Source organism: Magallana gigas, chromosome 1, assembly GCF_963853765.1.
Source record: "Magallana gigas chromosome 1, xbMagGiga1.1, whole genome shotgun sequence".
Lineage (NCBI taxonomy): Eukaryota > Metazoa > Mollusca > Bivalvia > Ostreida > Ostreidae > Magallana > Magallana gigas.
Genome location: NC_088853.1, coordinates 49,540,200 through 49,603,387, shown reverse-complemented (window position 1 = coordinate 49,603,387; position 63,188 = coordinate 49,540,200). Strand labels below are relative to the sequence as shown.

Here is a 63,188-nt window from a genome sequence, read left to right as displayed (position 1 = left end):
TGCCGATAATAATAGGATCATATATGATCGGTAGTTTAAAAAAAAAAGTTTCAAGGGTGTTTCATATCGGCTATGAATGTATAATCAACAATAACCACCCTTTATCTTCTAAACAACTTCAACCAAAGATTAGCATTTGTAAGGATTTATGTGAACATTGCAACCAGATTCCAGCAAAAAAAAACTAGTTGTGTTTTACTTTTTTCATTAATGTATGATTTGTTTGGGTTCGTTTATGTGAACTTTTACGAGTGAAAAATGATAATGTGTCAAAAATGAAGGTATCTTAGGTATTTTCCCGATTTTAATTGCACTTCCTTTAAAATCGTGTGTTTTTTCCTTAAAAATCTTTCAAATCTGCAGCATAATTACCTGGTATCATGGGACAGAGTATAGCTATATTTCAATGACATCAATCATCTAACTTTTATTATTTTTTTCTTTTTCGTTTTTCTTTATGGGTGATCGTGTTGAGATATTATTATTTATCAATAAAATCTATGATCAACAAATTAATATTTTTCATTGTATCAGATACGAAAAATGGCTATACCAGTAGATTCCTGGGATACTCTGTTTACATATCAAACTCAACCGATAAAGAGGACGGAGTACTATGTTTTAAGGACTTAACTTATACCGCAGCCACAATACCCAATCCTACAAACATAACGTGTGCCATACATGGGAGATATGTTATCTACTACAACAACAGGACTCACTTCCCGGATCCTGCTGGGTATTCTGTTTACGCATACAACGAGCTGTGTGAGCTGGAGGTGTATGGTGATTATCTTCATATTAAATATCAAAGATATTGGAAAGTAAATCAATGATTACCTGATTATTTGTATTCCTTTCGAAAATTTGACTATATAACGCACCACTTATATAAAACACTTTAGCTATCACAAGCAATATTTGAATATCCTCTGCAATATCAATATTTTACTGTTTTGATAAGGATGTCTGGTAACAGGATATTACGGAGAGGACTGTTCCTTGCCGTGTCCACAGAACTGTCAGGAAGGTCACTGTCACATTGTAGATGGAACCTGCCTTGGCTGTGTCCCAGGATATACTGGCGCTAGATGTGATACAGGTTTTCAATACTGAACAGATTAAATTATAAATTATTTAGCACTAGTTGCTTCCCGCTTTTAGCAAACGTAGAACAATTTTTCTATCATTCTTGCTTATAAATAAAAGATCGTTTGTAAATGACAATGTAATGTTAACAGGATGGTCGGGAGAACACAGCGTTATTTTTTTTTAGGTCACCTGAGTCACTCAGGTGACCTATTGCAATTGGTCTTCGTCCGTCGTCGTGCGTCGTGCGCCATGCGTCGTGCGTCGTGCGTTAACAATTTTACATTTTTAACTTCTTCTTGAAAACTACCAGGCCAATCGTTTTCATTTTTGGTGTGAATCATTTGTATGGTAAGAAGAATCTCAATTGTGAAATTCAGGGCTCTACCACCCCTGAGGTGCCATGGGCGGGGTCAAATATGCCAAAAAAAGCCAAATTTTCAAAAATCTTCTTTTCTATTTCCACACATGTGAGGAAAAACTGAATGCATGGTTATGATGTCCATGAGGCCCTCTACAAAAATTGTGAAATTGTTGGCTTCTACTTCAGGGGTTCAGGCTCTAGGGTGGGGTCAATATGGCCATATAGTAAAAATGTATTAAATCTTAGAAAATCTTCTTCTCTACTCCCATTTATATTTGTTAAAAACTAAATGCATAATTATGATGCCCATGAGGCCCTCTACTAATACGTGCGAAATTCATGACCCCTGGGTCATGGGTTTAGCTAGGCTCTAGGGTTGGGCCAATATGGCCATATAACAAAAATGTATTGAACCCTAGAAAATCCTTTTTTTTACTTCCATATATATTTGTTAGAAACTAAATGCCTAGTTATAATGTCCATGAAGCCCTCTACCAAATTGTAAAATTCTTGATGCCTTTGTTAGGGGTTCAGGCTCTAGGGTGGGGCCAAATGGCCATATTGTAAACATGTTTTAAATCTTAGAAATCTTCTTCTCTACTCCCACACATGTGGGCAAAAAACTGAATAAATGGTTATAATGTCCACTAACTCCTCTACCTTAATTGTGAAATTCATGGCCTCTGGGTCAGGTGTTCATGACATGAGGTGGGGGGGGGGCAATATGGCAATATAGTGTTAATGTATATAATGTTTAAACATTTTCTTCTCTATTCTCACACATCTGTATTAAAAACTGACATATAATTACGTTTACCAGGAAGTCCTCTACTGAAATTTTAATTTTCATTTCCCTGGGAGTATGGGTTTTGACTTTGGGGGAGGGCCAAAATGGATGTATAGGTGTTAACGCATATAATGTTAAAAAATAATCTTCTTTACTCCCACACACCTGAAAGGAAAACTGAATTCATGACTTTGTAGACCAGATCTTTTTTGCCAAAATTATAGGTTTCATAGTTCTTTTTGAAAGAGTTCAGGCAGAGAATGTGGTCGTCATTACAAATTTATAATTTTTCTACTCCAGAATGAAACCTAATTAATTAAATGCATATATGAGACTCCTCGACAAGTTTGTGTATGGGTGAAATGCTACTCAGGTGACCGTTAAGGCCAATTGGCCTCTTGTTTAGATAAAATCAACAAAATAGTTTGTCTTCATTAAACATTACCTTCAGCAAACTAATTTCATATTCAATAAGAGACAGTGATGCTATGTTTTTGGGTTTTTTGTTTTGGTTAAATCTTGCAGAATGTACTAATAACAAGTACGGTCTGGTGTGTGATTCCACATGTGGTAAATGTTTAAATGAAGTAAAGTGTAATCACGTGAACGGAAGTTGTCCAAATGGATGTGACGCAGGGGTTTTCGGTTATAAATGCGATAAAGGTGAGAATTATGTGACGATCCATCTTTTTGAAGAGAAATGTGTATTTTTAGTTTTGTTTATCGTCTTCACCGAACTACTCATTCTTTATCCCAAGAAAATGAAGAGAAACATGTGCATTTTAGTCCAAATTATATCAACATTTTTATGATTTAATCTTCAGTAGAAAAACTTGGTTTATAGTTTAAAATATGAGATACAGTTTTACATATCTACTATTATTTAAACAATATTTTTAGAGTGTCCTACTGGAAAGTATGGATTCAATTGTCAAGAGAATTGTAGTATACATTGTGGAGTTCCCGAGAGATGTGACAGGGTAACAGGAAAATGTGAGGGAGGGTGTCAGCCAGGATGGAGTGACCTCACATGTAAAATTAGTAAGGATTTCTCTGTTCTGTTCTGCAAATTTGTGAATGAGATCATTTATTCAGATAAGTCTCGTAATAGTTGTCAGAAATCAATCGAAGAATGCAAAGGGCCAACGTGTAACGGAGATTAATATTTTTTCTATCGATTGCATTAGTTCTTTAATTTTTAAAGACGTTTTACTTATTATGAATAAATAAATCAACAGTTTTTAAATGGTGAACAAAACTTGATAATATATGGGGAAAAAAATGAAAAAAATGTATTTGCATCAGAATGCCTTGCTCAAATGTAATGTCGACGGATTTGTGGAAACTCTAAAGAAAATGAAATGCGTCATCACATGTACTGAAGTTGTCTGTACGGTTTTACAGAGGATATTTTAGGGATAAGTCTAATTTAGGTACTAGCAATTAATACCAGTATTCAGTTTCATGTTGTTTAAAGTTACCTAAATATTATATCAACTTGGTAGTGTACATTGAGGTTAGACTACAAGATCACACAAAAGTCCAAAATTTAATTTAACCTTTTGCAAAGTAAAATTCAATATTCAATCGTCTTTTAATATATTTCACCTAGAGATGTTTTAAACCAATTTATATTGGTATTTGAAATGCACATATGTTTATTTATCTAATAGAATGCAGTGTGGGTAAGTTTGGACAAAACTGCAGCTATCAGTGTGGCCACTGTCTTGAAATGGAACAATGTCATTACATAAATGGTACCTGTCTCAACGGATGTGTTGAAAACTATAACGGAAGTTATTGTACACAAGGTAGTATTAACTCTGTTTGTAATCACATTAAACCAATTGAACTTTATCTGCAAATATTAAAAGCTACCTGATCACATATTCCTTCAGATTTAAACGCAAAATTTCATCTAAAAAAAAACTATAGCTGACATCATTAGACAATGTTTGAAATAAAAGCAATACATTCTTAATCTATCCGATGCATTAAAACAATTTTTCAACTTAATTTTATTTTGAAGATTAGGCTTACTGCCTTTTAAACAGTTGAATCCTGTAAACATTATTTGAATAAGTATATAATATTTTTTTTTTATGTTACTGAACTGAAATTAAATTTTGATCATAGTCCATGTGGATGTCACGTTAGTGTAAGAGGTGAATGTTATAACCACAGTGTAACACCCAACTTGCCTTATTTTAACTCACACAAGGTTTTTTTTAACGTATAAACGGCGATTGATATAATATTTAAATTGTTTTCGGTTTTTATGCTAGTAATGTTAAAACTGAAACAAATCTTTTGAAATAATGGTTATTAGTTTTTGTTTTTATTTTATACTGTATTAAGGTTTGGAGTTGTGAATTTGATTGATAATTTGTTTTATTTCACCAGATATTGCATTAACTGATGGTGATCCTGCATCAGTGAGCGAACCTTACACTACACTATATATCGGTATTCCGATAATAATCCTTAGTGTATCGCTAAATGTATATTTCATTATCAGGTAGGCACACAGTTTATCATATTGTTCAATTGATTTATTTACATAAATGTTATGGCATTTCTAAAGATAATTCTAATTCTAGTATTATTCTGTCCAGACATCTTAGACACAGAAACAGCGAGGGGAAACAACAAAAGAACCCAGAGAACGTGGAGGAACACGTTGAGACAACATGTTTTTCAAAGACCGTGTATGACCAGGTTGAAGACAACTCTGCGTATCAAGAGCTTGGAGAAATAACGAAAGAATCCCAGTATGATAAGCTCTAACAACGATTTTTTTTCAAACAGAAATATTTATTGATTTTGTGGGTTTGAAGTTCTGTAGATTCTAGCTAAAATTCTAAAATTATTTTGAAACCGTAATGCTCCAATGTACAAAATTCACAAGACAATATGAACCATCATATATCGAAAAGTTTGGTAAACTAATTTAAATACATCGTATGTTTAAATAACTTTAAGCAAAGATACTCAACAATACAAGTTTTTTTTTTTTTATAATTTCCAGATTTTATTATCGGATAGTATTTTTCTTGTCTTGTCTCATGTGCTTGACCATATCTATTTTTCCTACATAATGTAGCAAAATCTTTAAGAACAGTTTAAAAAGTAATAAAACTCTTTTATGTTTCCTTACAGCCTGTTGAAAATTCTTTTAACACCAAATTCAATTCAGGTTATTTTGTTCACTTTTTCTTTATCAAAAGAAATTATCATTCATTTTGATAAATTTACCACCAATTCATATTGTACTGAAAAATATTCAATATTGCCGTAAATTTTGTCGTTTACTATAAAGAAATGCCTTGTAGTAAGAAATTTTGTTGTTTCTGTCTCTTTGTTTTATTAATTCAAAAAAAAGCAAATGATATCATACAGATATTTTGATAAAACAAAACTGAAGATGCTAGTTACAGAAATTGAAAAGTTTTTGAACATCGATCACTTCTCGTGCTTCTATTAGATCACGTAAATGGACCATGCCAGGCATATTTTCAAAAGCATGGAATATCATTAATTGTTCGTCATATTCAAGAGTAGGAGACATAGAGTGCAATGTTGCTCAAAAACAATTTTTATGTGTATTATTGTTCATGTTACTATACATGTTATATTAAAAAATTTTCTTAGATCAAGCAGGTGCTCGATGTTTTGCTTTTCAAAAGACTGTTGGTTAAAATAGTGACTGTTTGTAAAATTATCTCCTTATTAACAAACCATATTTCTTTTATTACTTCGATTAGATAACTTATCTTTATAAACCTGAACTAGATATATACATGTATTAACCTAACGTTCGTCAAATATCCCGCTCTATTCATGACTTTGAATTTTGGGGCAGAAAAGCACTTAACCCGCACATTGTCCTTTTGTGCAATGTTGGATACAAACATTCAAGTAGATAGACAGAAGGGTTAAATCAACCCCCTGTTACAATTTTGAAAATTCGTAGGTGAAAGTTTAATAACAGCTGGTTTGTGGAATGTTTACTAAATTTGATCAACTCGGAAAGAGTTGTGAAATTGTGAAAACTATTTTTTGGGGGGTAAACATATTAGATATTCCTCTTCAGTCTCTATTACTTTTTCTAATGCGGAAAATGTGATCGATAGGTTTATGTGTAAAAAAAATGATATTCTAACCACGACATTGTTTAAAAATCAATTTTTTTTAATAACCTTTCTTAAACTTTATCATAGTTTCGAACATGTAATTTTTTAAAATGTTAATCTAATTAAGTAATCTTATAAAACAATATTTTATTATAACGAAAGTTTTGGAGCATCCAGCCCTGGATATATTAGCTGTCTACCATATAGAAGTAATATCAGTATGTTACCTTTTTTGATTTTTTTGTTAAATGTGGCTGAATAGTCCGGTAGTGCTCTGACATATAAGTGAAAACTTGGAGTCAAGGTCAAAAGCCGAGATGTAACACCCAAACACCCAAAGGCTTGGTTTATTTTTTCCTGTTTTCCTTAACAAAAATATTATCATACACGCCAAACAAAGTGTGAATATGTTGACGGAAGCTCAGATCCACTAATCTAGACGGTGAATCTCTAAATGAACCCTATAACATGACAATCTAATATTTGACTTTTCCTTTGAAAGAGTATTTTGAATACAGCTCACCGACATGTTTGCTATGTGTCTCAAGATCTACCCAGGCATGTGCTGAACTTCTGTGTTGTCAGTAGTCAAGTGTTTAGTGCTTGACATGTTAGATACTGTCTGCATCTACCTGTCTTAACCTGTTTATGTCAGCATTATTTGCAGAAACTTTTACATGTACTGTGTGTGCTGTGTAACCATTTTGAAGTTTTACAGACACAATTATAGATTTCCATACTCTTAATTGCATTGTTTGAATACGTTCCGTTTATTTTGTAAATCATGTCACATCAATTTGCCCAAGTTTCACATTTTTACGTCTCTGTTAACTATGTATTTTAATATACCTGTTTTATATTTTTCTTTTTGTATGTCTCACTTATAAACAAAATATTGCAGTATCTACTATCTAAATATGTTCACGAATGAATTACAAGTTCAAAGATATTAAATTGATCTATCCAGTACTACTTTTTGTCTTATACCACAGAACCTAAACTTGTGTATTATGCAATATTTTTTTGCTTGTATGTTTTTTTCTAATTTGTATTATCCTTACTACGCAAAGTTGCTTCCATTCACAATTACGTATATTATATATTAATTATCTTATCAAGTATTATTATAGCTATTGTAATTACTGGTCATATATATACAAATATACATTTATGCATTTATTAATCAATATAATATATATTATGATATCATTATCAACGTTGTACAACACAAATGTCGGAGAGGAGTTATATACGCAATGTCCATTATCCTATCCGTTTCTTGTGATGCATGATAAATCATTGTTAAAAAAGTGTCAACTTTAGAGCTATTGTTTTAAAAATTATGATTGATAAGTATTGTATACTATATAGCATATTATTATCCTCTATAATTATTTTCATTATTGAATTGCAAAAACATGAAACTCTATCCTAATATGAAATAGTTTCCGTGTTGTCTGACCATGTTGCATAATTATTGAAACTATTCACCGATGGCATTCGATTTATCTCGTTTTTAAACTTGGAACACCTCTGGAGTAATCTGAGTCGCTACGTGAAGCAAAATCCGATAACTCTTTTTTTCAACTATCAATAAAATTTGCATTGCGTACAATATATGTTTCTTTGCTATAATAAAATACCTATTTACTGGCTATTCGGACGATAACAAGTTTATTGTTTTCCTTGTCAGCAATTACATTTTGTATTTCCCTCGGCTTCGCCTCTTGAAATTATTGCTTTGCTGTCTCGGGGAACAATAGACGTGGTATTGTCCTCATATCCAGTGAATAGGTATGTCTTTGTCACAGGGTCGTTTCTCCTCGTACAAAATAAATAAAAGGATGCATGGTCCAGTTTTACAACTTTTCTTTATTATAATGAATGACAATGATAATGATGAGAAGGTGGCCTGAAATGAAAACTTTCATACAATTGACGCATATATTTTTATAATATTTACACATTTTAAAGTTAAGATAAAAACAATTAAAGAAAGTATTTCTCACCAAATTTGCCTTCAGTAGAACGTAATAGGATGAAGCTAATGACAGTTTCAAACTATTTAAACAGACAAGTCGTAAAACTCTCGCTGTCTGATGGCGAACGAGTTATGTTCTAAAATCATGTTGCAAAACATTTCAAATTGAGTGCTATCACTCACACTTGGTCACTGACCATACACACCCATACAAACCTGTTTTACCACTTCCAAATATATACAGATTGTAGCTTTTACCGTATATGGTGAATCACAACCTAAAAAAAACACAATCACGTGGCAGAACACGAATACAAGTCAAACACGAATAAATCATCAATGAGTTAATAATGAAATTCCCTGGATGAATGAATGAGTAAATAAATGATTTACTAAATACTAAATTGTATTCAAATGTATCACTGTGATATATTATTTAAAGTTATTTCCTACTGATTATTCCATACATTGCCATATTTTTATTGACAGAATCGTATTATTCATTATAAAACCATTTGTATCATATGTGTATTATAAACAAAACTTCAATATGAATCTAAAGCAGGAGTTTTGCTTCACGAATTAGAGTAAATGAACATCAGTCAGTAGAATTTTGAAAATTAACAAAAGGGATATTGATATCAACGATGGAAATATAATTACATGAAATCATTTACAAAAATTCAAACAAACAAACAAACAAACTAGAGTTCAAGCCAGAAATCCAAAAATATATATTTTTTAATTAAGAATCCAACTGTTTTACGCAATATAAATTATCAGCAAGCGCTAGCGCTCCGGCATTAAAATGGCATGGTCACGATTTTGATCAAGATTTCTTTTTTCGATTTCAATCTTTACAATGCTTCAGAAAGACATTTTTAATAGGAAACCAAAATTTGAGTGTCATTCGTTGAGTTATAGGCGAGTTGCAACGCTTGTGTTTACATTTTGATTGTTGAGGTGAAAAATCTAGTTTTAGACCTATATGTAAAACTTTTAAAGATTCTATGTATATCAAGAGTAGGAAAAAAAAAATCATTTTAAGATTTCAAATCAATTGTGAAATCCTAATGCAATGCACTGATACAGTGTATGAATTTTGATTAATTTTTAAAAACTTGGCGATGCAGAGAAATGAGTACCTTTACTAGCTAATCCTTTGTTTTTTCCGTTGTTGCGAAGAAGGGGATGTCCGACATGTTGTGTAATTCTTTCAAATTCAATAGTGTGATACTGTTGAAGAGGAAAGTGTCCGGACTCCTCTGTCCTGGATGTACTTGTACTTGAAATGTATGACCTGCGATTAAGATTGTTAAACAGGACTAAAACGTACACACGCATGCATTTTCAAACTTAAAGAGCATTGTGTTAAACTTAAAGTTGAAGATGAATTACTTACAAAAAAAATACTTGCATACTTTTTAAGGTATCATGTTTTCAAAGGGAACTTGCCATTGTCGAACAAAGCACACGCTTATACTCCACTTTGGTAGACCAAATTACTGCAGGAAATAAATTCAATTGTCTCCAATACATGTATATTGATTTACTTCATATCAGGGGTGAAAACATCAGACTAATTGAATATACCTAATTCTCCTAAAAGACATGCCTATTTTTGTAATTTTATTAAATGTCAGAAGAAAAAGGCTTAAATTTCAACAAGACTGTATGGCGAAAATAAAAAGAGTTTACACTGCAGTCATTAAAACACCCTCTCAAGCAATGATATATGCTCTAATTCACACGGTTATTCATGAATACACTGTTGACCTTTTGTAAACTGAGTACTTTCTGTTTGAAATGCGTAGCGTTATTTTTATGTACTTTCTGAAGTGCTAACTTCCTTAAACAACAACATCAAAATGGAGTCAGTATTTTCGTGTTCTATGATATTTGCATTGTTCAGTTTTGGAAGCATGTATGGTAAGATACTTTGATGACTAATTCATTAATTGATCTAAATACACATGTACAACGATTTTTCAATAGAATGAATTGTGCGGGTGTTAAGTACCTTTTTTGTAACCTGATTCAAGTTTATCGACCGGTTTATCCATGTCCAGGTATACAAACATGCATGTTAATGAATGCAGTGCTTCAATCCCTAATAAACACATAAATGTTAATGTACACTGTACTTTTCCCCAATCCATATTCAATCCTCTTTAAGACCAAACACCCTCTGTTATACAAACTGTCGATTTGAGCCTTCATTTATTAACTACTAGATTATGTACCGTTTTTCAAGATTTGCATAAAATTACATGTACGCAATGTCAGAAAGTTGACAGGTGTGAATGAAACAGGCGTGTTCATAATATAAGTAGTTTTGATGAAACATCGGAACGAAAATTAAAACAAAGTCAAGTACTGTTTAATTTTTTTTTAAATTATAAATTGTTAGAGATTCATATAATTTATTTAGCACGTGATTAAATGTTGAATGTGACAACTTATTAGATCATTGTTACAACTTATTCATGGAGAATTTAAAAAAAACATACATAATTATCACTAGATAATTTAATTCTGGTTGTAATGCGCTTTCTGATTGGCTAAAAAATTATTTTATATCGTATAAAGAATGTTGCCTACGTTATAGTATGACTAACGTCAAAAACGTATCAATATGCCTGACGTAACGTTTGAATTTTGTATAATTTTACGTCATTTTAAAGGTCAAATGACCGTTAATATCTACAATGAAGAGCAAAACAATTAAATTATAAGCAATGAATTCAATATTTATTAGTTTTATACAATATAAAATGGTTTGAAATAGTTTAGTACGCTTTTTTATAAACCGCGAAGCGGTTTATGAAGCGTGAACTGCCCCACACCATTTTTTATCGTATAAAACAAATACATATTTAATTCATCCCTTAAGTGGTGAAATAAACATCACAAATATCCCTAGAACCCACTCATTAATAAGGAAGTTTTATCGTCGCAAACCACGGTGTTAAGTACATAGTCCCTGAAACCGTGTGATGAGAGAGAGAGAGAGGGAATGAGAGAGAGAGAGTGAGAGAGAGTCGAAGTAAATCACATGTATAATACCAACTATGAAGGAAAGTAAGCTTCTATGTGTATATTAAGATTTAAATTTGATCCCATGAATGTATCGATCTTGACATTTAATACACTTTTTTTGGGGGGGGGGGGGTTGTTGTTGAGGTTGTAAATCTTCTATAGTTTCAATTTTGTAATTTAAATTATGGTGTTTGAACTTCATCATAACCTTAAATCTGTCAATTGAATTTCGTTTCAGTCATAATTTTCATTATTAAGATGATAATAGACTGTGCTCACTAACCGATTTTTATACAATCAAGGCGAATACAATTAAGAAATAAACATCAATTAAAAAAATTCACCGGGATATGAAGTGGGTTAGTCACGTGATAAAATCCTGTGAAGCCGAAAGGGCTTTTCAGTAGTTATGATTACGTACCAACCAACTTCATATCTGGGTGAACTTTTTAACATTGCTGTTTATTACTTATATTTACGTTTTGAACAAGACAAACCGTTCAAAACTGTTAAAATGACCGAAATTTGATGTTTACAATAATCCAAGCGACAAGCGATAAGCGCGTGCTTTGACCATTGTGACATCATTAAAAAGTTTATACAGAATTGAAAGTTTTCGCTATTCTATAGGTTCATATAAGGAAAAGTGTTTGCAACTGTAAATATTTCAGGTTATAATATGTCAAGGAAGAATAAACACAGGACGAGCAAAATTATAGAGATTCACGAAACACACAGTATCATTATTATTTATATAATGGTTTATGTTGTGTGTTGAAATTCAAACAAAGTTAACCATTGTATAACCAATAAATAACATTTATTTGTAGGCAAGAACATGTACAGAAAATCTTTATTTAAAACAGATTGATGTCGATAAAATACATGTTTTCAGAACCATTAATTACTTCGTTAATTTAGGTATTGAATCTTGAATTTACAATCTTGAATTTCGTATTTGTATCCTCGAATAAGCCTTATAGGCTTTCGTACTACATATATACCTAGCTGTTTTAAAAAAATAAGAACTACTGCTTGACGTTTATAAAAACAATTTAAAGTCTTATTCAATATTCTGATCTCAATACGATGACTTCTTTTTACGAATACATTTAACAGTAATATTTTTTAAAAGAAAATGTCGCCTTGAACAAACCAGCATGGCAGCAGCATCCTTTCAAAGGTAACGACGATTGGGGAGCGGATCGTGCTGTGGACGGACGGTATACAGACCTGTCTGCTTTTGGAGGACAGTGTACGGAATCAGGAAGCTACAAATCAACGGCAGAATGGCGGGTTGACCTGGGAGAAGTACTCAGTATACATCACATCTTTATAGAGTACAGGACGGATAATGTTGAATGGAGTAAGTTTAAGAAAAGAAACCAAAACAGAAAAACAATAAGTAAAAGAATAACAATATCTCAATGGATCGTTTTTTACAATAAAATATATTTGCCAGTAATTACACTATGTCTAAGCAACATTCGTTGAGTCTTTGTTACATATTTACTGACATTTTTTAAGCGCCAGTTACATGCTTCACCACATGCTTTCGTTTTAAACAGCAAAAACAAAAAACTTCTATTGCGCTCTAAGCTTAAAAGTACTTTGTTAACAACTTCGTGCAAAAAACTGAAAAAAATATGGATATGCACGTTATGCCCTGTAAACTCTTGCGGACAAGTGTTTGCAAACCGACACAATCCTGAATTAAATTACAGCAAAATTGTTGTCTTCATGGAAACAAAAGTGTTTATTTTATAATTTTCAAACTTGATGAAACTTTTACAGATTCATTAATATGTCTAAATTATGTCTTTTAAAAAAAATATTTGAATTTCTATAGCTGCAATATATTGAGAGTGTTTGATATATTGGTTTACAAATAATCGAATCTAGGTAAAAAATATAGACAACAGTTACATGTGCCATGGAAACATTCATACCATTTTCATTCAACTATAGCCAATTTATTATTTCAATTTTGCTCTAGATTTTGTAGATATATTCTGACAAAATAGGTATGAAGAGGGCTGTCATTACAAGGTTTTTCCGATAATAATAGGATCATATATGATCGGTAGTTTAAAAAATAAAGTTTCAAGGGTGTTTCATATCGGCTATGAATGTATAATCAACAGAAATCACCCTTTATCTTCTAAACAACTTCAACCAAAGATTAGCATTTGTCAGGATTTATGTGAACATTGCAACCAGATTCCAGCAAAAAAAAAAAACTAATTATGGTTTACTTTTTTCATTTTTGTATGATTTGTTTGGGTTCGTTCATGTGAATTTTTACGAGTGAAAAATGATAATGTGTCAAAAATGAAGGTATCTTAGGTATTTTCCCGATTTTAATTGCACTTCCTTTAAAAGCGTGTGTTTTTTCATTAAAAATCTTTCAAATCTGCAGCATAATTACCTGGTATCTTGGGACAGAGTATAGCTACATTTCAATGACATCAATCATCTAACTTTTATTATTCTTTCTTTTTCGATTTTCTTTATTGGTGATCGTGTTGAGATATTATTATTTATCAATAGAATTTATGATCAACACATTAATATTTTTCATTGTATCAGACACGAAAAATGGCTATACCAGTAGATTCCTGGGATACTCTGTTTACATATCCAACTCAACCGATAAAGAGGACGGAGTACTATGTTTTATGGACTTAACTTATACCGCAGCCAAAATACCCAATCCTACAAACATAACGTGTGCCATACATGGGAGATATGTTATCTACTACAACAACAGGACTCACTTCCCGGATCCTGCTGGGTATTCTATCTACGCATACAACGAGCTGTGTGAGCTGGAGGTGTATGGTGCTTATCTTCATATTAAATATCAAAGATATTTGATAGCAAATCAATGATTACCCGATTGTTTGTATTTCGTTCGAAAACTTTACCATTTAACACCCCACTTATATAAAACACTTTACCTATCACAAGCAATATTTGAATATCCTCTGCAATATCAATATTTTAATGTTTTGATAAGGATGTCAGGTGACAGGATATTACGGAGAGGACTGTTCCTTGCCGTGTTCACAGAACTGTCAGGAAGGTCACTGTCACATTGTAGATGGAACCTGCCTTGGCTGTGTCCCAGGATATACTGGAGCTAGATGTGATACAGGTTTTCAATACTGAACAAATTAAATTATAAATTATTTAGCACTAATTGCTTCCCGTTTTTAGCAAACGTAGTTAGCTGTAAAATTTTTACAATTTTTCTATCATTCTTGCTCACAAATAAAAGATCGTTTGTAGCTGATAATGTAATGTTAACAGGATGGTCGGGAGAACACAGCGTTTTTTAAAGATAAACTCAACAAAATAGTTTGTCTTCATTAAACAATAACTTCAGCAAACTAATTTCATATTCAATCAGAGACAGTGTTTTGTTTTGGTTAAATTTTACAGAATGTAATAATTTCAAGTACGGTCTGGAGTGTGATTCTTCATGTGGTAAATGTTTAAATGGTGTAAAGTGTAAACACGTTAACGGAAGTTGTCCAAACGGATGTGACGCAGGGGTTTTCGGATATAAATGCGATAAAGGTGAGACTTTATGGACATAAATACATGCATAAAAGACCTCCTGGCTTGCCATTTGAATGTGACGATCCATCTTTTTTAAAGGAAACGTGTATTTCTAGTTTTGTTTATCGTCTTTACCGAAATATACTCATTCTTTATCTCCAGGAAAATAAACATGTACATTTTAGTTCAAATTATATAGACAGCCATATGATTTAATCTTCAATAGAACACACTTTTCATAGTATAAAATATGATACATTTTTACGTATCTACTTTAAAAAAAATTTTTTTAGAGTGTTTTACGGGAAAGTATGGATTCAATTGTAAAGAGAATTGTAGTATACATTGTGGAGTTCCCGAGAGATGTGACAGGGTAACAGGAAAATGTGAGGGAGGGTGTCAGCCAGGATGGAGTGACCTCACATGTAAAACTAGTAAGGATTTCTCTGTTTTGTTCTGCATATTTCTGAATGAAATCAATTATTAAGATACGTCTGGAAATAGTTATCAGAAATCAATTGAAGAATGCAAAGGGCCAACGTGTAGCGGAGATGAGTATTTTCTATCAATTGCATTATTTCTTTAATTTTCAAACATGTTTTTCTTATTATAAATAATTTAATCAACAGTTTTAAATGGTAAACGAAACGTGATTATATCAAGAAAAAAAATAAGAAAATGTATTTGCATCAGAATGCCTTGCCCAAATGTAATGTCAACGGATTTGTGAAAACTCTAAAGATAACGAACTGCGTCATCACATTTACTGAAGTTGTCTGTACGGTTGTTACAGAAGTTAGTTTAGGAACAAGTCTAATTAAGGTACTAGCAATTAATACCAGTATTCAGTTTCATGTTGTTTAAAGTTACCAAAATATCATATCAACTTGGTAGTGTACATTGAGGTTAGACTACAAGATCACACAAAAGTCCAAAATTTAATATAATATTTTACAAAGTAAAATTCAATATTCAATCGTCTTTTAATACATTTCACCTGGAGGTATTTCAAACAAATTTATATTGCTACTTGAAATGCACATATGTTTATTTATCTAATAGAATGCAGTGTGGGTAAGTTTGGACAGAACTGCAGCTTTCTGTGTGGCAACTGTCTTCTAAAGGAACAATGTCATCACATAAATGGTACCTGTCTCAACGGATGTGTTGAAAACTATAACGGAAGTTATTGTACACAAGGTAGTATTAACTCTGTTTGTAATCACATTAAACCAATTGAACTTTATCTGCAAATACTAAAAGCTACCTGATCACATATTCCTTCAGATTTTAAGGCAAATTTCATCTGAAGAAACCATAGCTGAGATCGTTACACAATGATTATAAATTAAAGCAATACATACTTAATTTATACTGATGCATTAAAAACAATCTTTCAACTTGTCTTCATTTTCAAGATTAGGCTTACTGCTTTTGAAACAGTTCAATTCTGTAAACATGTTCAATAAATATATAATATTTTTTTTTTATGTTACTGAACTGAAATCAAATTTTGATCATTGTCCATGTGGATGTCACGTTAATGTTAGAGGTGAATGTTATAACACCAGTATAACACTTACACTTGCCCCATTTTAACTCACAGAAGGTTTTTTTAATGTACAAATGGAGATTGACATAATATTTAAATTGTTTTCGGTTTTTTTATGCAAGTAATATTAAAAATGAAACAAATCTTTTGAAGTAATAGGTATTAGTTTTTATTTTTATTTTATACTGTATTAACGTTCAGATTTCCGAATTTGATAATGATTGATTGATTGATTTTATTTCACTAGCTATTGCATTAACTGATGATGATCATGCATCAGTGAGCGAACCTTACACTACACTATATGTCTGTATTCCGATAATAATCCTGAGTGTATCGCTAAATGTATATCTCATTATCAGGTAGGCACAACGTTTTTCATATTTCTCAATTGATTTATTTACATAAACATTATGGCATTTCTAAAGATATTTTTGATCCTAGTATTATTCTGTCCAGACATCTAAGACACAGAAACAGCGAAGGGAAACAACAGAAGAACCCAGTGAACGTCGATGAACACGTTGAGACAACACGTTTTTCAAAGACCGTGTATGACCAGGCTGAAGAGAACTCTGCGTATCAAGAGCTTGGAGAGATAACGAAAGAATCACAGTATGATAAACTCTAACAACGAAACTCTTCAAACAGAAATATTGATTGATTTTGTGGGTTTGAAGTTCTGAAGATTCTAACTAAAATTCTAAAATTATTTTGATATAGTAAAGCTCTAATTTATAAAATTCACAAGATAATATGAGTCATCATATATCGTAACGTTTGGTAAACTAATTTAAATACATCGTATGTTTAAATAATTTTAAGCAATGATGCTCAACAATACAAGATTTTTTTTTAATTTCCAGATTTTATTATCCATTAATATTTTTCTTGTCTTGTCTCATGTGCTTGACCATATCTATTTTTCCTATATAATGTAGCAAAATCTTTAAGAACAGTTAAACAAGTAATAAAACTCTTTTATGTTTTCTTACAGCCTGTTGAAAATTCTTTTAACACCAAATTCAATTAAGATTAATTTGTTTACCTTTTTGTTACCAAAAGAAATTGTCATTCCTTCTGATAATTTTCCACTAATTCATATTGTACTGAAAAATATTCAATATTGCCGTAAATTATGTCGTTTACTATAAAGAAATGCCTTGTAGTTAGAAATTTTGTTGTTTCTGTCTCTTTGTTCTTTTAATTCAAAAAAGCAAATGATATCATAAAGATATTTTGATAAAACATAAAACTGTAGATGCTAGTTACAGAAATTTAAAAGTGTTTTTAAAATCGATCACTCCTCGTGCTTCTATTGGGTCACGTAAATGGACCAGGTCCAGCATATTTTCAAAAGCATGGAATATCATTAGTTTTTCTTCATATTCAAGAGTATGAGACATAGAGTGCAATGTTGCTTAAAAACAGTTTTTACATGTATTATTGTTCATGTTACTTTGCATGTTATATTAAAAAATGGTCTTAGAGCAAGCAGGCGCTCAAAAAACTGTTGGTTAAAATAGTAACTTTTTGTAAAATTATCTCCTTATTAAAAAACTATATTTCTTTTATTGCTTCGATTCGATAACTTATCTTTATAAACCTGAACTAGATATATACATGTATTAACCTAACTTTCGTCAAATATCCAGCTCTATTCATAACTTTGAATTTTGGGGCATAAAAGCACTTAACCCGCACATAGTCCTTTTGTGCAAAGTTGGATACAAACATTCAAGTAGATAGACAGAAGGGTTATATAAACCCCCTGTTACAATTTTGAAAATTCGTAGGTGAAAGTTTAAGAGCAGCTTGTTTCGATCAACTCGGAAAGAGCCGTGAAACTGTGAAAACTATTTTTGGGGGGGGGGGGGGGGTAAAAATATCAGATATTCCTCATCGGTCTCTATTACTTTTTCTAATGCATAAAATGTGATCGATAGGTTTATGCGTAAAAAAAAATGTATGCTATTTTAACCACAACGACAGTGTTTAAAAGTCAAATTTATTTTGGTAACCTTTGTTAAAACTTTATCATAGTTTAGAACATGTAATCTTTGTAAGGGGTTGATTTAAATAAGTAGTCCTATAAAACAATATTTTATTTTAACGAAAGTTTTGGAGCATCCAGCCCTGGATATATTAGCTGTATACCATATAGAAGTAATATCAGTATTTTACCTTGTTTGATTTTTTGTTAAATGTGGCTGAATAGTCCGGTAGTGCTCTGACATATAAGTGAAAACTTGGAGTCAAGGTCAAAAGCCGAGATGTAACACCCAAACACCCAAAGATTTGGTTTATTTTTTCCGGTTTTCCTTAAATAAATATTATCATACAAGCCAAACAAAGTGTGAATATGTTAACGGAAGCTCAGATCCACGAATCTAGATGGTGAATCTCTAAATGAACCGTATATCATGACAATCTAATATTTAACTTTTCCTTTGAAAGAGTATTGTAACTATAGCTCACCGACAGGTTTGCTAGCATGTGTTAAACTTCTGTGTTGTCGGTTGTCTAATGTTTAGTGCTTGATATGTTAGATACTGCCTGCGTCTACCTGTCTTAACCTGTTTATGTCAGCAGTATTTTCAAATAACTTTTACATGTACTGTGTGTGCTGTGTAACCATTTTGAAGTTCTACAGACACAATTATAGATATCCATACTCTAATTGCATTGTTGCAATACGTACCGTTTATTTTGTCAATCATGCCAAGTCCCATATAGTCAGTTTGTCCATGTTTCACATATTTACGTTTCTATTCACTGTGTATTTCAGTATAGCTGCCATTTTGTCAATGAGATCAAACGTATTATGTATCCTTGGATTTCATTGCTGGAAAGCGATAGAGCCTGATATATATATATATTGTAGATTCCTAATTAACTGCAAGGAATTGATAACCACGTAAAATCGCGAGAGGCACGAATTTTTAAATCTCGTTACTAGTTTCTAAGAGTTAAAAACTCTCAGAAATAAGGATGGAAATTCCCTGATAGCAATATCATATTCTCGCAATTAGACTGGAAACAGCGGGATCGCGGAATTAAGTTATCGCGTAATATAAGCAATTAACAGTATATATATATTTTTTTTTTTCGGGGGGGGGGGGGGGGGGGAGAGAGTGGGGTTGCACTTGCACGTTGATTTTCACTTGAGTTTCTTTATTTCTTTTTTCGTTGTTTCGGACGATTATCGTTTTTCTTGTCCAGTTGTCTAAGACACAAGTTGTTAAATAGTTACACGATTAATCATGTATATATCTTGTAATAGTTTGTGTCTGCTTGTATACGTACATACCCTTTCTCACCTATTTTTGTGCAAACTTACTCTGCTAGTTCGGATTGGTTCTGTGTCCAGTGTCTATCTATTTATATACGGTATTACACAGATTACGACCCATGACTCTGCTTCTTATTTTTTTACGTACTAATCCTTTTTATTTTTGATACCAATGTTTACACATTATAGAGTTTGTTTACAACACATTGGATTTATCAACTTTATATTGTTCTCTTTGTACGTCTCACTTATGAACAAAATATTGCAGTATTTGAATATGTACACGATTGAATTACCAGTTCAAAAAGATTAAATTGATCTAACTAGTAATATTTTTTGTCTTATACCACAGAACCTAAACCTGTGTATAATCTTTTTTTGTTTTGCTTGTAAATTTTCTCTAATTAAGGTTTTCCGCTCTCAGCGGAAAACCTTACTATTATTCTGAAAAATTTTCAAATTTCTTATTTTTTTTTTCTTCTAGACGCCAACTTTGATCCTTAATATCTCGCTCGTTTTTTCACCGATTGTTTTGAAATTTTCAAGACTTATAACATGCCGCGTGATGTTATCGTTGCATATTTTAGTTGAGGAAAATCTCTATCCGGTTTTGAGTTATTCCCCTTTTAGTAAAATTTAACGACTTCTTTTGTCCAGGGGGTTTAGCTTTAACGATGACTGACAGAGTCTCAAAGATGGGCTGGTTTGGAAGCTAATACATTGAATTTGTGCGAGATATATTTTATTTATTATTTAAATGCAAATAAAAGGGGTGGTATAGATGTTGAAACTAAGGTAAGAAAAAAAATAAAAAAAATTCGCGTATTTTCCGTGTTAGTTTTCTACCTGATAAAAATTTGTTATAACATGTATTATAAAAGTTCTTGGTCTTACCCAGACCTTTCATTCGGTATACCGAAAAAGGGACTGGCCCTAATAATTAGGGAGTTAGAGGCGTCCAAAGTGTTTTGTCAATAACTTAAAAAGGAATAAATATTTCTAATGCATTATTGAAGCAAAGTTGTAAAGAAATTAATTTTGAATCCTTCTACAGTATTCAATTTAATGTTTTCGTAATTTATAGTCAGTATTTGCAGAAACTATTGTTGTCAGTTCGGTCCATTTTTATGGGGGTGCGCACGTTAATGAGGTTATGAAAGGGCTTCTTGTAATGCACTAACTGATACATGTAGCGCGCAAAAATAATTCCACATAAAATTCCAAAATGTTTTTATACATATGTACATTTTCATTTCATATAGATAAACCTCTTTGACCTTATTTTTGTTGTTTGTTTCATTACTGTGCTCCTGTCTATATTTAGATGCATTACGAGACTCAGGTAACCGATCGATAGGAGAGTCGCTAGCTGTATTCAGGCCGTCGCCTAGACGACAATGCATGTGCTTGTAGAGCTGGACGTACACGATTAACGCCCCACTGTGTTACTGTAACAGAGACATTTTGAATTGTTTCAGTACTGGGAGATGTGTTAATAAAATGGTTCCAATGCATGGTAATTAAACTCAACTTTTCTACAATACGTATACACGGCCGTCTTATAAAGCACAATGTGTATTACTGACATGACAATTTAAACGAACGCGGGATTGCTCCCGATAGAACAATTCTTTTAAAGCAAAAAAAAAAAAAATACTGATTTGCAATGGATATAATATATTTATTATCGTGAAGATGATTTTAAAAAGTGAACTTAATATTCGTATACGATAATACCAAACAACCTTCAGCAGCAACTTATAAATTACTAGTATTTATTCCATACATAATTCTAAAGAGGTAATTAAATAAATTTTATAAATGCCTTATACTTGTATTCGCTATCTTCCATGGAAAAAAGTGGCATGGAAAAAATGTTGTTCAATGTTCATCAAATACGCTGTAGCCTTAGCAATCGAAAATAATTAACAAACTGTATATTGATAGATTGACATATCAACAAACATTCCGACCCGCATTGTGTTTTCTTACAAGTTCTATAAAACGTAGACTCAATGACTGAATTCTTTACCGTTTTCCGTCTGGGTTACTTTGAATCACGTGTGTACGTTATGTGTAGCCATATAGATGAACACTTTAAGTGTTTAAATTTTAAAAGAAATTGTGTACATGCAGAGCATTGCAATGCTAGGACAATAAAATTCCAACAATGTATATGATGAGGCCGGTCAGACTGATACTGGTTCTGCTTGTTCTGCAAATAGCGATGTAAGACGAAGAATTTGGGTGTTATATTTTAAACAAATATATTTATTGCTTTCTTAAAAGCTTGCATTACTCAACAAAGTATTTTATTGGGATCATTCTTAGTTACCTTAGCTGCATATATGTATCGCTCTGTCTGTATCCCGGAAAAATTGACTACCATCCGAAATTTTTCATACAAGGTCTACAGACTTGCAGCTAACATTACCTTTAAAAATACATTTTAGAATTTGCCGCTGTTTATAAATTCATTAAAAAGACGCGCAGAATCAAGTGGTTATATGGCGTTTGATATGGGATTTATGACGTCTATTTATATTGTTTTCATTAAAATTATTTCATTATTTCAAGCTTGTGGGTGGAATTAAATCAGTTTCACATGTTATATGACATAAAGATGTCCTCTCCCCACTTTTTCTCGAAGCAACTATTTTTATAAATTTTACATAAAAACATTGAATTATCATGGAGTTGCCCCCCCCCCCCCCCCCCATTTTGGTAGCAAGTAAAAAAAAATGGTATGAAAATCATGAAATTATGAGTGAAATTTTGAAAATTTTGGAAAATTCAATTTTTTTTTCTTTTTTTGCTTGTCAAGATTTGTTGGATGAGTTTCCCCCCCCCCCCACACTTTCAAAAACGATGCTACGTGCTGGAAATTACTCATATCTTTATTCCCCTCTTTAATAATCAAAACAAACATAACCGATCCAGATTAATATAATTACATGTATCAAAAATAAACTTAAAAAACAAACTACACATTGATCCTTCGCCCACAATATTGCCTTTTCGATATTTGTCATCGTTGTAGACCCGTGTAACAATCTGTTAAGTAGGTGCTTGCACGAAAAAGAACCCCTTGCTGATCTACATTTTCATTAACGCATACAAAGAAAAAATATATATTTTGATTTATTTTTGAATTTCTTTTGATGTAAAAAAAAAAAAAAGAGAAGAAATTGGTTCTCAGTCTCTCTTTATGCCTGTTTGTTAGCGGTTAATCCAAGTTCATTTTGAATATCCTTTTGTAATTTAAAAAATGCGATGTAAATTTTTTTCATGCAATATTTCGGATAAAGCAATGAAGAGTTGTTTCTTGAAATTTTATTAAACCATAAAATTGTAAAATGCTAACATTGAAAATTGTGCCCGATTTCTTTCTTTTTTTTAAGGTAAAACTTTATTGATTTAAAAAATGATTCTTTGAGACAAACAAATTGACATAATCAATAAGAGTTTGAAAATCTCTAACTGCAGGTATGTAGCTTTTTGTCAGAAAAAGAATCGGATGGACGACCTAGGACACAGATCGTCCATCCGCATTTCTTGAAAATTGTCATTATTTTCGTACGCGGACGCAATACTCACCGAGACTAAATGGTTCGTATCTTAAGTTTTAAGTTTTAACTGCTTTGAAAGGTAATATTGGTTTTCTGATAATTATGAACATGAATGATTAAATAAAAATGGTTAAAATTACAGTAAAATTACCGGCATCGGTCTTCTCCGTGCGCGGATCTAGAAGGGGAAGGGTTCCAGACCCCCCCCCCCCCCCAGCGAAATTTCTTTCAATTACGTGTACATTATAAACTTACCAAATATGCCTCGGACATCCCTTTGCAAACTCAAATAACCGTCTGACTTTTCAACCCCCACCCCGGAAAAATTTTCTGATCCGCGCATGTTCCCCCTCCTCGAAATACAAAATTATTCTTCAAAACCCCTTGTAAAATTTCCAGGATCTCCGCATATATACTAAGAGATTCATTGGCGCTTGCGTTCGATAAAAATGCGTGTTAAACGTTTGCCAGTGGTCTTTTTACCATCGTACCGGGCATAACCACAGTCCCACTCTGTGAATAAAATGCGGCGAATCAAACTAGAGAGAACGTGTTAAGATCTGTATTTGCTTATAAACATGTAGTATCATCGTGCAAAATGCACTGTTCAATTATAATTTTTTTTTTACTTTACTTGTAAAATTCAACATCTGTTTCGTAATTTTTTCTCACAGTTTATTTCTTACATAGTTACTTTTTTTATTTAGTGATTGACACTTATTAGACTTTATAGAGACAGAGTGTCATGTCTCAAGGACTGTTAATCTCTTAAAACAACATTGTGCAATTATCAGATTTTCATTTCTTGGACATCAAAGACTCATTGAGTTTATTTAATTATTTTATATCTGTGAACCTTTCACTCAGCTTACTTATACCATTACCTGTTAATTGCAATTTATTCTCATTGTTAAGATTCATATAAATAGTTATGTACAATTGTCAATGCGCAGTCTGGAATACGGCGGCCAGCCCCGGCCACGTCCGACTCTCCCAGAGTCTTGAGTCCGGAGGCCACTTCTGGCCATATCCGACTTGTTTGTAACATGTCTGTCTGTTAAATTGTTATAATGTTGCCATCGTTGAGTCTCGTCCAATAATGTGGAATCCTGCATCATGATCAATTGCCTGTTTATTTCTCTGGAACTGTATACTGGTGGACCTTCGGGAATACGGCAAACCTACCCTTCGTTTTAGCTTACGGCCCACAGCGCGCCCCAACCTTTTACCTTATACACTTTACGCCAACATTCCCTCACCCGGTTCGTACTGCACACGACCGATGTAGATCCAGACGAATTCTCTATCACCGTAAAATCTACACGGTCACAGAAATATAATACTTTGTTTCTCAGTGTTTACACATCTAATATTGTACGATGGTCAGCTATCAATTTTTTGTAGTACGTCACAAGTATGACGCAGCTACGACGGAAAACCTAATCGTTGCTTGCAACGAGCTCGTCTCTAGTTTTTATTATCCATACTAGACAAAGTTCCATTCACAATTACGTATATTATATATTAATTATATTATTAAGTATTATTATACCTATTGTAATTACTGGTCATATAAATAGATGTACAAATATACTTATATGCATTTATTAATCAATATAATATAAATTATGATTTCATTGTCATCGTTGTACAACACAAATGTCGAAAAGGATTTATATACGCAATGTCCATTATCCTATCCGGTTTTTTTTGGGATGCATAATAAATCATTGTTAAAAAAGTGTAAACTTTAGAGCTATTGTTTGTACAATTATGATTGATAGGTACTGTAAACTATATAGCATATTATTATCCTCTGTGAATATTTTCATTATTAAATTACAAAAACTTGATATTCTGTCTTAATGTGAAATACATTCCCTGCTGTCTGACCATGGTGCATTATTATTGAAACTATTCACCGGTGGCATTCGATTTACCTCGTTTTCGAACTTCTTGATGGTTAAAAAATAAGAGTTATCTTTTATCTTTTTTTAACTTTACACATCAAACGTGACATAAATATTTCAATTCTAATACATAGGTATTAGTGTGCTTTATAAGTCAGGTCAAAGAGTTTTTGTCTTTTCATTGACATTGTTCATAGGTCAGTATCTTTGATCCAAACACATGCCGCAATGATTTAACGTAATGTTTTTATGTACAGTTCAGGCTAGTGAACCAAGAATATATATTTTTTTTAAATTCAGAATCCAACTGAATTGCGCATTTCAGTAAAATACTAACAGCTGCCAGCGCTGTGGCATTAAGAAAAATGCAAATACATCCGAAGAAATAAAAATATAAACAAAGTAGCATCAATCTCACGAAAAAAAGTCCAGGAAGAGTGACAAAAATATGCAAGAAGCCAAAACATATGTAATATGCCTATAATATAATATGCACATTTTTTTTCCCGGGCAATAACATACTTATACTTATTAGCAGATCTAATTATTCAACATCGTCTTTTAATTTCTGATTTAATGACTATTCAAAACAAAGTATGACTATATCATTGTTCCCTTCTACAGTTGTTTGTTCCTCTGGTTCTGAACAGATATCCGTGGTTATTTTGAGCTTTAGTCTGAAAATGATCTATCATAATCTAACTTTAATAATGCATGTATATTCATATTCTACAACACAAACCAAAAAAGTACTCAACTTAATAACCTAAGGTAGATTATTATGGAAGAGAAAACTTGAATATGAAACTATATTATCTTGCATAAGGTTTTAAAAGCGAACATATTTTCAATGTTTTATGAAATATATTGTTTTAGTTTTTCTTAAAAATAATAACCATTGATATCTTGCCAACAATAAATGAATTTATGCCCCTTCTAAATTTCTTCCTTTTATCATTTTAATCTCATTTACATTGTCTTTCAAATAAAATAAATAAAATTAAAAGTCATTACTTATTATCATAAAACAATTCATGGCAAGATTATTTATCTGTCTTTTTCAGAACAGAAAGGTCATGTGAATTGCAGTAACTTGCTAAAATTAATTTAAAGACCCCCATTCTTTGTTTTGATTTTGAGTGCTGCTATTTATAAAGATAGTAAAGGGATTACTTTTAAAAAGTTGAATGTATATCAAAAGTATGCCCCAAAAAATCATTTTAGGATTTCAATTCAAATGTGAAATCCTAATGCAATGTACTAATTCAGTTTATGAATTTGACCTTTCGAGCTAATCATTTGGGTTTTTTTCATTGTGGGGAAGAAGGGGAAGTCCGAAATGATGTATATTTTTTTCCAGTTCAATAGTGTGATACCGTTAAAGAGGAAAGTGTCACAGACTCCTTGGCCCTAGAATGTACACTTGAAATACATGTCATATGCGATTAAGATAGTTAAACAGGACTAAAACGTACACACGCATGCATTTCAAACTTAAAGTGTTTTGCGTAAACCCTGAAGTTTAAGATGAAAAAAGCAACAACAACAAAAAAAAAGAAAAAAGGAAAAAAAAAACATACATAATTTTTTGGTAACACGTATTGACAGGGAGATCGCCTTTGTGAAACAAAGCACACGCTCAGACTCCACTTGGTAGACCAAATTACTGCAGAAAACAACTTTGATTGTCTCCAATATATTGATTTACTTCATGTCAGGACTGAAAAATCAGACTGATTAAACATGCCCAATTCTCTAAAAAGACACGTTTACTTTACAATTGCAAGGTCAGGAGAATAAATCTCGATTTCAATAAGACTGTATGGCGGAAATAAAAAAAAATACACTGCAGTCATTAAATCAATGATATACGCTCTAATTCACACGGTTATTCAATGCTACACTGTTAACCTATTGTATACTGGGTATTATTTGTTTGAAATGCGTTATATTTTTGTACTTCCTGGATGGTGTACTCCCTTAAACACAAACATTATAATGGAGTCAGTTTTGTTGTGTTCTGTGTTCTTTGCAATGTTCAGTTTGGGAAGCATGTATGGTAAGATGAAGACTTATGTATTTATTGATTTAAATTAGGGATGTAAGTTTAATTCGGTTTGCTACGTCGATTAATCGGAGCGATAGTCGGGTACTCGATGATTTATTTAATATTGTGTGTCCTTATCAAATCAAATAATGCTACTGCCACATATATCTTAATATCTTCAACTAAAAAAATGAAAAACTTGCGATATATGTATTTGATTATAATAAATTGAAAAGTAATTTATTAAAATGCTCTGGATTTTCCTCTTTATTGTCTACAGCTTACGCATTATCAAGCTCCATTACATCTTGGACAAATCAATTGTGACTTGTTCAATGTTAGATAAATAATTGTCCATGTGTAAGCAAGTATCACAGATTAATGCTTATAAAAACAAACGCCTTGAGAGATAATTATTGTTATGATTAAATTTTCGATTTTTCAAATACATTATCTAATAAATAACTGATTAGAAGAAAGACAGATCGTTCTTATGTACAAGCACATGCCTCCCCGAGTAAATTAAAAGAATTCAATTAACGGATCAAACAGAGAGGAAATTTCTTTTTTTAATGTGTAGCCAACAAACTGTCATATTGATTAAAAACAAAAAATATTTTTAAATCGTATTCATTATATTTATATTACGGGTAATTGACCATAATAAGATTTCAGTCGATGATCGGTATGATTTAGCAAAAGTCGAGTGCTCGTTGACATCCCTAATTTAGTTACATGTATGTACAACGATTAATCAATACAATGTAATGTGCAGGTGTTAAATACTTTTTTGTAACCTGATTCAGGTTTATCGACAGGTTTATCCATGACCAGGTATACAAGCATGCATGTTAATGAATGCCGTGATTCAATCCCTAATAAACACATACATGTATTTGTACACTGTTCTTTCATCCAATCCATATTCAACTTTCTTTAAAACCAAACACCCTCTGTTATCCAAACTGTCGATTTGAGCTTCATGTAATATTTACTACTATATATGTACCGTTTTCCAAGATTTGTATAAAATTGCGCAATGTCAGAACGTTGACATGTGTTAATGAAACAGGTGTGTTTATAATAATATTAATTTTATTAAATAGAAAATTGAAAAACTGTCAAAAAATACATCAATTGTTAGAGATGCATTTATCAATGTTGTATACAATATCATTATGCTGATTAGGTCAAACTAATGTTACATTTAAAAAATCCCTTGCCAGTGGAACTGTGAAGGTTTGTCAATCATTCTGTCCCAACTTTGTTTTCTAGAATTTATTTTCGTTACGGTTCGGCTAATTGATTTCAAACTGCATGTGTAGCTTCAGAGGCCTGCCCTACAGAGGCAGTTTAACCGTCGTCACTTTCAATAAACATGTAATGTGATTAGCACGTAATTAAATGTTGAATGTGAAAACTTATTAGATAATTGTCACAACCTATCCACGGAGAATTTACAAAATAATATAATTTACGCTAAGTGGTGAATTAGACCCCTCTCACTAATAAGTAAATCCATCGTCGCAAACCCCGGTGTAAAGTACACAATCATAAAACCGGGTGATAAGAGAGAGAGAGAGAGAGAGAGAGAGAGAGAGAGAGAGAGAGAGAGAGAGAGAGAGAGAGAGAGAGAGAGAGAGAGACGAAGTAAATCACATGTATATTAAAAACTATGAAGGACATGTATTTTACAATTTGAATTTGATCCTACGAATCTCTCTCTCTCTCTCTCTCTCGCTCTCTCTCTCTCTCTCTCTCTCTCTCTCTCTCTCTCTCTCTCTCTCTCTCTCTCTCTCTCTCTCTCTCTCTCTCTCTCTGTGTGTGTAATGAGTAATCTCGATCATGACATTAGTATACTTCAACATACTATTTTTTTTTTGGGGGGGGGTTGTTTTTGAGGTTGTAAATCTTCCAGTCTTTCTGAACTTCATCATAACCTCTATTTTAGCAGGTTGATTCTTTCAATTGAATTTTGTTTCAATTATAATTTTCATTATTTAGATGATAATAGATTGTGCTTCACTAACCGATTTTTATCGTTTTGAGGCGAATACAATTCAGGTTAAAATATGTCTGAGAAGAATGATCATTAAGATTTGCGAAGCACACAGTATTATTACTTATTCAATGGTTTATACATGTATTGTGTGTTGAAATTCAATTAAAGTTAATTAAACCATTTTATAACCAATAGATATCACTTATTTGTAGGCAAGAACATGTACGGATTATCTTTATTTAAAACAATTTGATGTCGTTAGAATACAGGTTTTCAGAACCATGAATAACTTCGTTAATTTAGATATTGCATCTTGAATTTAGAGTCTTGAATTTCGCATTTCGAATATTGATTTAACTTTCTAGGCTTTCCTACTATATGTATACCTAGCTGTTGTGAAAAAATAAGAACCTTTGCTTGACGTTTATAAAAACAATTTAAAGTTTTATTCAATATTTTTATCTTAATACGATGACTTCTTTTTACGAATACATTTCACAGTGATATTTTTTAAAAAGAAAATGTCGCATTGAACAAACCAGCATGGCAGCAGCATCCTTACAACGATGTGTGGGGAGCGGATCTCGCTGTAGACGGACGGTATACAAACCTGTCTGCTTCTGGAGGACAGTGTGTGATATCAGGAAAACACAAATCAACAGCAGAATGGCGGGTAGATCTGGAAGAAGTACTCAGTATACATCACATCTTTATACAGTACAGGACGGATAATGATGAGTGGGGTAAGTTTAAGATAAAAAACGTATACAGAAAAACAATAAGTAAAACCATCACTGCAATGAAATGGTTACGGTCTACAACAATTAATAGTTACACCTTTACCGCTGTTGTAGCGCATAAATACTTTTTTTCCTTCAGCTAAAAAATAGGTCAGGATTAATTCTTCCTCCTTGGTTGGAAAACGCACTCCACTGTATTATTTGTTGCTCTGTAAAACATCAGTATATAATTCTCCCTGAGCGGAAAGCCGCGTCCTGGTAAATCATTTTCCTCCTGTTTTTTAATTACATTGCAGTTACAGTAAGTGTAATATCTTGTCCGTTTTATGTGTGATGTCTTGTCAAACATTTAATTTTTCAAAATTGAAAAGTAATCACAAACTGTTTGATAAGAGGTGCAATGTCTCATTTGATCGATTTTTGCAAGAAAATGTATATACCAGGAATTACACTATATCTAAGAAACATTCGTTGAGTCTTTGTTACATATTTACTGACATTTTTAAGCGCCAAATACATGTATCATCACACTTTATCGTTTTCAGTAACAAAAACATAGATAGAGGGGGTATTTTGGGTGATGCTTTCTAAATACTTGCGACAAGTTGATGCATACCAACACCAATCCTGAAATGACTGGGTGTTCTGTTATTAAAAAAAAACAATCAAAACATAATAGTAAAGTTACATCAAAATTGTTGTCTCCATAGAAACAAAAGCTTTTTTTACAATTTCAAAATCTTAGAAGTTCATAAATATTTGTAAATTATGTCTTTTTAAGAAATTCTACATCTGCAATGTATTGAGAGTGATTGTAATATTGGTTTAAAAATAATCGAATCTAAGTAAGAACTATAGACAACAGTCACATGTACCATGGAAACATTAACACCATTTTTATTCAACAATTTGTATTATAGCCAAATCATGTCATTGTATCTTATTTCATTCTGTAATGATTACAAAAATGTTATGAAAAAACAAGACCATATTCTATCATACTAATCAACTGAACTGAAAGCTCCTCGCACTGCATCCGTTTCTGACTGTCCGTCTTTTCACAATTCACATTTTGAACTTAATCTCCAGAACCTCTGAGCCAATTCTAACAAAACTTAACACACATTACCTAAATATTAGGGAGGTTCAAATTCGTTAAAATAAAAAGCAACATCTGTTTTTAGAGGGGATGGAAAATAAAGAACTATATAATAATCTGCTATGATTTTAAACATTTGACCTTTAAGCTCAGTTCTACGTCAACTGCACACTTTTTGCAAAAATATATGCAGAAAGTTTTGAAGATCTTATTAAACAAGATATACACTACTTAATTGTCAAGATATTTGTTCTGTTTTCATCACAGCTACGGCTAGTGTAGCTTAGGTGAGCCACCTGGCCCTTAAGCCTCTTGTTTGCGTAACCTATTGCTATGTTAACATTTTATTATATGGTGGGAAAAGATAATCTTACATGCACATTTATCTATTACGAAGTGCGAAATTGTTGACGCGTTTCTTAATGTAAAATGTTTATTCAAATTAAGTTAATAATATATTTTGGTATTTATTTTATGTATCAGATATAGCATTTAATAGTTGTCGTATATATATAAATTATCATAAAACCCTTTGCCAATCCCTTAAGTTATACTTTCAACACTAGTAAAAGCATCTTTATTGTATTAATTCATAACTTTAATGATTAAAAAAATGCAAAAAGATGTGATTGTACAAAAATTAATATTAAATATATCTTAAAATACTTGCAAATGTACTTGTAAATAATGATACATGTGTTTACTGAATCATACTCTATGCTTAGGAATGCTTGCAATTTTCCTAGCTGCAGAATAAAGATAAATGTACAGCAAAACTCGAATATAACGAACACGGATATAGCGAATTTACGGCTATAACGAATTATTATTCATGTCCCGGCGAATTCCTTATATGAACCTTTAGAAAATTAATGTATATAACGAACACGGCTATAACGAATTTACGGCTATAACGAAGTAATTTTAAGACCCCCGCTGGCAAAATTTTAACGTATTTTATCATTTTTATAACGGATTTTTTTCCATTTCAAATTTCATTGAAGAGACATGCAATTTTAAGATGCATATATAAAATACTCAAATTCAAATAGTACACGGAATTTTTTAAAAAATTGAAATGAAATGGTTATATTGACATTTTTTGTAAATGACGGTAATACTAATTTTATAACTTACGATAGTTTAGAAAACTGTTAGCCGGAAAAACCCTTAATTATTTTATAACGAATTCGCTATAATATTTTTTACGAATTCGTTATAAACGTATAGCGAATTACGGCTATAACGAAGTTTTTTCTATGGTCCCTTGAAATTCCTTATAAATTTCGAGTTTTGCTGTACTTCTAATTATAAATCGAAATGGCTTATTCAAATAAAACTCAGCACAAGTGTTATGCATAAAATATGATTTCTCAGCAAAGAAAACATCACTTTCATCAAATTAAAACATAATGTGATTCTGTTTAAACATACTAATACTAATGCTTGTATTATAAATGAATTTTATTGAGAAATTGTCACATTTGTCATACATTGAATAGTAATTTCAAAGATTTATCAATACTACAATACTAGAATAATATATTCGAATTTTTGGCCTTTAAATACCGATAAATTAGAAGATCATTTTCTTTTGTTTGATACATTTTGATTATCAATGGTACTTGAAGTTTATCAATTTGTTGTTTTTTTTTCTCAATTCAGCTTCGCTAATTAATTATATCAACAAAAATTCCTAAAAAGAATTCCGGAAGTTATTTAGATTTTTTTTTATTTTACAGTCTTGTGCATGCGCATTACATTCACGCTAAATCATGGGAAGCTCTTTAGTTTATGCTTCCACACTAAATAAATTCAAGAAAGATATTACAAATACGTGTGAATTTTCATTGAAAATTTGCTATATATTCTGTTCATATATATTTATGATTTTATATTAGAGAAATTATAAAAACAACAAATATACATATCAACTAAGTACTTACTTTGTGTCTTACTAATGGCAAATAAAAATTTGATTCATGCACAAAATTCACATTATATTTCTTCGGAGAGTGAAGATAGACTGTTCTATTAGTAAAATGATAAATGTCATACAGAACCGGTTCAATCGAAAGCGAGCAAAAATGGTGGTGAAAAAGTGTTGAATTCTTCATTATATGGATAATATTTTTGGATGAAAGGTATTTACAGTCTCAAAAAAGGTTTGTTATGATTAATTTGACTGTTTTTGTTTCAATGCAACCAAAATCTTTTGGAGCGATCCTGCAATTCTCTGCTTCATTACGGGTATCTGAGAGGCATTCTAACTGTAGTGAAGGCCTGTCCCGAGACACAGATTATTGCAAGGAGAGTGTCGTGAAATTAATAGCATTATTGTACGCTTATAGCTTTGTTATGTAAATGTCAACGATAATAACGAAATGTTGATGTATCTATTTCATAAATGTTCGATATACAGTATCAACCCGTGCATACAAGTGTCAAAGTCTATTTTAAGATTATATAGGTAACGAACTTACAACCACACACAAGCACAAAATACAGCTACATGTATAAACGTTTTAGTTCCTCCTATTTGAAGGAGCATTCTCAATAATTTTAAATAATTTTCGTTTCATGGGTTCACATTTGATAAGAAACATTATATTGGTCTCAGACATCGTCTAAAACATACCTGGGGTACTTCCGAAAATGATGTGAATATTAATATTGACTTAGTTGGCAATGTTACCTTGAGATATTTTTAAATTAAAAGTCTCTGCTTGATGAGTATTTATTAACGCGGGGGTGTTATGGAAGCATATGGGTAATTAAGCGTCTTATTTTGATTGTTACATGTATATTCAACATTTTGAAATTTAATAACTCTGTTCAATCAGATCAAAAACTTAGTAATATCCTTTAAAATAGATGCCAGTGCAATAAAATCGGGTAGTACATTACTGCCACATCGGTTTACTATCAGGTGACAACTATTAATAAGTTACGTATATTCCTTAACATATAATGAGATAGAACAACACTACCCAGCGGTTTCCAAAATACAATAAACATTCCAATGAAAACATCACAGTCTGTCGAGAACCACTGCTATAATTCTATATTCTTCTTAATTAAATATTTATTGATCCGGCTCTCTAAAAACTCTCCCAACTGTTATGCAGTTTGCACGAAAAACAGTATTGTGCATCAAAACAACAAAAAACATGGATTTAAGCAGCACTTTTCACCTTAAACATTCATTTGATCGATAAGTGTAGTTCAATATAAACGGGGTTGTGTTGTTCTAGTTTTAATATTACTATATATATCTTTAGATATGTGAACTTCAATAGATATTTATTAAATTAAGGTACCTTTGATTTTTGAATCATTTTTTTTCTGTCTGGGAGGATTCGATGTCAATTTTAGTTTCTTCATTTATGAATTTTGTAATTCTAAATACCACAGAGGAATTGACCCTGATTCCTGAATCAGTGCATGTTAAATTGCAAATTTACTGTATCATGTCATTTAAATTCAAATATTTGTAGAAAAAAGTTAAAAGATATTTGTAATACATTTACAATCCATCCCATATCTCAATGACAATTATTCAATTTGACATAAAGACCAATAACCACAAGACAATTTTAAAAAGTACATTTATGTACATATTAATACATTAGCTACATGCATTTTGATAAATTACCATGATTAATCTTTAAAAACACCCCCCCCCAAAAAAAAAAAACAAAAAAACAAATTAAAAAAAAAAGAAAACAGAATAACAATAACTTTGGTAAACATATTTCATTTTTCTTAATATGACAGAAAACTTAAAAGGAAGTAACAATATTTGCTTTCTCCAAAACCGAGAAACTACCATAGTTGATTTCATGCCACCACATGCATGAATTTCAAAGCATTTTACACAAATGCACATGTAACAAACAGTTTGTGAATTATTTTGAAAATAAATATGTGTTCATAATATAAGCATATATGAAAACTTTTTTTCCCCAACAATTTTCTTATTGACAGATGACACATGCGCGTTTCATTTGTATGTATATTATCCAAGCTTTTATGGTGGAAGGGGAGTTTTTATTATATTATACCAGAACATGTGATAGCTATATTTTTGATCAGACTTTTCTTTGCACCTCAAATTTTATGGACTTGATTTTCTTTTTATGTGTTAATTTTCTAGCTTATTTTTAGACAGGGATTGGAGGAACTAAAAGGGAAATGACTCATATATTTTTTTTTTAATTTTAGATTATGATTGAATAAGAAAACATTATTATTACATACATGCAATTAAATTAATTTCTAATAGAGCATTGTAATTAATATGCATAACTGATATCCGATTACAAACCAGAAGTAACAAGTATTCATTACGTCCGTCTACACTATATAAACATGCTAAGGCATAGGATAGGATTTCAGAAACACTTATAGTGGTTCATTTTAAAGCTGTAGTGACAATATCTATGGGTCATAACAAAAATAAGGTTGAAATATTGAAACTTTTGGGATAAAAACAAACGTTCTTAACATGCTTCCTCAACACTGCTCTTTTGGGTCTCTCAGCACATAAGAGTTCTATACTGCAAAGGTAGATAACCCATTTTCCAAAAATATAACCATTTTTGACCTAATTACATCAAAACCCAAAAGGTAGCTTCCCTATCATGATTTACATTTTAGATAGCGGAAATTTAAATGATTTTAATTATTTGCCAGTGAAACGTTGAGCTTGCCGCATTTTTTTTTATAATTGTTTAGTAAAAATGGTCAGTTTTAATAAAAATTAAAGTTTGGGTCGAGTTTCCATGACAAGTGGTCAGTACATGTATAAAGGCAACTTAACATGTGATTTTTAAATAGTTTAATAAGGTCTACAATTTGGAATAATTTCGACAAAATCGTTATCTATGCCTGCTGAAAATGTTTAAGTGCTTACAAGGAATGGCTCTTAACTATGATAAAACTGGTTGCTAAGGTAGTATTTTAATTTTTTGGAAAATGATTACAAATTACACTTTTAAAAAGAAAAATAAGCATTTTTTCTGTATTTTTTTAAAATTAGATTATTGATGGTTTAGTTATTATTCTTTTGCTTTCATATTTTCTGGTATCGCAATGTTAAGATATATTGAATGTGCAACAAGTTCTTTAGTGATAAAACTCTTTTTTTAAATGTTGTTTTACTTCAGATACAAAAAATGGTTACACCACAAGATTTTTGGGATTCTCTGTTTACGTGTCGAATACAACAAAAAAAGAAAACGGAAAACTCTGTTTTAGAGACGCCAGCTATACCAAGGCCACAATACCAAATCCTACAAACATAACGTGTGCCATACACGGGAGATATGTTATCTACTACAACAACAGGACTCACCCACCGTATCCTGCTGGGTATGGTCAGTACGCTTTCAACGAACTCTGTGAACTGGAGGTTTATGGTCAGTAAAATCAGATTAAAGTGATGTAAACTTATCATAGTAACATATCTGTGTTTTGGATCATTTTTATTTTCAAAAATATGCTTGATCGCTAAAAAACTTTTAAAAATTGTTTTGGGCGACAAAGGTTTCAGACCATAAGAATTTAGTCAAAATGCACATTTATTTTTATTTCAATTACCCGATTTGTGTTTTATATCATATTTCTCAACACAATGTCAAAAAAGGAATCTTTAGTCCGAAATCAAATGTTTGTATACATGTTAAATTTTTTTGTTAAAGTGTCAACTGGTCAGCAAATAATTATTGTATTTTTGATTTGAAAACATTTATGGTTTTAAGTTTGACACAGTTCCTTGGTTATCAAATATGTGTTTCCTTTTTTAATATAACACTTTCAGTGTCTTAAAATTTGACAATAATATATTTGTAACATGTAATACCGGTATTCAAATTTCGCCCCAACGCAATATTATGTCAAATATTTTCACAAGGTTGTCCCACACCAGGATATTACGGAGAGAGCTGTTCCTTACCTTGTCCACAGAACTGCCAGGAAAGAAATTGTAACATCGTAGATGGAACGTGTCTTGGTTGTAATGATGGATACAAGGGACCAACATGTGATGAAAGTATTAACTTCACTTTTCACAGTCTACCTTTATATATTGAAAACTATACTGTCATCATATATTCATTTTCTAATGTTGTTTAACTTAAATTTCCCATGCTATACTGGTATTATACTGATGTATTTAAAAAGATATAATTGGAATTTTTTTTTATTTTTTTTTATTTTGTAAAACGAATATTGCAAATGATAATGAAAAGTTTTACAAAGTATTGCAATCAATAAATGCATGTACATGTGATTCCCCTTTTGAAATAATATTTTGTTGATCTGTTGATATGACCTTTTGAACTTGAGTTTGTTTTCCAGAGTTGATGTCATCTTCTAGTCATCCTGCATCAACCAGACAATTATCAATTGCACTTTATGCCTGTGTTACCATTATCATTCTTAGTGTAACACTTAATGTGTTTTTCATAATCAGGTAAGCAAATATTTTAATTTTTTTTTAAAATTCTCAATTGACTTTCATCAATTATGTTAAATTTGTTTGTTCAAAATTATTCATAAAAATGCGTAAACATATGCATAAAAATAATTATATATTCCTTTCTAGACAACAAAGAGACAGCTTATGCATAAAACAAACGAGCAAAGAAAACCTTGATAAACGCTTCGTTGGAAGAATCAAGGGTACAGAACAGTTGGATATTTTTTCAAAGTCCACGTATGACACAGCTGAAGACAACACTGCGTATCAAGAGCTTGGCGAAATAACGAAAGAATCCCAGTATGATAAACTATCTTGACAAAATCCATGTAAAACCAGAGTACAATTATGTGTAAACACTCCATTAATCGAATCTTATTGTAAACGACATTTCCAAGATAAAGCTAGATTAAGATACAAGTGATAAACACAACATAAAACTGTGCCATTAGGTTAATTGAATAGTTTGGAAAGGTGACTGAATAGCTATGCCATTCAGTCAAGACTCAGTTATCTTTCAGTTATATTTCATTTCACTGAATGACACAGTTTCACCCCGTGAAAAAAATCCATCCAAGCATTTATCTATCTATCTATCTATCTATCTATCTATCTATCTATCTATCTATCTATCTATCTATCTATCTATCTATCTATCTATCTATCTGTCTGGAATATATAACATATTTTTATGAAACCTTTTGTTTAAAAAAAAAGCCAATAAACCATGTACATGTATTAACTAGCTTTATATCTAACCAGGATCTCTATAATAATTCATCAATTCATAATACGTTTTCAGGCATGTTTTGTATTTCTTAAGGTACAATTTGCAGCTTGTTGCCACAAACCTCACTATACTACTTTTTTTCAAGAGAAAACACTTTTTTATTTATGTTTCTTTTCTTGAAAAATTGTCGTACAATTCTATTAAATGGAATAACTATGGAATAACTATAAATGATAGAGGTTGTAAATTATACATGTAGACACTCATTGTCATCTCATTCTGAATACAAAAATACATCTAGATATATTTGTTTGTCAATCCTTGTTCAGTCAAGATTTTACCATTTCCCGACCACTGAAACCTGGGGAGGACCATGATCTATATCGCAATTTTTCAATTTCTTGACTTTTGTCAATTTTTCTAGACTTTATTTTACTATGGTTCGGCGAATTAATGTCAACCGTTTTGTGTAGCTCCTTAGTGATCCTTTCGATAAAGTAAGATTTTGTTTTTGGTTTTTTTACGCCTTGTAAATGGCATTAACTCAACTAATTAATATCAAAAGGAATTGTTCTGAAAATCATAAATTCATACAAATAGAAATTAAAGAAATATACATTTTGATATTTAGATATTATTTATCTATTTACTTCTTCTATCGTCACCTTTTATGCGCAAGGTTTCGTATAACCACTTGTAAACAAGAATTTCATTGTGACGTCACTTTTTATTTCCGCCCGGCTTCAGCAGATGGTGCGGAAATTAACACCCGGCTTGTTAATCAGATTTTGCGTTATAAGCGACATAAAAATAATGTATATCATGTACTAAAACCAATTTGTTTATAGCAATTGTTATTTACACAGATCCCTCAGTTATTACTCAGTGAACGATGCGATGAAGAATATTGACTTACATAAATGCTATTGATAGTCTGTTAAAATAATTATAGTTTAGAACAATAAAAGTGTAGATATTATCGATGTTGCCGATATTAACAATATTGTTTAGATATCAATTATTCAGCATCGCCAATGAATAAAAAATGAAATTCTCATGAAAACAAATATAAAAAAGAAGGTGAAATTGGATGCTGAATTCGCTGTTATATCAGCATAAAATATATTATTGCTCAGCGATGATCATCATATTGAATGCCACTATGTCCAACAAACAAAAATTGTAAACTAAGTGTTGACAGCTGAATTTCTTTTATATAAATGTCGTCTATATCGTTGGACGATGGTACATTATTTGATTATTCTTCTTTCATATAACGAATATCGTATCCGCGAAGACAACAAGTTTCTTTTTCTTTTTTTAAAGTTATAACTCAATTATTATCAAAGTCAATTTGAATATAAACAACATAAAGGGGATTTTTAAGGGTTTTAGGAGGACAATTTAAAGCTTTGGTCTTTTTTTTATATATAAATGTAAGTTTAAGATTTACTAACGTAGTCGGCATTTAAATGTCATTCTAAAGTATAATGTATCTGTATTAGAGATATTTTTTCGGCATTCGGTTAAACGTTAGCACCAGTAATATGTCATTTACAATTTTATTCAAACACACGATATTTGAAAATATGTACACTTGTTAAAACCTGGGCAAAATTTGTTCGTGAAACATGAACATACAACCACACAGTACATCATCATAGATACACAGACAGATAATTCATATATATATATATATATATATATATATATATATATATATATATATATATATATATATATATATATATATATATATATATATATATATATATATATACATGTGTTTTAATGTGACACACATATCAAAAGGTTTCACTACCATCTGTCAAAGTATGTGTCAATGTTCGAAACCCATGGTATATAACTGAAAGTCTTTCATTGGATATAAAAAAAAAAGAAGATAAAACTGCATGAACATTATGACAAAATACTGTAAAGGTATTACATTTGGGTGTGTATTAAAATTAGCGTTTTGTGCGGTAATACGGCTTCCGCTAAATCAAGAACATCGCTCAATGTCATACATACATGTAATAGTAACATTTAGGAATAAGCTAATTTAAATCCACGCGAACTTGTTCAAAAACTTTTTGCCGCTAAATATCGTACACTCCAAATTGAATATGTTTACAGTAATCTTTTTAATAGACACTCAGAAGGATTGAATTTTTACTTCTAAATTTTCAATTCTACAGTGCAATTTGCCATTGTATTTTTAAATTTTGAATGCTATAAAAGAGAGGAAGATATTATAAAGCTTCGTTGTTTTGTTGTCATCACCAGAAAAACAAACTGACATTTTTTAAAAACAAAAATAGTAATATTTAAACATTAGCTTGCCATATGCTAAACATGTTTTACATTTACACAATAAAAAATTAGATATTTTACATTTTCTATCATATTTTGCATTTGTTATTTACCCCTTTATTCCACTTACTAATTAACAGTTTAATTTAGTTAATTGTTTAGAAGTTTATAATTAAATTGCGCTATACTTTTATCTTTGACATTTTTAAATTTTGTTGAAATATATTGATTTCGAAACTTCCTTATCTGAGATTTGGAAATCCATACCAAGCTTTCCTTGTGAACTGAACTATGTAATTTGAGCTTTACAAGCTTTGAATGAAACCATTTCGTTTTGTATTCCTTGTCCTTCTGTTGCATTTTGATGTAGGGGATTTTAGAAAAAATCATACATGAATTCAAATTTCTTAAGCACTTTTCATATTATATTATATGCGCAGATCCAGTTTGTTATTTTGTTTAACCTAATATTTCTTTTGTATATTTTTAAGCTTCCGTTTTCTTTGAAAATGTCTTTAACATACAACATTCTGCTTTTAATCCATTCATCAAAGCATAACTTTTTACTTTTAAAAGTAAAGAAAGTATTAGACTAAATTGGTTGCAATGAAAAACGATTCCGTATTTATTGAGCGACCTGTCATTATTTTGATTGAAATCGTTACATAAATTAAAACAGGTAAAACTTGTTAATAGAATTCTGGAAAGTGTTTTTAGCATGCCATAATTTTCATTCGATTTTTCTGTTATGCTCAATTTTCAAAGTTTTAAAAAGAAAGTTCCATTCAACTGAGTCGAAAGCTTTTTCAAAGTCTAGAAATAATAGTATACCGTTTTGATTATTATTTTCATAATATTTTAAATTGTGACGTATATATAAGCTTTGCGATGCTTCCAATATATCTCCCTTTTATATACATGCCGTTTGTTATTTTCTATATAGTAATCAATAACTTTTTGAAGACGGCGGACAAATATAAAGGCAATTATTCTGTAACAAGTATTAATTAGACTAATTGGTGTATAGTTTGTAGGCAGTGTCCCTTATCCTTTTTTGTGAAATAAAGTTAACACGTTGTGAATTAAGCATATTATGAACAAGTGTTGATATTTTATCCCCAAAACATTGATATAAATCTACTGGTAATCTGTCTATATATGGTGATTTATTATATTGCATGTTTATTACGGTATCTCTACACTCTTCTAAGCTTGTTTTATTTATGTAGATAACATTTTTGAAAAAAAAAGTATACAAGTATGTAAAATATGTTTAAATTCAAAGCATTGTGTATTTTCCGATTTCTAAGAATTAGTTACAAAAATGCATTATCTTTTTTAGAGAAGGGAATGAGTCCGACATTAGGTCTATTTTTTAAACGTTTGATGCACTGTTGCAACCACTATTGAAATAAAACCACTATTGAAATAAATTATTTCAATAGTGGTTGGGAATGTATTTCATTAGACAAATCACATTGCAACCACTATTGAAATAAAACCACTATTGAAATACATTGTAAAATATTTTAATAGTGGTTGGGGACGTATTTCATTAGAAGAATCACTTTGCAACCGCTATTGAAATACAACTATTATTGAAGTAATGATTTGAAAAGAAGTTAGGGATGTATTTCATTATAATAGCTACTTTACAGACACCATTAAAATTCAACTACAATTAAATTTATTTTTTCAATCGTAGATGGGAATGAATTTCATTATAAATATAACCATGTAATCACTATTATAACACATTTGGGAAAAAAAAGACAATTTCAAATACACAATTAAGGTACTAAAGACTTGCATATTTTATGGTTATAATAAACAAAACTATGAAATAAATGTACTTGTTTTAGGATTTTCACTGTTTTGCAGAAATAACCAATCCTCGCAGATTAACATATAGAATTGTTTTCATATTTTTTCTTTACCTTTCTAAACATATATCATGTTTTATGAAAATTATTTGTACTAGAAGACAACGTTGTAAATTGCCAGAACTTCTATTCAAAATCTCTGCACATTTAAAAATAATTTATAGCTTATATATCATTATAGATACATGTATATGTTATAATGAATATCACTATTTAGATAAATGATTTCAATAGTGGTTGGGAATGTACTTCATTATGACAAATATTGAATTAAACAAATTATTTTAATTGTGGTTTGATATGCGCCTCATTATAACCACTATTGAAATAATTTATTTCAATAGTGGTTAAGGATGCGGTTCATTACATCCATTATTGAAAGAAAATAGTTCAATAGTGGTAAGGATGCAGGTAATTCTAATGCCTATTATTCCGACTGTGCATAACACTTTCGGTTCCAGATGACAGGTGGTATGGGAAACACGACCATATAGAGGTAGTCAAAGAACATCATAATCAAAAAAGAATTCATCATCTCATAAGGCATACTTCTTTTCTTAAGAAACTCCCATAGCAGAAAGGAAAGTGTTACAAACAGACATAATAATAGACATGAAACTGAAATGCATATTCAACCACTTTTGAAATACTTTATTTCAATAGTGGTTGAAATGAAAGGTATCCCCAACCACTATTGAAATAAATTATTTCAATAGTGGTTGAAATGAATCGCATCCTTAACCACTATTGAAATAATATATTTCAATAGTGGTCGTAGTGAAGTAACCCCCAACCCCTATTGAAATAATTTATATTAATAGTGATATTTATAATAATATTTATCAATAAATAATTATTCAATATACAGGGGGTTTGAATAGAAGTTCTGGCAATTTACAAGATGTTTACAATTTTGCAAATAATATACAATATCATAGGACATGATATGTTTGTAGAAAGAGAAATGTAAAGAAAAAAATGTAAATTTTCAAAGAAGAAATTCATTCTAAGCTACGATTGAAAAAATTATTTAATTGTACTTGTACTTCAACAGTGTCTGTAAATTGATTTTCAAAATGGAATACATCCCAGAATACTATTTAAATATTTTTTTGAGTAGTGGCTGTATTTCAATAGTGGTTGTAAAGTGATTCTTCAGATGAAATACATTCCCAACCAGTATTGAAATATTTTATTTCAATAGTGATTTATTTCAATAGTGGTTGTAAAGTGATTTTTCTAATGAAATGCATTCCCAACTACTATTGAAATAATTTATTTCAATAGTGGTTTTATTTCAATAGTGGTTGCAACAATGCACCGAACAAAGAAACCTGCAGATTTGATTTTTTGAAAGGAATGAACAGATTTATCATTAAGAATTCTATAAACACAGAAAATATTATCTTATGTGGAGATTTTAACTGTTATCTTGATGGGGAAAATACTGATAAAAGTTCAAAAATATTGAGCGACATTATTGTCAGTTTACATTTAAATGACTTATGGAAAGATAAGTATGTAAATAGCAATGGTTACACCTTGTGCGATGCAAACAATATACCAAAAAGCCGTATTGATTATATCTTTATAAGTACATCTTTGTTGATAAAAATAAAACAAATAAATATTCGTTGTCTTCGTGATGGAAAAAAATTATTTGATTTCATGTCCAAAAAATTCACATAATATTTCCTAGGAGAGTGAAGATAACAATTTTTATTTTTAAAATGATAAATGTTTTACCGTTCCGATTTAACGATATAGAATGTGTTGCGTGTATTGTCTCTGTAGCAAAGAAAATACGTGTACATTGGCGAGAAAATGGAGAATTCTTCATTTAAACTTTTTGATGAAAGGTATTTACAGTCTTAAAAAGATTTTTATGATTAATTTGACTATTATCTTCAATGCAACTTCCTTACCTTTCTCCAGAATCGTTCGGAGTGATTCTGCAATTATCCGCTACATTACGGGTATACGGGATGCATTATAACTGTGGCGAGGGCCTTTCCCGAGACACAGTTAGATTATTCTAACTCATATATATATATATATATATATATATATATATATATATATATATATATATATATATATATATATATATATATATATATATATTTATAATTAGTTATATAGTTATAGCTTTTCTTTATGTGAAAATTCATTTCAGACATGTATAGCAATTGGGTCTTAAAAGTCAGGAAAAAATAACTCCTGCTATCTTGTTAACAATAATTATATAAATTAATTTATGCCCAATCTAAAATTCTTTTGTTAAGTCATTTAAATCTATTTTATTTTAATTAAAATAAATCAATAATTGTTAAAAACATGAATTGCATTAACTCTTCTCTTGAATACCGGAAGTGACGGTTGACAAAATAAAACTCGTTAAACATATCTTCAATCGATTGTCTATCATTTATAAAAGTTCGTGTCTCAATCACTTACAGTGACTAAAATCTCGCTGATATCAATTTTATAAAAAGGCTAGGTACCTAAGATATTTGATATAACTGACCGCAAATAGAATATTTTTGCTTAACATATATAAGGTCGTGTAATATTACACCGGTATTCAGTCCATGTAAAAAAAAAAACCGGAAGTGACGTCATTTCAAACAAAAAATGTAAACACGGACACATACTTAGGGCTATCATCCCACAAGGTTTGGTTGTTCCAGTCATCACCGTTTTTGAGATCTTGTGGAGTCATTGCTTTTTTTTTTTGGGGGGGGGGGGGTTGTTGTGTCTCTTGACAGGAAACGGACAAACGGAAATGCTCAGTGAAAATAAAAAGTTAGTATTTTATGACCATTAGACACTTGTACTTTATTGTTTATCAATTTTACTAAAATTGTCAAAGACAAACAGTGAAACTTTCAAACAGCTTGATTTGTTTGAACCCTTCCGGTGAGGACTGGAAGTGACGGCTGACAAAATGAAAGCAATTAAACGCATTTTCTATCGAATGTCTATTATCTGTATAAGTTTCGTGTATTGATCACTTGACTTTCTGAGATTTCGTGGGTAAAACATTTATCTAAAAAACGCTTTCTGGTATTTGAGATATCCCACTGAAAGTAGAATTATTTTGTTTTTATTTGACATCGGATACATGACATATGTAAGGATTATTACTTATATTTCAATTCTATATGAAACAAATAAAATGCAAAATAAAAAACAATTTTTAAGGTGCTTCCGGTGACTACCAGAAGTTCTGACGAACAAAACAAAATAGTTTAAAGACATTTACAACTATAGTTCTATAATCCCGCAAAGTCTGAATGCTCAAGTCCTTATCATTTTTGAGATCTCAATGTAACAGGCTTTTTTGTCGCGGGACAGGAAACGGACGACAGGAAATGAACTTTGTAAAAATTAAAAATTGGATACTTGATATATAATTTATTTCTATCACTCCTTAAAATTTCAAGAAAATCTATTGAGCCATCTCTGAGAAATCGTGTGTACCAAGAAGGGAAACAAAATTCGTACCCAATTTTCGAGTGAGCTTTTAAAAAAGGCGCCAATGGCGTAAATCAAAAACAAAAGGCACAACTTCAGACTATGGTCTACCTATCCTAAAAATTTCATATTCATATCTCTGATAGTTTTCGAGATGAAGCGTGCACAAAATGGGTCGAAAAAGTGACAAAATCAGCAATAAATCGGTACCGAAATTGACGACGGCAAAAATATTAAATTAAAAAAAAAATAACTTCAGATCACTTCCTATCATCTGTGAAAAAAAATTTGTAAATCGGTTGGATAGTTTCCGAGAAATCGCGTGCACAAGATTTGTGGAAAAAAAATAAGAAGAAGAAGAGACTGTACAAAAACTATAAGGCTTTCCGTTGGTAACGGAAGACCTTATTATAATAATAAACTGTACGAAAACTATAAGGTCTTCCGTTGGAAAACGGAAGACCTTAATTTACACTGCATGCATTAAACCACCCTCTTTAACAGTTATACATGCTCTAATTCATATGGTTATTCATGGCTAAACAGTGTACCTTTGGTATATTATTTGTACGTCTTGCGAAGATGATGTTTTTACTTCCTGAATAGTTCCCAGTGCTTAACACATACGTTAAAATGGAATCAGTTATGTTGTGTTCTATGTTCTTTGCTTTGTTCAGTTTGGGAAGCATGTATGGTAAGAAACTTTGATAACTTATTCTTTTTATTTCTTCGTTTTAACAACGATTATTAAATACAATGTATTGTTCGGGTGTTTATGTATTTTTTGAAACTTGACTCTACTTTATCGTTCGTTTTTTTTTTCAATGCCCAGGTATACAAACAAGCATGTAAGCGAAAACCTTGTTTCAATCCCTTACTCAAACACAATCATGTATATGCACAGTTACTTTCACCCCACCAACATTCTCCTATCGTCCTCCCTTACCATGTGTTATTCAACCTGCCCATCTAAGATGCATGAATTGCAATGTTCTAGATTAGGTAACATTTGACACTATCCGTATGCGGTTACACAATAACAAATTATCAATGTAAAGATGCAGCGGTGTGTAGTGTTTGGCGGTCTGTCAGTCATTTTCCAGATCATTTTTTGTTAAGAAAAATGCAGGATTGATTGTTCAGAGCCTTTTGTACTATTACATCATCCAGAGAAATATCACCTATTCGGTTAAACTTTGTTTTTACTTTTTTACCAGCAGGTGTTTCAGTGTCGAAAATGCAGTGTGCGAAGTCAGAATTGGACATCAGATTAAATTAATGTTTCATTAATGGCAATTAAGGATATTTGCTTGCATACTTTCAATCAGATAAAAAAACCAGAAAGAAAATGTTTGTATCAAAGGGAATTGAGTGCACAAAAATATTATCTGCAAAATTTATTGTAATCCTTTACCTAAATCCGCTAAATGTGTCCCACCAAAACGGCTCTACTATCAAGGTATATAAATTGAAATGCTTTATTCCCACCATACTTGCCGCGATACATAACGGAGCATACTTCTTTCTTAAACGATTATGGTAGCAATGCAAACCAATATATATTCACGGCAATTATTGTTTTTAAATGTCATTTTTTTCTTAAATTAATATTTCTTTTAAAGAAAATTTGGCCTTGCATAAAACGACATGGCAGTTTTATCCCTATCCTAATCAAACATGGGGAGCGGATCGTGCTGTGGACGGACGGTATACAGACCTGTCTGCATCTGGAGGACAGTGTGTGATATCAGGAAACAATCAATCAAAAGCAGAATGGTGGGTTGATCTGGGAGAGGTGCTCAGTATACACCACATCTTTATACAGTACAGGACGGATAATGTTAACTGGGGTAAGTGCTGCAGTATCTAAAGGAGAAATGAAGGGTTAGAAGAATTGGTTTTGTTTTTAATTCATGTGCAAGTGGACTTTTTTGGAATAACTGAATAAATGTCTGTCTTGTTAAATTGTTCATTTTACAACATTAAAAAGTAATTGAACCCTTTGATAATATTTACTTTATCTCAATCGATCGATTTTAACAATAAATTATGCCTAACAGCAATAAAAGTCTGTAAGCACTAGTCGTCCAGTTTTATATTGAACTTTTCAACAATTTATTTTAAGCGTTCATTAAAATGACACACTTTAATTTAAACCAGTAGAAAAAAAAACACAAAACTCCCATTGCGCTAGAATGTGTAAATTTTATGTGAATAGCTGATCAAATGATTATACAATCCGTGTTTATTAAGCATTATGTTAAAGAATTACCGTACTGAATTTTATGATGGAGGTGACCTGGCTACAGTCGGTTCAAGCATATCTTTTACAACATACATCATAGCATAGCATAGCGTTGGATTTTATACCATAACATGCAATCTCATAGAATCGCATTCGTCATATCATAACATAGCATAGCATACAACATTATTTTACGGTTTTAAATGTTTTTATTTAAAAAAATAAATGTTCACATAATAAATTTGTGGAAACTTTGTTTTCTTTTTATTTTACTTCGAAATGAATGGAACTCTTCTGTGTATGGATCCGTTTTTGTTCAAATCTCATAGCATACCATAGCATAACATACCAAATCATTAAACCCTTCATTTTAAACTCTCATAGCATAGCATACAAATCTCACAGCATAGCATACAACTCTCATAGCATATCATTAAAATTGCATACCATAGCATAGCATAAAATTGTAGAAGATATGCATGAATAGACTATATATGGACGATTTCCTGCAAATGAGCTACTTACCTTACAGCTTGACACGGGTATCAGACGATGCGGTGGTGCCGCACTTTTTTTCTTGGAACACCGATTTCTTCAACAGTTTGAATATAATTTAGTTGGGGAATTGTCGCTCGTTATTGAATGTTGAACTACAGTTTGATTTTTCTACCGGTCGATTACATAAACAATTTCTCAATTGTTGAATATTTACCTGTTACCAACTGGGCATTCCTTCAATTTATTAACGAAAACAGTCTGAAACATAGCGTTGTTTGCCTGGCTGCCGCTTATCGACCGATAGACGGTATATGTTTAATGAAATCCGTATACGGTTAGTCGTCCATGAGACGATTTCTTAAAATTGCCCGAGGGACCAGACGTCCATCGGTCGATTTTCGGTCGTCAATCGGTGTCTGTCTGACGACATTTAAGAAAATTCTAATTGTTTAACTAAACGACAGCTGTTGACTGTCGGCGGAATAATCCAATATTTGCGACTAAAACCATCGGTTGTTGGTCGTTTTTGAAAATGTGCCAGGGGTTTTATATGTATACAGTGTTATAGTGAGTAATGACTATTAACTCAAAATCAATACAAAACATACGTAAATCAAAACTAAACAATACTATAACTAGGGAGGTCATAGCTTAAACACAATATCATTTGTGTCATTTCAGGCGTATAATTAATCCCAGTGACTGGGGTGTTAGCTTATGTTGTTTTATGAGACAAGCGATCCATTTTCGACTCAGGTGCATCTAATGTGTGTTTAATTGTTTCTTCAGTAAAGTTAAAAAGAATAGTTCACCAAAATTACGTCCACCCAAAATCAAAGGTGCATATATACCTTGTACGCTAAAATTTGTTTTATTTGGTTAAATGTTAAAATATTTCATTTTCATTACCCTCAGGTGATCTAAAAGAGCAGAAAAAAAATATGTCATAGTATTATTCTTTTAAAACTCTTTAAATGTATACGTTTACTCTGAATAAAAAAAAATCACTGATGATTATGCAAAACAATCGATTGTGTGTTAAAGACCTATCATGGTTTTTCAATTTTTCACATTAAAAAAAGTAGGTTATTGACATATTTTTCGAGTTAATGGACATTGAATATTTTTGGAAAATTTAAGAATTTTTTCTGAAAATTTCATTTTAAACAATCACAATACATTTAAATGTATTCAAAACATCAAGTCTTTTGCACTTCCAAAACTACTCGAAGTGAGGTGGTCATTTGAACGTTTGTGTAATGTAACAGCAAAAACTTTTTTGAAAATGTTTGGATGTTATGCTCAAAAATATACCACACGTATATTTTCACTATTGAACTTGAATCATTTATGGTTTAGACATATCCTATTATTCTTTCATCTTTATATTTTCTGTTGGCACGGTGTTAGAACACATACTTTTATTACATATAGATCAGAAACAATTATTGTTATTACCTCAGATGAAAACAATGGTTACACCGCGAGATTCTTAGGATTCTCGGTTTACGTTTCCAACACTACTACTAAAGAAGATGGGACGCTTTGTTTTAAGGACACCGGTTATACTAGGGCCACAATACCCAACTCTACAAACATAACGTGTATCACACACGGGAGATACGTCATCTACTATAACAACAGGACCCACTCTCCATATCCTGCGGGATATTCTCAGTATGCATACAACGAGCTGTGTGAGCTGGAGGTTTATGGTGCGTTTCTTCAGATTAGGACAATCACATGGACACGAATCATATTTTGCAAAATTTCAATGTTTTTATCAATTTCTACATATTTTGTCTCAAATGTGGCAATATCATATCTTTAACATGTAGCATTAAAAAACTACTTTCATAAGGTTGTTCAACACCACGATATTATGCGGAGCATTGTTCTTCACCGTGTCCACAGAACTGTCAGGAAGGTCATTGTCATATAATTGATGGAACATGTCTTGGTTGTAATGATGGATATAGGGGGCCAACCTGTAACGAAGGTATTTCGTCAGTTCTCAAGAATTGTGTTATTCGGTTTTATTTGTTTATATACATAAATAAACCTATAATTGTCATCTAACTGATTAACATTTAAATGTTTAAAATACGGTAAACTGAGAATCAAACTTTCATTGCACTGAATTGAAACCCAACTTTAAGTTAATATAAAAATAAATGATCTATTTGCAATCAATTTTTGAATGTCATGAACTTGATATTGAAAATTAATGATTCATTAAAGAGAGGACAATTATCAAATTGTAAGGAGAGTAAGTGTAATAAATCTAAATCAGTTGTAGAGAGATCCGTAACATAAATCAACAAAAAATCAAAATTTAATAATTTCGCAATATTTTTATCTAATTTATTAAAATATGTTATTGGGACGGATACTGAGAAGCAACAACTGAACAAAGGTCCTTAATGCATTCTGACTATACATCATGCATAAATTTCGTATCAAAAAGGCCTATTTTCTTCCTTTAAGAATGCAATGATGGCACATACGGTCTAGAATGCGGAAATGTATGTGGTAACTGTAGTAATGGTGATTGGTGTAATCACGTGAACGGAAGTTGTCCAAACGGATGTGACGTTGGGGTGTTTGGTGATACATGCAATAGAGGTAAAAAGCTAGGAATAAATTGAAATGAAAGTTCTATAGAGAACAAAATGCTTTAAATTCACACAGATTTCATTAGAAAAATTATGCAGGGAACAATTCGCAAAAAAATAAATAAATAAGAATAAAAAAAAATAATTAAAAAAAAACACAAGATGATAAGTTAAATATCATGACTAATGGGCAATTTCTAGGATTGAAGGTAAATATAAGTTTATATTGGGGATAAAAAAGATATCTCATAAATTATTCTTCATTATTGACATATAGCCTGCCCTCCTGGTTGGTATGGCGCAAACTGCGATACGATATGTGGCCCAAACTGCTACAGCTGTAACAGATTTAATGGGGACTGTGAGTTTGGATGTAGGCCTGGATGGAAAGGCAGAACCTGTGAAAATGGTAGGAAAAAGCTGATTTAAACGTACGAGGGTTGCTCGGAAATCATTGAGACAACTCAAATATTTCGCTTTCTAAGTGATGAATTCTTTTGAAAAAATTAGCATAAATATAGAAGAAACCTAAAGAAATCATAAAGCAAAGAAGTATTACAAAATAATTCATAATTTGTTTACGACGGTACACAAACAAGTCGGTGTTCGGTGTACCTACCCGATTCAGGCCCGATCTTGGAGTTTGAAAATTAAAACATCTATATTTTTAAAGTGTTGGTATACAGTCGATCATAAAAGCAATCAAATTTTGTATATTCATTTATTTATTGTGACTAATTTTTGGGCATTGTTGACTTGTGTTCGATTTGAAATACTGTAGATTCCTTATATTACGCGAGTACTTAATTCAGCGATTGTTTCGTTTTGCATCAAATCGCGAGAATGTAAAATTGCAAACACCGCTTTTAAAGATTTTAAAATTTGCGAGATGTGCTTCTCGCGTTTTTACGCGGATATTAATTCCTTGCGTTTGATTAAGAATTTACACTACAGAGATAGTTCAAAATTAAGTACCGAGTAATAGAAGTCTAACTGCGATGGTTCATTGAATTTTGACTTCAAGGTGGCGCAGCAAAAATACATCAAATTGGTGGGAATCATGGAAGAAGACAATTATTCTGGCCAAGAAATAGCTTTAACAAAAGCTGATGGAGAGGGGTCAGAAGCTTCAGTTATTCTGAGTTTATTTATTGATTGCAAAACTAGAATTTAAACAAAGGGGCTAAATATCAAGTATTTTCTAAGCACAGACCGATTTCAACAAGTCTTATATATATACAAAATGAATGTAAGAGACGTTTCACAGTAAAATGACCTTTGGGAGGAAATACCTCGATTTTTCATCAAAAATCAAGAATGGTGAGAATATGTATCTGATGCAATTTGAAATAAAAAGAAAAGATGAAAAATGAAGAATGTTTTCTGTTTGTATGTAAATTGCCTAAAACATGAAGCAAAAAAGACATGTTAACATGACGTTGCGATGAATAAGTTGTTGCTCCGGGTCAATGGATGTAAGCAAATTTGTTAGCTTACCAGGAATGAACAAATGATGTCGTTGACTTCAAAATGTTGATAAATAGTATTCTGACTCACTTTTTAAGTGACATTTTTAATGATTTATCTTTTTTTCTAAAGCGAGTTAGAGAAAATGTCCCAGTAATTTCCAAACAACCCTCATATATACATACTAGGTTAAATCGTAATGTGATAAAGGTGAACTCTCCATTAATTGTGATGTATCTAGAGATTTATCGGAAACGTTGATTCTAATACGTAATACGTTTTTCAGTGTTATCGTTGTGGCGAGTGCAAAAAGAAACACGAATTACACATATCTGGCATCATTGCTACATAAGTGATATTTTGACGATTAATGATTAAGATCAAAGATGTTTGTGTGTGTGTGTGTGTGTGTGAGAGAGAGAGAGAGAGAGAGAGAGAGAGAGAGAGAGAGAGAGAGAGAGAGAGAGAGAGAATATAAAGAGAGAGAAAGGAATGAAAGAAAGAGAGAAAGTAATAAAAAATTCCAAGTTTAAGAAAAAAAAAATAATACAAAATGCGCATAATTGCTTTCCTCTAAAGAAAGTTCTTTCATTTTGGAGAGAATTGATTAGTCTCTAGAATGTAAACTGTGCTTTATTTGGTCAAAAGTGAAAGCGGTAAATATTATTTTTCTTTTTGTACATTGTACCTTGTTGTAACGGGCTTTCATTTTCTTTCTTTTGTTCGTAATGTTGTTTTGTTTTGTTTATTTTTGTATTAAAGATACATACTTTCCATCCGTGCCTTCTAGTCCATGCGTGTGATTTCCCATTTTCCAATATAATGGTTTGACAATATGTAATCTCTAAATATATTTTTTAACTGTTTATTATTATTTTTTATTAAGTTCAAATCAATGAGACTATAACTTAAAAAAATAGCTGAAGATCACTGTGACGTCACACGTACAAATCTATAATCATTTATTTACGTTTTCGACTCAATACGAACAAATTAAAGCATGTCAAAAAAAATAAGTTTTGTGGGTCTAATCAAAGCTTATACAATATACAAAACGTATCATCAACCCTTAGGGAACCGTATTCCTAGTCATTTGCTTTTTTTCCCCACAATCTTGTGGTTTGCGAATAGATGTATTTATAATTATTGGACAGATATAGTTTATCAAAATGAACAAAGTCATGCTAGTGTATGAGGAAGTGAACATTTGCTATTTTTTTTTATTGTCAATTAGGTCGTAACATTTAATAATATTTGAATATAGTAAATGCATTGGACAATATGTCTCGGTCACAATTAACATTGTTTCTTATTAGTTAGGAGAAAAAAAATAATTGTGATCAGGGTGATTGTTTCTATCAACTGTTTATAAAATCTTTAGCAAATTTATTCACTGGGTAATAAAATATCGGAAATAAATAAGAATGATGTTCTAAAGCTTTTAAAATATACGATTGTATTCAATGGCTAAAGGAGGAATAACTTTGAATTACATGAGTAGGTATTGCATAAATGATCACCTCGCCAATAAGCAATTAATCGATTTAAATTTCCATTACTGAGGTGTAAAATAGAAAATTTATTAACATCATTTCTTGAAATCAAAATTAAAGAGATAAACATTTTAAAAAAAACCCATCAACTTTGCATAAAATATTTCCATATTTTTGCCTGGACATGCCACCATTAATCAAAAATATATTATGTCTCTTAAAAACTACAAACCTTCATGTTAGTATATATATCATGTTATCTTTGTTGCGTGGACCCTGAGGTCCACGCAGAAAATATATAAGCGAGGTTAAACCGGATGCTATGGGGAAAATTCAGCCTGCGCATGAGCTAGCCTGGTTCCTGTGCGTAATGGGTAGCTCAGGGAACCAGGCAATCACACGTTTATCGGAATCGGGATCGGGATTACATGCCATATGCACACATAAGTTCAAAGGCGCTGTAATTGTAAAGTTGTCGGTAAACAGTACAGAAACAAATTATTCCTTTCAAAGAAATGATCGGCTTGTGATATGAACTGTCAGTATTATGAAATAAGATAATGTTATGCCGAAACTACAACATGCAATGCAGCATCAAATAGCATATTTGCATATAGTAGGCGAGGCTAGAGTACTTCCCGATAAATTTTTTTAAGCATTTAAGTATGATTGAATAATTATGTCACTGTATAAAAGTTTAAATCTACAAAAAAATGCATCAAAATATGAAATTAACTTACACAAAGCTGTCACTCCATAGTTAACAAAGTAGTGAAAATCGTAATGTGTGTGTGCAAATACTGTAAACCTACTATTATTCGCGACGACTTTATTTCGCGATTTACTTCTGATAAATTGGTTTGCTACGACTAATGTTCGCGACCAAGCCTTCTCCATACCAGTGTTACTATAACAACAATACGACAACGAGTGGTTCGCTGCAAGAAATATTCGCGACAACGAGGCCCTCGCGAACCTCGCGGAAATTTTTCGCAAGCGAATAAAAGTTGGTTTACAGTAGTAGAATTCGCCGAATGCCTCATACTATACATGCAGACTTCATTAATAGATATATCATAATTATCTTAGAAGTATGAACCCTTTAATGTCTGGGCTATACATAATACGTAATACAATGTACAAATTGAGTGGTTAAAAGCAGGGGGCTAGAGTTGATGGAATCTCTAATAATCTTAAGGCTTTCACGTTTTCGTTGGAAACACATGCAAATGGTCCACGTATTGTAGTCATTTTTTAAAGGACAGCAACTTGTTCATCATATTTTTGTATTAAGTTTTACAGTTAGTGAAGGAGGAGAGAAGAATAGAGCCCAATCTTAACATCAGATCTTCTAAACCAGGAACTCATGAATTTTAACAGTTTATTGAGGCCCCATCGTTCATCCTTACCATTTACTTACGCTGTACTTTGTAGTTGTCTAAGAGTAGAAAAGAAAACTTTAAAAGAGCTATTACGTGTTTATTACACCTGAGCTCTTGACTCTTAGACCGCTAATTTTACAACTTCGGTAGAGGCATTATTGCTCATAATAAGAATTCACTTCTTATATTGTGCCAAATGACACGCAGTTTATATTAATAGGAATGTTTTATTAAATATCACATATTTTCAGGTTTTACCATAAATTCATTTTAACTCGGGGATAAAGGTCGTTCATTTCACAATGTTTTGTTACCCTCCTCTTTAGATGCTTCACACCGAATTTAGTCACGATTACCAAAATGAAGAAGCAGAATAAGTTTAAATTTTAGCAAACGGCACATGTCGAACGACGACGGAGAAAGAGTGCATTAGCAAATGAAATTGCTTGTGTTTTAGAATGTCTGGACCAAATGTACGGCCCAGAGTGTCAAAAGATTTGTGGAAACTGTAAAAACAAGGAACCGTGTCATCACGTGAACGGAAGTTGTCTGAACGGATGTGACAGAGGGGTATATGGTGAAAAGTGCGATAAAGGTACTCGTATTAGGAATAGAAGCTGTTTAATATTATCAAAATAAAAAGTATACATTTTCAAAGCTATAAATATATTTAATGTATTTAATCTATTTAATGTAATATAGTATAGTATATTTGGTGTAAGCTTGAGGGTAACAATTACAAATCAAAGTACTGAAGAACTGACGGGAGTTGATTTTGTCGATGTTTATTTATTTTAAAATCAATGATATGTTATTTTGCATGACAAGTACATGTAGCTTTTAATTTGAATTACGCACATTTTTATAATATGAATTTTTGGACTTTTACGATAAGAATCATGTTAAATAATATTTAAAGATAAAATTAATCCAATCAAACTATGTATCAGTAATAGAAATATTTCTCGAAAATTGTATGGATCCAAGCAATATTGAACTCTAGTCTCGTTCAACCAAACGCTCGGCTAACACCGTTAATCTCCGACAACGATTTACGGAGATAGCCAAGCGTCGAGTTGAACGAGACTATATTGAACTCTGGCGTAGGAATACATACGACTACAAAAAATATTTAAATTGTTCGTACCATTTATAATCTGACTATTTTGAAGGTATTTAGAAATAAGTTTCCTTGAAAAACAATGCTTTAGCATACATTACATCGAATTTATCAATTATTTTCAAGAAATGAGTCTTGTCAGCAGCAATGATTTGTGCTGAGGTCCAAACACTGTTTCACTTTCGGTTTGTCTGAGTAACTGCATAGGAGAGTTAATTGAAATCAACTCCCCAAAAGAGATTGATATGATTCATTATTTTACTTTTCTTTAATTTTGCCATAGTCGAAGCATGACATAATAAACTAATGTCTTAAATTTTGATAGATATGTATAGCTTTATTAACTTTTTTGAAAAAAAGTGTTTTTGTATAAATGAGTTACAAGCTGTCAGAAGAATATAGTTATTAAAAAATAAGTAATTCTAATCAATGAAGTTGCAAAAATGTTGCATGTTGTTTTATTTAATCGGAATTTGTCATTAAAATGCAGCGGAAAAATAAAAAAAAACAGTTGTCATTTAACTGACATTATTTTGTATATCAATAGCATGTTTTGATGGTCGTTATGGTATCAACTGTCAGGAACAGTGTAGTGCCAACTGTGGAGTTCCATACAGATGTGACAGGGTGACAGGGCAGTGTGAGGGAGGATGTCAGGTGGGGTGGAAAAGTGAATCCTGCGATACACGTAAGGGCTATTTTTTTCTTACTTATGTGTTACTCAGTTGCAATATAAAAAGAGTACTATGTTATCAGTTGCATGATAAAAAAGAATACTGAAACTTGTAAATTAAATAATTTAAAATGCAATATATCTTAAGTCCTGAATTTATTTAAACGTATACTTTTCAAACGCATTAGAAGCACTCCTTCAGTACATTGTTTGTACATGTTTAAAGAACATTGTAATAAATGTTGAAAACCTGTCCAATTCCTATTGCCATCTGATAGGAACATATATTTGATTATTAACTAGAATGTGATGGTGGAAAGTTTGGACAAAATTGCAATTCACTTTGTGGTCACTGTCTTGAAAGAGAACAATGCCATTATATCAATGGTTCCTGTCCCAACGGATGTGATAGTGGATATCAAGGAAGTGATAGTACACAAGGTATTAAAAATTTTAAACAAATAATTCATCAAATCAGTGCAAATTATTTTGCAGTTTTACAAAGTTAGTTTGATTACGAGTCCTTTCAGATTTTAACAGAATTCCATAATATACATGTACAACATAACTAAGTCCTTACAATTCAAAACCAAAAATTCCAACCTTATGTAAATATATTTAAGACAACTTGCTATTTTCGGTTACAATAGCAGGCTTATTCATTTGGAAACATTGTTGTTCAATTACAATTTAATAAAAACCTTTTAAAATCCTTGAATTTTAAAACTATTGGAGCATGCAGTAACAATACCTATGGACCAAAATGTTCGATGAAGTGTGGAAACTGTCTATACGAGTATGGAGAACAATGTCATCACGTGACCGGTTACTGTCCACGTGGATGTGGCGATGGTTCCCATGGTGATCTTTGTGACCAAGGTATCAATGTTTATGAGTTTTCAAAAAAGGAATACTTTCAATAAAATATACATAAATAATGATGCTTGTTGAAGCGTGGAAAGTGTTTGTGACATCAAGTGACTATTCAATATCTACGTCGAAATGTGACGGTAATTTTCAAAGCTGTAGCCAAGATACAAAATTGAAGTAGATCAGACCCAAAAATAAAGGTAGATTTTTATGATTTTTTTCGATGCTATACCGAAAATTTGAAAACTTTTGCGTCGATAAATTTATGCGAATCCGAGTCATAAAGCTATAGATCAATTTTTAGATTAAAAATTTTTGCGAAATGTCATCGGCACCAAAAAATAAAAAGCCCCCAATATTAAATGTCGCACAAATTGGCATGCACAATGTTAGCTAACCTTTGGACATCGCATAATTCCGCCACCTCGTATTGTAGCACAAATCGTATATGTTTTCCAACTTCATATAGTACAATGTGAGAGTTGATGTCTGCAATTTATATCATGTTCAAATTACATACATACAATAACAGCGGCAAATGCAACAAAACTATCTAAATGGTTATCTTGATACGGATTTCTAGCGAGAAAGGTATCCCAATTAGCAGTTAACAACTTCATATGCAACGGTTTGTGTACACTACACAGGTATCGGAGGGTCATATCTCAAACACAGGTGATGATTTTCTTGTGTCAAGCGAGCAAAATTAAGAGGAAATTGACGGCATTAAGCTAAACATTTAAAATACTGTGAAAAATATCATATTCAATGAATTTTGGTGTGCCGCTGGTACACTGTGAATGGGGTAAAAAAAATTACCGCTACATTCTGCCTAACGCCGATACATATCACATGTATGATTAAATCTTGCATGCATGCAGTGTCATCAGTAAACATGTACATTAAAATAGCTCGAATATACGATTGTGAGTAAAGCCCTTCTCCACACGCTGGTTATAGCTAGGGGGTAATTACCTGGTTATATAAACAGGTATTTTTAATGACTACTACTTACGGACACCTGTACATACAGCAATAAGTCGAGACCAACCCTCGGCAAGGTTTTTATTTAAAAAAAATTCATTGATTTTTAAGAAATAATTCTGTGGGTATGCAGAGCACGAGCAAATTTGCTTAAAATTTATCTATGATAAAACATTGTAGATTTACGGTATTACATGTAAAAGATATTATTGTAATATTGTTAGAAATGTTTTCATTTTTCAAAACAAATATTGCAAATGATAATTTTAAATAATGAAAAGTTTTACAAAGCAGTGCAATTTATATATACGAGTACGTGTATTTTTCCTTTTGAAATAATTTTATATTATATGTCGATTTTGTTCATATGGCCTTTTTAGATTGAGTTTGTTTTCCAGTGTTAGGGTCATCTTCTAGTGAGTCTGCGTCAACCAGCCAATTATCAATTGCACTCTATGTCTGTGTTACCATTATCATTCTTAGTGTAACACTTAATGTGTTTTTCATAATCAGGTAGGCATATACATGTTTTCTTTTTTTTAATCTCAATTAACTTTCATCATTGTTTCAATTTGGGTTATGTTAAATTTGTTTCTGCTTAATTATTAATGGAGATACATTTATTCTTATCCAGACAACTAAGAAACAACATGCGCAAAGATCAAAAGAACAAAGAAACAGACCAGTCAGATAACTGTTCAAAGTCTGTGTATAAAAAATCTGAAGACAACACTGCGTATCAAGAGCTTGGAGAAATAACGAAAGAATCCCAGTATGATAAACTATCATCTTGACTAAATTCTCATAAAACCTGATTGCAATTATGTGAAAACACTTGATCATGAATCATTATTAACATGTTTTTTAAAGACCCTGGTGATATACCACCAAACTTCCACGTATATATCCATCTATCTATCTATCTATCTATCTATCTATCTATTTATCTATCTATCTATCTATCTATCTATCTATCTATCTATCTATCTATCTATCTATTTATCTATCTATCTATCTATCTATCTATCTATCTATCTATCTATCTATCTATCTATCTATCTATCTATCTTTAAAACATAAGAATGAAACCCCGTGTTTATGAAAAGGAGCAAATTAAAAATGTATAATACAATTATTGCTTTGCGACCAGGATCTCAAGAATAAATATTCGCTATTTTTAATGCGTCTTTTGCATTTCCTAAGGTACGATTTGCAGCTAGCATTATTTGTTATGTTTTATTTTTAAAATTGCAACAAGGAACACACCATTTGTTTTACTATATCAACGTCTCTCACAAAATTCAAATGATTTTGACAGACTTGTTTTATGACCATTAATAGTCAAAGTGTAATTGTTATGGATTGGTTACAACCTCGTGTAAATACATGTACATCATATATGTCTTTTGTTATTCGTGCTAAAAATGTTTGGTAAAAATGTCACTATTTTTATATTCGGTTATATAAGTCTCCAATGAATTATTTAAGAATGGAATAAAATGTGATACAAATCGAAATACTATTTTGCACTTCGTTCATGTAAAAATAAACAACTTAAAATTGAAAAATTGAAATCTTTGCAAGTCCACTGAGTTCATGAAGAACGTGTCATAGTACATGTGCAATATGGCGTATCTTAAACACTGTTTTAAACCATACCATGCGGACTTCGTTTGGACTGGAAATGATATGTTGTGTTCTGTTTCTTTTTTTTTCTACGGTAATCTGCTAGGCCCTGCGAAATAAATAACTAAAATCAATCATTACGTGACATAAAACTTGACGTTGAAAAGGGTAGCTAAATTTTACATCTAAATGGATTATTTCTAAAATCAAAGAATGATGTGATTAACGCATATAAAATGTCATTTTATAAGTTAGTATACGAGGGAAATTACTACAAGTTAGACAATCAATAATGTGAAGTCATGTGTCAAATATGGTGGTGTTTTAAGTGATTACTTTAGTAATGACATGGGTCTTATGCTAGGTGAAGTTTTATCACCACTACTTTTTGCTTTTTATGTTAACGATTTCGAGATAAACTTTATAAAAAAAACAATTATCCATTCATTGATCTACAAATAATTAATATTTTCCTGCTAAAGTTTGCAGATGACATGGTATTGATTGCTGAAACCCCTGCTGGGTTACAGAGTATGTTAAATACACTTAATGAATATAATATAGAATGGGATCTGAATGTAAATGTGTCTAAAACCAAGGTTGTCATTTTTAGAAATGGTGGAACAATGTCAGATCTTAAAAGCTGGTCATACAATGAACAAAAACTAGTTGTGAATACTTTTAAGTATCTTGGTATGTTATTTAACTTCAATGGCAAATTTTTACAAACACAAAAATATGTAGCAGATCAAGGACGGAAAGCACTTTTTGCAATATCAAACACTATGGAAATTTTTCTTTTAATGTTGAAACTCAATGTTCTGTATTTGATATGTATGTACATAGTATTCGTTCGTATGCCTGTGACATTTGGGGTTTCCACAAAGCACCCGATATAGAAAAGGTACATTTCAATTTTGGTAAGAGAATTCTTGGGGTCAACAAAAAAACTACAAATAATTTAGTGTATTATGAACTGGGTAGATTTCCTTTTTATATTAGAAGAAAGCTACGAATTTTCAAATACTGGTTAAAAATTAAAAATACAAATAACATTATATTGAAGGAGGCATACGAAAGCATGCTTGTCAATAACGATAACTGAATGGTTTCCATACAAATCGAGTTGTCTAGCATGGGTCTAAAATATTTGTTTGACGAAACATGTTCAAATCAATGTAAAACATACAAAATAATTGAGTGTAGAATATTAGATATTTATAAACAAAGTTTGATGTCATCTTTTTCGACATCTCCGAAGAGTAGGTTAAATCAACACCTTGTGGATAATTTTTGTTTGCAAACTTATCTTAGGAGACCGATTAATTATATTTCAAAAACAATTATTAGTATTTTTCGAACTTCATCACACTCTTTAAATAATGAAAAAGGTCGACATATAACAAGGTGCCTAGAAAAGAAAGATTTTGCAATCATTGTAATAAAAACGATTTAGAAGATGAGTTCCACTTTATACTCATATGTCCTTTTTACGCTGAATTACGAAAGAAATGTATAAAGAGTTTTTATTACAAAAAACCAAGTGTTTTTAAGCTAGCTAAACTTTTAAGTGTTAACAATACAAAGGAACTCAATAATCTAGTAAAATATTTGTCTAGCGCTTTCAAAATGAGAGCGCAGCATTGTAATAATGCTACAGTTTAATCTACTTATCATACATTTATGTCCATTCATATTCAAAGATACGTACATGATTATTTTGTCTTAACGAGGCCAAGTACAGAACGAGTACGCACGCTTTCGCGCAGCGTTTCATTTGTATTGTGACGTCAGCTTTTTGCTTTGTTAACGCCATGGCGTGATAGTTTCAACTGCACATATTCAGCGAAATTTGTTGAAAATAGCTCGTTTGATGCGTAAAATTGATATAATATTGTGGAATAAACATAAATGTCTCGAAGAATAAGCTATATTTGGGCTCGGGTTGAAAACGTGAAGAGGGTTCAGCAAGCCTAGCCCTCTGTCACGTTTTCTTAACCCGCCTAAATATAGCTTAATTCATATATTTCAAAACAGTAACCATGTATTTTATATTAATGACCTTTAATGTGTGATGTTATATATTTATCTATTACTAAAATATGTCTGAATGTTTTAATAATATTATAAAGATCACCATTTTCGTCTTTGTCAAATAAAAAA

At 31.3% G+C, this 63,188-nt stretch overlaps 3 protein-coding genes across 8 annotated transcripts in view; all 3 read left to right on the top strand.

Moving 5' to 3' along the window:
- The window catches only part of LOC105345149 (delta-like protein A), an 11,198-nt gene extending 3,425 nt beyond the window's left edge, over positions 1–7,773 (top strand). Inside the window, exons 3-9 of one of the 2 annotated variants that reach the window (XM_066069486.1) lie at positions 535–786; positions 965–1,102; positions 2,766–2,903; positions 3,141–3,281; positions 3,914–4,051; positions 4,644–4,758; positions 4,841–7,773. In XM_066069486.1, coding sequence (XP_065925558.1) covers positions 535–786; positions 965–1,102; positions 2,766–2,903; positions 3,141–3,281; positions 3,914–4,051; positions 4,644–4,758; positions 4,841–5,027 — 1,109 coding nt within the window. In that variant the 3' untranslated portion in view covers positions 5,028–7,773. The remainder of the gene's footprint in view (positions 1–534; positions 787–964; positions 1,103–2,765; positions 2,904–3,140; positions 3,282–3,913; positions 4,052–4,643; positions 4,759–4,840) is intronic. The other variant, XM_066069489.1, reaches the window with a different exon arrangement.
- Positions 7,774–10,173: 2,400 nt separating this feature from the next.
- On the top strand, positions 10,174–38,117 carry LOC117688332 (scavenger receptor class F member 1-like). 4 transcript variants are annotated; one of them, XM_066069475.1, is made up of 14 exons: positions 10,174–10,283; positions 12,529–12,759; positions 13,983–14,234; positions 14,413–14,550; positions 14,838–14,975; positions 15,251–15,391; positions 16,020–16,157; positions 16,757–16,871; positions 16,954–17,124; positions 29,848–30,072; positions 36,337–36,588; positions 37,083–37,220; positions 37,529–37,643; positions 37,776–38,117. In XM_066069475.1, exons 1-10 carry the CDS (start codon positions 10,223–10,225, stop codon positions 30,059–30,061), a joined length of 1,599 nt encoding a protein of 532 aa, XP_065925547.1. In that variant the 5' UTR covers positions 10,174–10,222; the 3' UTR covers positions 30,062–30,072; positions 36,337–36,588; positions 37,083–37,220; positions 37,529–37,643; positions 37,776–38,117. The 4 variants fall into 4 exon arrangements, with proteins under 4 accessions (XP_065925547.1, XP_065925550.1, XP_065925552.1 ...); XM_066069478.1 differs by having other exon boundaries at positions 16,969–17,124; positions 37,776–38,116; XM_066069480.1 differs by lacking the exons at positions 29,848–30,072; positions 36,337–36,588; positions 37,083–37,220; positions 37,529–37,643; positions 37,776–38,117 and having other exon boundaries at positions 16,954–17,417.
- Positions 38,118–46,609: 8,492 nt separating this feature from the next.
- LOC117687934 (multiple epidermal growth factor-like domains protein 10) lies at positions 46,610–61,199 on the top strand. 2 transcript variants are annotated; one of them, XM_066069564.1, is made up of 12 exons: positions 46,610–46,746; positions 47,675–47,902; positions 50,259–50,510; positions 50,657–50,794; positions 51,283–51,420; positions 51,688–51,819; positions 56,210–56,347; positions 57,420–57,560; positions 57,849–57,986; positions 58,281–58,424; positions 59,798–59,912; positions 60,034–61,195. In XM_066069564.1, exons 1-12 carry the CDS (start codon positions 46,686–46,688, stop codon positions 60,191–60,193), a joined length of 1,785 nt encoding a protein of 594 aa, XP_065925636.1. In that variant the 5' UTR covers positions 46,610–46,685; the 3' UTR covers positions 60,194–61,195. The 2 variants fall into 2 exon arrangements, with proteins under 2 accessions (XP_065925636.1, XP_065925639.1); XM_066069567.1 differs by lacking the exons at positions 51,283–51,420; positions 51,688–51,819 and having other exon boundaries at positions 60,034–61,199.
- Positions 61,200–63,188: the final 1,989 nt, after the last annotated feature.

Bases quoted from the DNA above. Each gene is read 5' to 3' on its own strand.
- LOC117688332 (XM_066069475.1), top strand. From the start codon at position 10,223: ATGGAGTCAGTATTTTCGTGTTCTATGATATTTGCATTGTTCAGTTTT. The intron at 12,760-13,982 runs GTAAGTTTAAGA...TCATTGTATCAG, and splicing joins GACGGATAATGTTGAATGGA to ACACGAAAAATGGCTATACC. The intron at 17,125-29,847 runs GTATGATAAACT...TTTTTTAAAAAG, and splicing joins GAGATAACGAAAGAATCACA to AAAATGTCGCATTGAACAAA.
- LOC117687934 (XM_066069564.1), top strand. From the start codon at position 46,686: ATGGAATCAGTTATGTTGTGTTCTATGTTCTTTGCTTTGTTCAGTTTG. The intron at 56,348-57,419 runs GTACTCGTATTA...GTATATCAATAG, and splicing joins TGGTGAAAAGTGCGATAAAG to CATGTTTTGATGGTCGTTAT. The intron at 58,425-59,797 runs GTATCAATGTTT...TTTGTTTTCCAG, and splicing joins TGGTGATCTTTGTGACCAAG to TGTTAGGGTCATCTTCTAGT.